This window comes from Chenopodium quinoa, unplaced genomic scaffold (genome assembly GCF_001683475.1).
Source record: "Chenopodium quinoa cultivar QQ74 unplaced genomic scaffold, ASM168347v1, whole genome shotgun sequence".
NCBI classification, from domain to species: domain Eukaryota; kingdom Viridiplantae; phylum Streptophyta; class Magnoliopsida; order Caryophyllales; family Amaranthaceae; genus Chenopodium; species Chenopodium quinoa.
Window position 1 is genome coordinate 1,635,910 of NW_018745533.1, and position 68,439 is coordinate 1,704,348.

The 68,439-nt window shown below is 36.8% G+C and overlaps 6 protein-coding genes across 6 annotated transcripts; 4 read left to right on the forward strand and 2 right to left on the reverse strand.

Annotated features, from left to right (window-relative positions):
• Nucleotides 1-19,635: 19,635 nt before the first annotated feature.
• LOC110715962 (cation/calcium exchanger 4-like) lies at nt 19,636-21,799 on the reverse strand. The gene has a single exon (XM_021894579.1). The coding sequence runs from the start codon at nt 21,651-21,653 to the stop codon at nt 19,833-19,835; it is 1,821 nt and encodes a 606-aa protein (XP_021750271.1). The 5' UTR covers nt 21,654-21,799; the 3' UTR covers nt 19,636-19,832.
• A 2,834-nt stretch (nt 21,800-24,633) lies between these two features.
• LOC110715934 (protein STRICTOSIDINE SYNTHASE-LIKE 6-like) lies at nt 24,634-29,877 on the forward strand. The gene is made up of 5 exons (XM_021894551.1): nt 24,634-24,923; nt 27,445-27,512; nt 28,506-28,742; nt 29,029-29,161; nt 29,468-29,877. The coding sequence occupies exons 1-5, from the start codon at nt 24,759-24,761 to the stop codon at nt 29,738-29,740; spliced, it is 876 nt and encodes a 291-aa protein (XP_021750243.1). The 5' UTR covers nt 24,634-24,758; the 3' UTR covers nt 29,741-29,877.
• Nucleotides 29,878-33,825: 3,948 nt separating this feature from the next.
• Nucleotides 33,826-35,005, forward strand: LOC110715842. The gene is made up of 3 exons (XM_021894459.1): nt 33,826-34,051; nt 34,131-34,547; nt 34,632-35,005. The coding sequence occupies exons 1-3, from the start codon at nt 34,037-34,039 to the stop codon at nt 34,671-34,673; spliced, it is 474 nt and encodes a 157-aa protein (XP_021750151.1). The 5' UTR covers nt 33,826-34,036; the 3' UTR covers nt 34,674-35,005.
• LOC110715888 lies at nt 34,911-36,573 on the reverse strand. Its single transcript, XM_021894509.1, has 3 exons — nt 36,455-36,573; nt 35,688-36,055; nt 34,911-35,599 (listed from the first exon to the last, which is right to left on the reverse strand). The coding sequence occupies exons 1-3, from the start codon at nt 36,571-36,573 to the stop codon at nt 34,911-34,913; spliced, it is 1,176 nt and encodes a 391-aa protein (XP_021750201.1).
• Nucleotides 36,574-44,163: 7,590 nt separating this feature from the next.
• LOC110715889 (anthranilate N-benzoyltransferase protein 1-like) lies at nt 44,164-45,596 on the forward strand. Its single transcript, XM_021894510.1, has 2 exons — nt 44,164-44,602; nt 45,532-45,596. The coding sequence occupies exons 1-2, from the start codon at nt 44,164-44,166 to the stop codon at nt 45,594-45,596; spliced, it is 504 nt and encodes a 167-aa protein (XP_021750202.1).
• Nucleotides 45,597-52,641: 7,045 nt separating this feature from the next.
• LOC110715890 (zinc finger MYM-type protein 1-like) lies at nt 52,642-54,633 on the forward strand. The gene has a single exon (XM_021894511.1). The coding sequence runs from the start codon at nt 52,642-52,644 to the stop codon at nt 54,631-54,633; it is 1,992 nt and encodes a 663-aa protein (XP_021750203.1).
• Nucleotides 54,634-68,439: the final 13,806 nt, after the last annotated feature.

The following is a 68,439-nucleotide window of genomic DNA, read 5'->3' on the forward strand; positions in this document are numbered from 1 at the left end:
GGTTGTGATCTTCGTCCAAGGCATCCTCCGGGCTGGCAATGTGATTATTTCGCACATTCTATATCTCTTCAGAGTCCATCTATCTCTCCAAGTTCACCGTCTACTACAAGCTCCTTAGGTTCTCCTTACCCTTTAGCACATTTTGTGAATAATGAAATTTTTTCCAATGCGACACCGTGTCTTTATTGCAGCTATAGATACGACGGTTGAGCCTCGTAAGTTCAAGGAGACTATGCAACATGAGCGGTGCAAAGAAGCTATGCAAAAAGAAATCTCCTCCTTGGAAGATAATGAGACTTGGGTAATGAATGAAAGCATTACCTCTGGGGAAGAAGGCTCTCGAGAGCAGATGGGTTTACAAGGTGAAGCATAAATATGATGGAACAGATGAACAATTAAAATCTCGTCTTGTTATATTTGGAAACCATTAGGTTGAGGGTATTGATTACCGTTCGTGCTTTCTTAGCTGTTGTTGTAGCCAAAGATTGGGAAATGCACCAAATGGAAGTTCATAATACATTTCTTTATGGTGATCTCGATGAAGAAGTTTATATGAAGCCACCTCCTGGTTTCCATAACTCTCAATCAGGCTTGGTGTATTGCTTGAAAAAATCTTTGTATGGTATACGACAAGCACCTCGTTGTTGGTTTTCCAAATTGGCCGATTCTCTGAAAAGGTACGGATTTTTGCAATCGTACCCTGACTACTCTCTATTCACTTTGAATAATGATACTATTTATCTTAGTGTTCTTGTGTATGTTGGTGATTTAATAATTACGGGTAATGATTCTTCTGCAATTTCAACATTCAAATCATATCCGAGTAACTGTTTTCATATGAAGGATTTGGGTGTGTTGAATTACTTTCTTAGTATTGAGGTCGCAAGGAGTCCGAAATGTATATTTTTATGTCAACGGAAATATACTCTTGATATTTTTATGTCCAGCAGGTACTCCGATTGAGCAAAATCGTACTCTGGCGTGCTGATCCCAAAATGTATCGTCGTCTTGTGGGTCGATTGATATATTTATCTTTCACTACACCTGATTAGGCTTACACAGTTCATATCTTATCCCAATTTATGCGACAAACTCGTTAGTACTCACTACAAGAAAAAGGGGAATTAGCAACTGATTTTTGCGACTACTATAATAATTAGTCGCAAAAATTATTTTTCTGACTGAAAAAGACGAGCAGTTGCAAATTTTGCAACTGAATTTGCAGGAGTTGCTATGCGGTCGCTAATTACCAACTTATTTTTGCGACTATCATAATAATTAGTCGCAAAAATTATTTTTGCGATTGTAAAAAACTAGTGGTCGCAAATTTTGCATCAGATTTTGTAGTTGTTACAATGTGGTCGCTAATTTATGACTAATATTTGCGACTACCTTAATATTAAATCACAAAAAAAAAAAAGAATTGTGATTGAAAGAGACTGAAATATTCGTTCGTTCAGTACTAGTTTGATGTAATGTTATTTTAGCTCATTCTATATTCCAATTGACGCGTTTGGTGTTTTAAATAGGTAATTTGATAATTTTTTCTTAAATACGAAAAATTTATGATTTTGTATCCCGCAATTTACTTGTTTACCTGTGTTGGGTAAGATCACTTTCTACGAGAGGATGGAATGGCAAATCGAAGGTTTTTCTTATTGAAACTTTTTATTTTAAGGAACTTTTCTTATTGAAACCTAAATACGCACACACGCACTACTTTAGTAGTTAGTGCTTAACTGCTTACTGCTTACTGCTTACCGTGTAGACAAAAATTTGAAACACGCACTGCTTTAGGGCCTGTTTCGATTGACTGAACTCAGCTGAACTGAACTGAACTGAACTGAGCTGAACTGAGCTGAACTGAACTGAACTTATTAATTAGTGATTTTAATCTACAGATTAGTGATCTTTGATTATTTATTGATTATTTATTACTATACATATGTGTATATACAAATGTACATATTATTATTATTATTATTATTATTATTATTAATTATTGATTATTTATTACTATACATATGTGTATATACAAATGTACATATTATTAATAATACTGTTATTATTATTATTATTAATTATTGATTATTATTATTATTATTTATTGATTATTATTATTAGTATTATTATTATTATTTATTGATGATTATTATTATTATTTATTGATTATTATTATTTCTATTATTATTGTTATTATTATTATTATTATTTATTGATGATTATTATTATTATTATTTATTACTTATTGATTATTATTATTATTATTATTGTTTTTGTTGTTGTTGTTAATATTATTATTATTATTATTGTTGTTGTTGTTGTTGTTGTTGTTGTTGTTGTTGTTGTTGTTGTTGTTGTTGTTGTTGTTGTCGTCGTCGTCGTCGTCGTTGTAATAAGAGTTTAAAAGAATGAAATTTGGCTTTATATCATTAGCAATATCATTAGACGTAAATTAAGAGCTGAACTGAACTGAGCTGAACTGAACTGAACTGAACTGAATTTCAACGAAAGAGAACAGACCCTTAGCTTGCTGAGTTCAAACCTCAAAAATTCCAGCAAAATTCAACTATTCAAACCCTAACAAATTCGACCCCATAACATAGGGATGGCAATGGATCTGGACCCGACCCAGATCCGTGGATCCAGATCCCTTTTTCATGAATCTGGGTCTTAAAATTTTGGATCCGACGGTTCCAGGTCAGATCTGGGTCTTACTGACAAAAACGGATCTGAACCTAGGTCTGGACCCTAGACCCGGATCCAGATCCGTGGACCCATTTTTTTATTTTTTCCTATTAAAAAAAAACTAAAATTGTTTTTTCTTTATTAAAAATGTTGATAATGTTAGTAATGATAAAGATTAACCCTTTCAAGAGATGAATATGGATGCTCATATTATATACATCATCGTTGTTTTTTCACTAGCTCATATGTAACATCGAATTTTTTTGTTGTTTATAATTTTAATTCAAAATATGAGTGTATAAGTTGGTTAATTTGGGGTTGAACTTAATAACCAACAACGTAAGTTTGAAATAAATTTTTTGACCCAACATTACACTTATTGCAAAAAAATAGGCAAAATATATTGGACCCGTTGGACCCGATGGATCCGAATCCGGGTCTTCATTTTCTAGACCCAATGGATCCGGGTCGGATTTGGATCCTACCTACAAAAACGGATCTGGATTCGAGTCCATCCGGACCCGATCCAGATCCGACCCGTTGCCATCCTTACCAGAACCCCAAAAAAATCAACTAAAAACCAAAATCCCCAGCAAATTCAAGCCAAACGCCCAAAACCCCATTAATTCGAGCAAATTCGAGGCAGAATCCGCATTTCCGAGCAAAAAATCGCACCTAAAACCTCAAGGAATTTCGAAGTTTGAACCCCTTAGCCTTTTCCCGTTTAAACCCCAAAACCCCAGCAAATTCCGATCCCAAATTCCAACAAATTCGACCCCAACACCCAACAAATTTGTTAGGGCCTATTATTGTGTATAGTGTATAGTTATCGGGCCTATCTCATGAGCCCTAATCTATTTTCTAGGTTGTATATATACTCTACACTACACTCTAATGAACCTATGGAAATTATTTCTTAACATGGTATCGGAGCCAAAATCATTCTAATCTCTAAAACAATTTCTACATCCTACATTCTAATCACTACAATCAATTTCTACCATCAGTTTACTAAATTTTTTTTTATTGGTTCGAATTTGGGATAATCCCCAATTCAATTTCTTCTAATTTATTTTTTGGTTGCTTCGTCAATCGTCATTAGTGGTGTGCGCACTACTGTACAACTTCTTCTAATTTGGGATATTTCCCAATTAACTTTCTTCTAATTCAATATCACGCTCCTACTACTTGAACTCTATTGTTCTTCAACTCTAATGCTACTTGATTCACAATGGTGAATGACACTCTGACCACTGACATTTTTCTAACCAAGCAACGTCAAAAGTCGGAGTTATTTTGTACCCACTGCAATCGATCGGGTCACGATTACGGTGGGTGCTTCCTTGTCCACGGGCTGCCTGATTGGTGGCTGGAAAAGTATGGGCATAAAGGCCGATCTTCTTCTTCGTCTATTGAACCCCCGATGTGCGTTGCTGCCGCTTCTTGTTCTGAGACTGCTGCTGCCCTCTCGCAAGTTCTGCCAACCCAGCAAACAGAGTACTCTGCGGCCCAGCCGCGGGAACGCCGTCCCAGCCGCAGCCAGGCCACGGAGTGGACTGCCCAGCAATCTACTAGTTCTTCCGGCAGTGTTCTTCCTCGGTTTGATACTACTACTTCTCCTTCTACTTTGCCAAAGCTTTCTACTTCCTACACTACTCCAATTTTGGGTGGTGTGTTCGATCCTCCTACATATTCTATTAATGATGATTATTTTTCTTTGTCGTGGATTATTGACACTGGTGCATCTCATCATGTTACTGGAAATGAAGCTTTTCTACAAGATGCTCACTCAATTATTACTTGTCCCGTTGGTCTTCCCGATGGTGCTAAGGCCATGACTACTAAGGAGGGTCGTGTTGTCTTGACAGATGGCATTACTCTTGAACATGTTCTGTTTGTTCCGCAATTGACTTACAATTTGATTTCGGTGTCTAAGTTGATTGATGATTCTAAGTGTTTTGTCCGATTCACTAACTCTCTTTGTGCTATACAGGATCAATCCTCGGGGAGCTTACTTGGAGGCGGTGAACGGATAGATGGACTATACTATTTCCGGCGTATCCCAAAAGTATGTGCAATCACGGGTCCGGAGATAACTACATTTGAGTTGTGGCATCGTCGTATGGGGCATCTGTCGGAGAAAATTGTCAAACTACTTCCTGCTATTCAAGGTAGTTCCGGTACTAAGTGTTTACATAAAGCATGTGAAATTTGCCCTCTCGCTAAACAAACCCGAGCTAGTTTTCCTGATAGTGATAGTCGTGCTAGCCGTATTCTTGAAATGATAAATTGTGATTTGTGGGGACCGTATAAGACGACTTCTACTTGTGGTGCTCATTATTTTTTTACTATAGTGGATGATTTTTCAAGAGGTGTTTGGGTTTATTTGCTGAATGATAAAACTGAAGTTTATTCTTCTTTTTGCTCTTTCTTTTCTATGGTTAAAAATCAATTTGATGTTAATGTTAAGTGTGTACGAAGTGATAATGGAACTGAATTCAAACACATGCTTCCTTATTTTGATGAACATGGCATTCTCTTTCAAACCTCTAGTGTCGGTACTCTTCAACAAAATGGTCGGGTTGAGCGTAAACACCATTATATATTAAATGTCAGTAGAGCATTGATGTTTCAAGGCAATTTGCCAATTGATTTGTGGGGAGAGTGTATTCTTGGGGCGGTCTTTGTGATTAATCGCACTCCTTCTCTTTTACTTGATAATAAAACTCCATATGAATGATTTTTGGCAAACAACCTGACTTTGATACATTACGTGTTTTTGGGTGTCTTTGCTTCGCTCATAATAAAAAAGCTAAGGGTGACAAATTTGCTCCTAGGAGTAGGAAATGTGTGTTTGTGGGTTATCCTCATGGCAAGAAGGGTTGGAAGTTATATGATTTTGAAACTGGTGAAATTTTTGTCTCACGTGATGTCAAGTTCTATGAGAATGAATTCCCATTTGTGCCTACTAGTGACTCACTTAATGCTAATGTGGGAACCGAGGGTGTGTCATAAGAAAATGTGGTAGTTGATCATGATTTTTTGGATGAATTGGAAAATGTTTTGGAGGTTGGTGAATCCTCTATTGACCCCAGTTCACCACAAGCAACAAGCAGCCCTGCAACTTCTTGTGATGCCGCTGCCACTACTAGTACTACCCCCCATGCTCCTCACACTACTGCACCTACTGTGCCCTCTGCTACTGCTTCTGCCTTGGAGGCTGCTGATCTGAGCCTCTCCTATGAATCATCTCTTGATCTTGGTCGTGGTCAACAACATAGACATCCCCCGGGTTGGCATCGGGATTAATGTTGCACATACTATTTTTGTTCCGAGTCCATCTATCTCTCCCATTTCATCGACCACTCCAAGCTCCTCAGGTACTCCCTATCCTTTAGCACATTTTGTGAATTGTGATAAATTTTCATTGCGACACCGTGTATTTATTGCAGCTATTGATACGATGGTTGAGCCTCGTAATTTCAAGGAGGCAATGCAAGATGAGGGGTAGAAAGCGGCTATGCAAACAGAAATTGATGCATTAGAAAAAAATGGCACATGGGTAATAGAAAAATTGCCTCCGGGTAAGAAAGCTCTTGGGTGTCGATGGGTTTACAAGGTCAAACTTAATTCTGTTGGCACACTCGAGAGATTGAAGGCTCGTCTTGTTATATTTGGTAATCATCAGGTTGAGGGTATTGATTACAATGAGACTTTTGCTCCCGTTGCTAAAATGGTCACTGTTCGTGCTTTTCTGGCTGTCGCTGCTGTAAAGAATTGGGAATTACATCAGATGGATGTCCACAATGCATTTTTACATGGTGATCTTGATGAGGAAGTTTATATGAAGCTTCCCCCTGGGTTTCATGGCTCTCAACCTGGTATGGTGTGTCGTCTTCAGAAGTCGTTGTATGGTCTTCGACAAGCACCTCGCTGTTGGTATTCTAAATTGGTCGCTTCTCTGAAAAGGTACAGATTTGTGCAATCGTACTCTGACTATTCTCTTTTTACTCTGCAATATGGTTCTATTCAACTTAGTGTTCTGGTGTATGTTGATGATTTGATAATTTCCGGTAATGATTCTTCTGCGATTTCAACATTCAAGGCATACTTGAGTGACTGTTTTCATATGAAGGATTTGGGTGTTTTGAAGTATTTTCTTGGTGTTGAGGTTGGTCGTAGTCCGGAAGGCATATTTTTATGTCAACGGAAATATACACTTGACATTATTGCAGAGTCTGGTTTGCTAGGTGCTCGACCGGCAGGTACTCCTATTGAGCAGAATAATACTCTGGCAAAATCAGAGTCCTCTTTCTTTTCTGATCCAGAGAAGTATCAATGGCTTGTGGGTCGTCTAATTATTATTTGTCTTTTACTAGACCGGATTTGGCATACGCGGTGCATATTTTGTCTCAATTTATGCAACACCCGCGACAGGACCATTGGGAAGCGGCTCTTTGTACAGTGCAGTACTTGAAGGGATGTCCGGGTTAGGGAATCCTTTTGAGTTCAGAATGTGATTTACATATTACAGGTTGGTGTGATTCAGATTGGGCAGGTTGTCCCTTGTCGCGCCATTCTATCTCTGGCTGGTTGGTGTTTCTTGGTGCTTCTCCTATATCTTGGAAGACTAAGAAACAGGACACTGTGGCCAAGTCATCTTCAGAGGCCGAATTTCGCTCAATGTCTAAAACTACTGATGAGTTGAAATGGTTAAAGGCCTTTCTTATGAGTTTAGGTGTCTCGCATCCCCGTGCTATGAGTTTGTTTTGTGATAATCACTCTGTTTTGTATATTGCGAAGAATCCGGTTTTTCATGAGCGTACCAAGCACATTGAGGTGGATTGTTATTATCTCCGTGATGCGATTCAGGATGGTATCATTAGTCCGTCTTATGTGAAGACAACTGACCAATTAGCGGATATATTCACTAAGTCTTTGAGTAAAAGTCAATTCATGTATTTACTTGGCAAGTTGGGCATTTGTGATTTGCATGCTCCAACTTGAGGGGGGGGGGTGTTAGGGCCTACTATTGTGTATAGTGTATAGTTATCGGGCATATCTCATGAGCCCTAATCTATTTGATAGGTTGTATATATACTCTACACTACACTCTAATGAACCTACGTAAAATTATTTCGTAACAAAATTCGATCAACAACTGAATACCCCCCATTCTCTCTCTTTCTCTCCCATCTGCTCACTCTTCCTCCGCCACCGCCGCCCACGTCGCCAGATTCCTTGAACACCGGTGTCGATTTCTCTATCTGTAAGGTCCTTTATATTTTAATTATGTTCATTTATTCCAATTCTGATTAAAATCAAAACCTTGATAATCCATTCCTCTATATCGCTTGTTTTATTGCTATTTTGGATCATTTTGTTGATTTTTTAATTTGGGCTTATTGATGAATTTTGCCCATTTATTGAATTGCTTTGGAGATTCAATGTCAAAATTTGCGTTTTTTTTCAAAAAATTATTCGTATATTTCTGATATTTCTGCATGATTTTAATTACTTGATTTTTTGATATATTTTTTTGGTGGGGTTGGGTGATTACAGGAATTTTATAGAAATTATATTGAAGTGACAAAAAATTGAAATTGTTGGAGAAATTTTGGGGGTTTTATGTGTATTTGTAATCACCATTGCATTATTAGTGTTGCTGATAGATTTGTATTTGTAGTTACAATTTCATTATTACTATTCTCATGTTACTAAGAATCAACCAAAGGAAGATGTAATATGCATTATACTTGGGCTGGATAACACCCTAAGAAACAACTGAAGATGTAATTTGTCAAACTATTATGTGCTCTGTGGCTCTTTTTATGGTGTTATCACCCCTTAATGAGTGTAGCTTCATGATTTTTTGTTTTAATTTTGAAGATTGTTTATGAAGCTGTAGAAAAGAAAGTTGTTGCTATCCGCCCTTACCATTTCTGGTAGGAAATGGGAATGAGAATGTTAAACACTGGGAACTATGCCATTGCTGATGTAGAATGGATGCTCATGCCATAAATTTACCTTACTTGTTAAATTACCTTAGTCTCTTATTTCTGTTTGTGTGAATATTCTGGTTAATCTAGTTATGATGAGAAGGATTGGGATCTTTTGTACTATCTTAGATCATTATATGTCCTTGCATTGCTATGAATCTCCCTAAGCTTTCAAGCGGATCTTGATAAGTTTAAGTATCTATTTTTCCTATTTCTTTTAACTATTTAGAGAGCTCTATTATAATTCATTTGCAATAATCTGTTTTTCATACTTGTTTTTGTAGGGAATAAATTTCAAGCGTTAACCCCTAGCTTGAACCCCACATTGATCATACACTAAAGTACGGTGGCGTCCAAAAGGGAAGAAGATAGAGCAAAAGAGTCGCCAACAAGTTTTAGGAACTTGTAAACCGTTCACAGGGTGAAGGTTACACCCCTTAACGATCCAAGAGATCGTCAACTCCATAAGGTCTAGAACCAAATAAGGGTTCGGGGATGAGGGTACAAATCCAACCTAAAAGAGATTGAACCTGCCCTAATAATAGGCCTCTACTTTATTCTGATCGTATTCATGTGCGCTTTCTAATTAACATGCAATCAATAGGATTAACCCTAAACCTGTTTATCTATGTTGGTTGAATATAATGCACAAATAAATCTATTATTGGCGATCACTTGAAATTATAATCAAATTAACCCTAAACAAGATTATTAAATTATCTTATTAAGCGTGATTACAAGTACCAAATTCCCTTTAAGCATGCATAAAAGGTGTGATCAAGCAATAACAATAAATATCAAGCAACATAAATAAAATAATAAATAAATATCATGACAATAAAATTATAATCATAATCATGTTCATGTTAATATTAAAGCATAATAATAGCAAGATCCTAGGCATGATACTAACAAGATTAATAACAAACCCTAGCATGTCACTAAGCAATAAAAATCAAATCTTTAACCCTAACATGATATTAGTAATCATAAGTATTAGGAAGAACATAGGAAGCATCGTAACAATCATATTTAATATTAAAATTACCCTAGACATGATACTAGGAATATCATAATAACAATATAAACATGATTTCTACATCATAACATCAATAAATCAATTAAAGTACTTACTTTGATGCCTCGTACCTCTTTCTAATAACAAAATACACACGTTAGTAACTTTAAGGAAAATAATAAACAAAACAATTAAATTAAATAATTGAAAGAGAGATTTGGGACCAAACCCTCAGAAATTAAACCTTTCACGTCTAGGGCGAAGGCAACTTCGAATGTGGCTAGGTGTTTCTAGATCTAATGAATGCGGAATTTTGTATGTAAAAAGCAAGTTTAGAAAAAGAGATGGAAAGAGAATGAATAAAGAGAATGAGAGAATTGATGATTGCGAATGAAAACTGGTTGTAGGTGATTATAATTGAAAAGCTGGTTGTTGATGCTTGAAAACGGAGTTTTTAATACGTTATTTATAGAGAAAATCAGCCAAAAAGATAAAATTAACAAAACAGAGTATTGGCGCAACTGAAACAGAGCTGGCGCCATTGCCAGCTGATTGGCGCCAGGCGCCAACATTAGCGGCAAGCGCCAGACGCCAATGCCTGGCGTTAGGCGCTAACCCTGTTTTTGACGCGTTTTCTAAAATCAGATAAATTTTGCCGTTCAGGAGGATAAAATCGTATCTTTTCCTCAAAAATGTTCTTTGATTTTAATTAAAACTCTGAAAAGTCAACAAAAGTCAATTTATCAATGCTAATTGAATTAGGAATGAAAAGAACCTTCTAGAAAAATCTAGAAGACTAAAACCATTCCTAATTTCATTAGGAATGATAAATCATATTAGGCCCTCCCCTAGATCATTGGGTCGTACATAAGGCTCAAACCGGGCCGAGTTTAGTAAATTGGCCATAACTTCCTCAATATTCATCAGAATTGGGCTTATAATATGTCGTTGGAAAGATCTTGTCAAGCCCCATCCAACTACACTACTATTGGACCCATATCATGGACCAACCAAACTGGATTGACTGTTTTCTTAAAATAAGTTTTCAAAAACAGAGAGAAGAGAAAAGAAATTAAAACTATCCGCAACACTAAACTTTCCATACTTTCACTTCATTCGATTATGATTCGACGTGAAAGGTACTCATCATCGGGTTCGGTTTTGGGGAGACACAAATGGGTGTCTACAGTTTTGTGGAGTTGTGGATTTTTAACAGGTCTTCTTTATATTCTTGAATCTTGACAAATTATAATCAAAATAATTATTTGTTTTTATTCTAGCAGACCTGCTGCTCATGCCTCAATTGCTGCTGTTAGCATTGAAGTCACTAATGTGAATGTTGATGCTGCTATTGCTGCCTTTAAATGTTCCTATTATGCTAATCCCAACTTTGTACAATTAAATACTTTCTCTTGTGATAAAATTGTAATATTACAATAATTATTATTGAAAAATATTCAAGCTTATATATATGTGTATAAATCTGTATCCATTTTGAGGATGAAAAAAATCCATTTTTTATGAGCATTTTAGGCAATTGTTAATGTTAGAATTGGAGCCTTTCATAAGTTTGAATTGCTGCCTTTGTGATTTGTAATAGGCAGTAAGCAATTAGGTACGAGTTCCTTTGTGGTTTTTCTTTTACTATTGATAATCTATCTAAAAATTTAGCAACTAAAATTTGTATTAGCAGCTGATTTGTTAGTAGAAAAAAATTGGTCTCAAAGTTACTTGTCAATCACAAAAAAAAAAAGGTCTCCGTAGTCGCTAATCCGTCTCCAAAATCGGTCTCTGTAGTCTTAAAAAATTGGTCAAATCCGTTGCTAATCTGTCACTAATATTTTGCGATGGACAATGAATCAGTTGCTAAAATCTAGAAGTTAGTCATTAAATGATAGTTGCAAATTAGTCGCTAGTATTTTGCGACAGACAATAATTTAGTTGCTAAACTATGAAAATTAGTCGCTAGTTGGTATTCGCAAGGGTGTTGCTAATCCGTTGCTAAAATTGCAACTTGCTCAAAAGTAGTCGCAAAAATGGATTTGCGACGAGGCCTTTAGCAACTAACCAAAATAGTTGCAAATCCGTCGCAAATCCATTTTTGCGACAGATTTGGGACTACTTTGGCCGTCACTAATTCCCCATTTTCTTGTAGTGGACCTTTAGGAGGCTGCCCTTAGTACGGTGCGCTACTTGAAATGATATCCGGGTAAAGGAATCCTATTGAGTTAGATTGCAATCTACATTTGACAGGTTAGTGTGACTCGGATTGGGTTAGTTGTCCTTTGACGAGACGATCGATCTTTGGTTGGTTGGTGTTTCTTGGTGGTTCCCTTATTTGTTGGAAGACTAAGAAACAAAATATTGTTTCTAAGTCTTCTACGGAGGCAGAGTAATTGTTCGATGTCTAAGATTACTGACGAGTCAAAATGGTTGAAGGCTTTACTCGATAGTTTGGGAGTTTCGCATCCACGTGCGATGTGCTTGTTTTATGATAGTAAATCGGCGTTATACATTGTGTAGAATCCGGTTTTTCATCACGAACGTACTAAACACATTGAGGTTGATTGTCATTATGGTTGTGATGCGATTCAGGAAGGATTTATTAGTCCGTCGTATGTGAAGACTACTGATCAACTCGCAGGAATATATTCACTACGGGCTTGAGCAAGAACCAATTTTGTATTTACTTGGCAAGTTAGGCATTTGTGATTTGTATTCTCCAACTTGAGGGGAGGGGGGTGTTAAGCCTTATGTTATTGTATAGCTTAATTTTGGGCCGATGTAATGAGCCCTAATCTCTTTTAGGTTATATATATACCCTGTTATACAGAAATACATACTAAGGAAAATCAATTCCTGACATATTTAAATATTATAAAAAAAAATTATGAAAAACTCCAAATACGGTATATTTTACTAGTACATATTTAAATATTTATGAAAACAATTATGAGAAACTACAAACATCTTCTTTATTTTGATACTAAAAAAATTGCTCATTGAAATGAAAAAGGACTCACTTCTTGAAATAATAAGATACTCAAATCTCCCATATTAACAACCAACAGACTATTCAGATAAAATTGTATGGAGTACTTCATATATTTTTTTACTTAAATTAGAACATCTAAAAACCAAAACTTGTACTATTCTATCAAACAAAATACATGTTTTATCTAGGACAATATATTTTTTCAATATTTTGAGTGGAATATAGCATAATCTAGAGGTAAGAATGGCAACGGATCGGATTCGGGTCGGATGGAGCTCCACTCGCATCCACCCGAATTAATCATCCACTCCACCCGATCCACCTGTCACCCGCAAAACCCATCACCCGCATCCTATCCATCCGTCATCCGCGGATGAAACGGGTGGATCGGATGCTTAGCGGGTGATAATTATAATCCTACTCTAACTATAAAATCCAATACGTTACTAAAAAAAAAAACTTTTAGCCAATTTAAACTTAAAAAGTAAACCATTAATTAAATTCTCATTCCAAACTCTAGAAATAATAATAATAATAATAATAATAATAATAATAATAATAAAATAATAATCATGAACTTACTTTTTTTTTTTTTAACGGAATCATGAACTTATTTCGGTACTACATAATTGGGAATTGAGGAAGGTTTTATATTTTTTTTAAATAAAATTAAAGAATTTTTAGAAATATTTATTTTTTTAGAAATATACAGTACATACATAGTGTAGTATACTAGTATATAAGAAAATTGGGATTTTTTTTTATATATATATACGGATGGACTATGGATCGGGTGATAAACGGATGACGGATCGGGTGACGGATGAAACGGAGCCCCACCCGAATCCGACCCGATCCGTCACCCGCTTCATCCGTTACCCGCCCTTCATCCATTTAATGCGGATTTTCGTCCATTTATTTATTTCGGGTGGATCGGATTTGCGGATATCCATTTAGAATTGCCATCCCTATCTAGAGGTGTCAATTCGTAAAATTGGATGGGGTTTGGGTCGAGTATGTTTGGGTCGGATTTATTCGAGTCGGGTATATTCGGTTCAAACTTACCCTTTTAACTCGCCTCGGGTCGGATCGAGCCACTTTTGGGCTGATCAAATTCGGATCAACATATGTTAGGTCCAGATCGGGTTTGAGTTGGGTTAACTTTAGATCGGTTCATATTTGGTTCGGATAAATTCGGATTAGGTTTAAAACTGGTATGACCGGTTAATTTTGGGTTGATGACTTTAAAATTGCGCTGGTTCTGGTTTGGTTGATTTCGGTTCTGTTAAGTTTGTTTAACACAAAGTATTGGGTGCGGCAAGCCGCACTCAATGTTTCATAAGTCGAGACTCAAGAAAGTATCAAATCACCGCCATGTTCTTTGCGATGAAGAACTAGTTTTCACCCGATGACAAGTTGGTGGTGGTTATGGCAAAGGAGGGCAACGAGATCATCCATGGCGGATGAGAGAGAAAGCTTGAAATTCTCAGATTTTTTTGAAAAATGCCCTAAAGTCGAATTGGGGCTTTCTTATGTGATGTATAATTGTTGAAATTGATTGTCCCATATGATTGTATGTTGAATTGTGAGCATTTTGATAACATATGCATGTATTTTGGCTGAGAAATGAACAAGTTATGTTATGCCCATGACCTTAGTACGAGCACTTCAATGGAGGTTCCACCATTGTTATACATATTATCAAACAAATTATACATATCTTCAAACAAGTTATACAAATCCTCCATTTGCTGGATGATATCCTCTATTGTCTATATGATATCATGGTTAGATGATATCCTCTATTAGCTATATAATATTGTTTATGATTATGTCTATGATATCCTTTATTGGTTGGATGATATCCTTTATTGGTTATATGATATCATGGTTGGATGATATCCTCTATTAGCTATATGATATCGTTTATGATTGTGTCTATGATATCCTTAATTTATTGGCTTGATGATATCCTCTACTGGCTTTATCTTACAGCCAGTAAAGGATATCATCCAGCCAATAGAGGATATCATCTCGCTAGTATAAATGTCATCCAGTCAATAAAGGATACCATATAGTCAATAAAGGATATCATCCAGCCAATAGAGGATATCATCCACCTAGTAGAAATATCATCCAGCCAATAAAGAATATCATATAGACAATAAAAGATATCATTCACTTAGTAGAGGATATCATGTAGTCAATAGAGGATATCATCTAGCTAGTAGAAATATCATCTTGCCAATAAAGAATATCATATAGCCAATAAAGGATATTATCCAGTTAGTAGAGGATATCATCCAACTAATAGAGGATACCATCCAGCCAACAGAGGTTATCATCCCGCCAATTGAAAATATAAAAAATCTACATCTTGTCCCTTCGGACTGACACAATACCTTCTCTTAATTTAATTATTAAGGTTGATTTAGTATTCAACCAATTGTGATTCATATACTTTTCATGTTTGGCTTAATCTGGTTGGGTTGACTAAATTTAATATTTTGAATAAATAGATTTTTAAAACTAGAGTAAATATTGAGGTTTTTTTTTCTTGTTATTATGTCGATATCAATTCATTCACGTGTCTTTTTCCATATCATATCATTTTTTTGAATGGGTCCATATCATATCATTAATATATGTTTTAGTAATAATTATAGAAGTAAATAATAGGTTGAGTTTAAAACTATAATTGGTTTAAAATCATGTCAAGTCAAAATCAGGTCGGGTTAAAATCGGGTTGAGTTAATATCAATTCGAATAAAAAACAGTTCGGATTGAATCAAATATTTAATTGTCGGGTCAATTTTAGTTTGGATTAAGTTTAGATCAGGTCAACTCCGTTCGGTTTGAGTGCAATTCAAATCGGTTTCGAGTCGAGTTCCAGTCAGGTCAAATCGATGCCGGGTTAAGTTCAAATCAGGTCAAAATTGAATTCGGGTTGAGTTCAGTTCAGTTACAGATCGGGTTTGGATCTTGAATCCATCGGATCAAATCGGATCGATTACAGTTAAAAGTGGACGGTTTCATCAGATCGGTTCGATTTTGACACCTACTAAAGTGATGTTAGAAAGTAAACTACTAACTGGTACCAATACTACAAATCTACAATACAAGTAAGTTGTATTGTTTTATCGTAATTTAATTGAGATCATCACTTTTTTCACAATATTAAAATTCCCTCAATGTGGACAATGTCCAATATGTTTCATCATTTATCGTTGACCATACATTACTTATTTTGTTCTATTATCTAGCTATTTGATATTTTTATTCATATATATATTTCGTATATCTTATACCATACCAATTGCTCCAAATAAGAAAAACGGTTCACATAATGACCATATGCAGGAGAGATGTTAAACACCACATAATCAAGAAGATATTGCATGCTATTTCCAATATCTCCCAATAAAACAAACACTCAAGTGGCCAAGTATTATCATAGGCTATTAGAGTATTAGGTCATGTTTGTCCTTACTATACATTTCTTGGTCATGTTTGTGGATCGATTTGAAAAATACGTTATTGTTGATCAAGTTATCGGACCCATGTCATTTTGAATTATTTTTTAATTATACTAAATCTTTAATTCGTTGTTATAGTATACTATAAATTTGAAGTTGTATCATGCAACCCAGTCTTCTGCATTCTTGCATATATACATACTTGTATCATTGTATGCTATAACTAGCATGGTAAGTTTACGATCGAGAAATTTAGTAAGTTATTTACTATAAACTAGCCTTCTGGTCCGTGCAATGCACGACTTGTTCATAGAAAATTGCATTGAGAGATGAGTGAGGAAATACCAATAAATAATTATGAGTGTAATATGTAACTGAAAACATAATTAAATAAATAAAAATCTTGGGACTTTAATTTAAAATGAGACTTAATAGAAAGAAGGTGGAGGGACTAAAATCAAAGAGAGAAAATAAAAAAGTTGAATTAAAGAGGGGAGATGAAAATGAAAGAGTTAAGAAGAATTGTATAATTAAAAATATAAAATATAAAACGACATGTGGCACATTGAGTTGAAGAAAATAATAGAGAAGTGTAATAGAAAGATGACATATGTCTTTTTTGGTTTGCCTTTTTAAATACTAAGTATAGATGTAGTGTTATTAATGGATGGACATTAAATGTGCTTATTACATTATTATGTGTTGTGTACTTGTGGTGTGTGTTGTTAAAAAAACAATTATTATTTTTTTGAAATATATCCTAGACTAATAACCTAATTTTTTATTTTTTTATTTTTTTTATTTTAAATGCTTACCAATTCTTAATTCAGAAGGTTAAACCTAAAATTCGAACTTAGGGCATGTTCTCATTGACTGAACTCAGCTGAACTGAACTAAATTGAACTGAACCGGATTGAACTGAATTGAACTGAATTGAGCTGAGATGAACTGAACTGAACTGAACTGAGCTGAGCTGAACTGAACTGAAATGAATATTTTGTAAGAGAAGGAAATTAGGAGTTGAACTGAACTGAACTGAACTGAACTGAATTTCAACGTAAGAGAACAATCTCTTACATTGTTATGCAAAAGTTAATGGTTTCTTGAAGGTTACTGAATGACTTATTTTATAGGTAAATCTTAATTATTATATGACTTATTTTAAAGATAAACCTTAATTATAATAAATTTAATTTGCTTTAATACAGATTTGAAAGCATGAGTAAGAGAAAACGAGTTATGAGAGCAAATTAAATTTATTATAATTAAGATTTACCTATAAAATAAGTCATTCAGTAACCTTCAAGAAACCATTAACTTTTGCATAACAATGTAAGAGATTGTTCTCTTACGTTGAAATTCAGTTCAGTTCAGTTCAGTTCAACTCCTAATTAAATCAATCACGAGTTTCAAAAACTAGTCGAAACTTTAAGTGGAAAATTAGTCCTCTAATATGGTATTAAGAGCCAATATGACAAAGAGGTTAACTACGGGTTCAAATCTCATCTCTGATCTTCCCCTCCTATCATCAAGTGGAATATTTTGTGTTGGGTATGAAAATGCCCCTGTTGCATCAGTGCATCACATTTCAAGCTCAACAGACTCTCATATGAGAGTGTAGTCGTGTAAGTGCATGATATAGGACCTGTTCTTATTGATTGAACTGAGCTGAACTAAACTGAACTTATTGGAGCTGAACTGATCGAATATTTTATGAGAGAAGGAAATTAAGAACTGAATTGAAATGAACTTATTAGAGATGAACTGAACTGAACTGAACCTGAGCTGAACTGAAAATAAGCTGAAGACAACATGCCCATAGTATATAAACCAATCCCACACTTATTAGCTTCAACAAAGATTAAGCTTTTGATTGAATTAGTCGTCTAATAATGCCGAGTACTTTAGTTGTATTTTATTAAAAAAAAAGTTGTTTATAAAATACAGTGGATTATTTAGCTCAGAAAAATAAAAAAATATGATGGAAACTCACTAAGTCACTACTCACTAGTATGTAGTTATGTACAATCGTTGTTTACCAATACACCCCTAAAGTATCACGTATAAACTCACTAGTATGGCAGTATGAGATGAAAACCGATTGACATTGATTTTGGCACACCTCTACTTATCTATTAACCTATACTAAAAGCGAATCCATTTATAACACTTGTCATTATCTTGTAAAAAAATTTCCCGCCATTTTCCTTTTTTTTTTTTTTTTTTTTTTGCAAAATAACATGATTTTTTTTTCCTGTTTGACAATCATATTCCACATATACCCAAATATTTCAGAAGTTTCTAAATATCTTTTATATACTTTATGTATTATTTTGTAATATTATTATAAAAAAATATTTAACAACCGTACATTGTACGGGATTTTAACCTAGTATTTGATTAAAAACAAAACCAGCTTGAAATAGGCCGGGTTTCGCAATTTTGGGCCCAAATTGTAATTCTATCCCGACTTTATTATTTCTTGGTATTGGACAGCTTGATCCATAAAGCCCGTTACTTTGGTTCAAAATAGTGAGTTTGGCCACATATTCTAGGCCTTAAGTGGGGTCTATCCCAGCCCGAGATGAGAAAAATTGTTTAGCCAAAACTTGTTTCATGATTAAAGTATCTCTGCCTTCATGTATGAAGACTTGAAGAGTATAAAAAACATTGCTTTCATAATAGATGTGCTAAAATCATTTTCGAGGTTGATGCTGGACCAATTATCTACACTATATATTAAGAGAGGATCCTAATCAAGGATACACGTCACGTGTCACTGCTCTTGTCTTTTTTGCCGCATATTCATTCTCGGCGTGTCACCCATCTCTATCTTCCACCAAGAATATACCATGTGTCCATGTCACCAAGGAGAATCATACATTAACGTACATGTCAATTGAAAAATGTTTACTTTAACATACATGTCAATTAAAAAATGTTTAGTCAAGAATTGAACCCGGGTTCCTTTAGGAAATGAATAAAAAGTCATACCATCTTTAATGTAGGCCATGATTTTTTTTTTTTTAATTTTAATTTTATTACAATTTATTTTCTTCAACTAAATCTATAATAAAAGTATTTAGGACTATTATAATAAATGAAAACTATAACGCAAAATAAAGAATATTTAACTTATAGTTTCGGAACATCGCCCGGGCTAAACACTAGTTTTGGATTATACTTTATAATCCATGATGTACGGACCCATAGGCCCACATTGGATTTTATTATGCCACTTTAATCTCCACCAAAGGCTAAATTGTTGATGGCCAAGCCAAATTATTTTGGACATACTGAGTGTTATGAATTTTTTTATGACAAACTCCAAACATGTTCCTTACTTTGATAGTCAAGAAACTTCTCACTGAAAAGAAAAGGGCAGTCACCTATTGAATTTAGAGGCATTATTAGAGCTTATATAATACGATACTTAAATAGTAGAATCATTAACCCAAATTCACAACCAATCAACTTATCCCTTTTATTTAAATGGCTTGGTATCAGAAACTGAAGAGCCAAGTCCAAAAAAATACATAGTGAGTATTGTAACTGTACAAGTGGCGATAAACATTATAGCTAAGACTATCTAATTATATGTAACGGCAACACAGAAGTACAAGAGGTAGCTCAAGTGGTTAGAGCGAGTTTTACTCTCAGATTGAATGAGAGCGTGAAACCAAGGCCATGCTGACTTGAAGAGACAGAAATACACAGTAAATGGCTATGAGGCCAGCACCTAAAATCTTATTAGGCCGCATATCATTTCGAGGCAAAACGATTAGAGACCATATAAGACCTGTTGCAAGGAATCCAACTGTTATGAACAAACCACTTTCTTGTTCAATTACATAAGGTTCTGGACCCTTGTACCATGTTGCAAGCACCAATGAAACTCCTAAACCAATTAGTGTATTAAACATAGGACCTGCATAGCTCCCTGACATCGCGATCTGCACACCATTTCTGTCATTCATTGCGAAAGCAGTGTTTGACATTAGATCACCCATTGAATTCCCCCAAGCCAATATGGTCAAGGCGAGTATTGATGGGTTGACACCAAATATAGCACCCAACGAAACAAGCAGAGCAACAAGCTCGTTTGCTATAATGTAAAACCATGTTATGCTCATGACGAATCCACCTAAAACCCAAGGGAACAAGAAGCTACGAGGTGGGTGATCAGGGCTTGTGTATAAAAAGGCTAGTACACCAAAGATGAAACCAGCAGAAAAACCAATTATATAAGCAATTTTACCACTCAAAGAAACATGCCCTTCCTGTGTATTCCACAGAACAGCTAGAAGAATTGGGGCTAAAAACGCGCTGGCAATAGCATACACCTTAGACCATCTTTCCTCCTCTACTATAGGAATTGTTAAACGTCTAGGAATACTTAAGGGAATCTCCAAAATTGAACATAATTTAGAAATCGAATATGATGATTCCACATTTGTCTCCCCATCATCATTCCAACCCCACAAAGGCCTAGAGCTATCTTCTACAGCAGACTTTTTAGAATCTGAATAGATTGCAACATTAATATTCCATATCCAATGTGGCAATTTCGAGGGCATTTCAGATTGATCGCTCTCCCCTTCATCATTACACGACGAGAAGAATCTCCCTACTACAGGAAGCAACGGAGTCAATTGGCCCAATTTCGAACCCCTACCCTTCTTGTTAATAATCTCAGTTACAGCAACATAAATGCCATAAACCACATATATTGACACATATGCTAGAGCACCCCAAATACGAAGTTCACCAATAATCAAAATCAATGTAAGGCAACTTATACCAAAAAGAAAAAAACATAAGTCCCTTATAAAACATGTTTTATCAATTTGCACCCTCTTATCTGCAACACAAAATGAAACAACCCCTGCAACAACACAAGAAATAATCATAGCACCACCCAACACACTATTAATTCCGACATTGTCACCGGAACCCTGGCCCATGAAGGCAGCAATGCTAGAAAAAACATCATTTGCCCCATTACCAAAAGGAAGCAAGGTAACACCAGCAACAGTAGGAGACATTTTCAGAAGTTCTGAAAGTTTTTCTACTGAACAACAAAAATAACTTGCAGCAGTATTTCCCAACATATAGAATAGTACAGCAAGCCAAGAAGCAAGAATTAAGTACCCAAAAATGGTGTAATTATTACAATCACAGTAAATAAATTTGATGTAATTGAAATAACCACCTGAATTACATTCTGGGTGAGCAAAAACATAATCACAGCTGTTTTCATAACCCTTATGATTAAAAATCTGGGAACAAGTTTGGTAATCAGATAAAGTAATTTTACTAACATTTGATGAAACCCCATGAATTTCTGCAATAATTGCACCATCATAAACCCCACTACCCAAATTCCATTTTTTAGCAATGTTTGAATTATACATGAAAATTAGAAATACAACAGTTGAAATTCCATTAAAAAGAACTCGAAATTGAGTGTTGTTCATCCTCAAAATTAGAACCCAAATTCAAAATTCTTAAAAACCCAAAACAAAAAAACCCCAGAAAAAATTTATGAAGTACTACTTTGTAGTAGAAAATTGACAAAATTTAAGTAAAGGGTGAGTGAATCACTGAATCATGATGATTAGAATAAGTACAGAAAAGTGAGCTTCTGAGTAATTTCTTATCTTCAATGATACTATTCAAAATATTATGGGAATGCTTTAAGTACGTGCATGATAACAGCTTAGGGTTGAAAGAATACGTGAAATACCAACTTTTATACGTGGCTGGTCACACCGAGCCATCAAAAGATTTCGTTAATGTTATAGGGGTTATTCAGCCTGTATCACAAGGGTAACTTAGTAGAGTTACAAGGTTACTTATTAGTATTATAATGATTATTTAGTCACTGTTATAGGGTTACTTTATTCTTTTACAAGCGATCACATATTCACATGAAGTGGTTAGTAGCACACAAAACGCGTTGTACTCTGTATTAAATATAATATACTCCCTCCATCCCATAATACATGAGACTTTGATTTTTTTTCACTATTAATGCATTAGGTTTGACCATAATTTTTTACTAACATAATAAAAATATATTTTATCATAAGATATGTTGTTAGATAGGTTTTAATACGTAATACTACCTCCGTTAATGATTATTTGAAACTTTGGGGGTATTATTTATGAGATATAAAAAATTCCAAAAGTTACAGATAACCATTAACGGAGGTGGTATAAAGTTTCAGAATATATTTTTTAAAATATATTTCATTAATATTTGATTATATAAAAGTAAAGTCAAACTAGAGCATTGACATGTATGCAGCTTTTGCCTATGTCATGTATTATGGGACAGAGCTAGCTAGGGAGTATTAAGTAAGGGCTTGTTTGGTTCACCTTAGTTTTGCTTATTTGAACTTATCACTGATCTGGTCTGGTTTGGTTTGATCTAATCTAAATGTCATATTTGACTAAACTTTGACCTTAAATATACGATAATCTATACGGAAAAAATATATCAAGTGAGGTCTTGTTAGATTCGTAATAATGTGTATTTTATTAATATGTGATTTTTAAAGTTTTTTCATTACAAAATTAAAGATATTTAGCGATAAAAAAAAACTGCACATATAATGATGATCTGATCTGAATCTATTTGTTCTGATCTGAACTTATTTTTTCTAAAATAAGTAAAAATAAGATGAGCTAAACAAGGTCTAATCCATATAATTAATAATTACAGGTTCATTTTTACTACACTTCACCACAATCCTCCAAAACATCAATACTCAAATTCTATGCATTTATTTTTATTTTATTTTTAATTATACAAAAATACTAATAATTACCTATCCCCCATATTCTCGTACATTAGCATGGTTAATTAAAATTTTCCAATTTGCTATAGTACGAGTCCCTTTATATAGATGGAACATTGGAACCTTGGTCATGCATGCATGCATGGATGTAAGGTCATGCAACATAGTAGTACTGTACTACCAAGCTTTGGAGCAATATCCTGGAAATTCCCTCTTTACTATTTACTGTTCGGGTGACGTATTTTGTAAACAATAAACGTCCATCTGATTATTAATTAGTTGGTTATGTAGCTGAATTCTAAGGAATAATGTCACCAAAAATGAGACATATATAATTTGGACTATCCTTAAGTAACAATAATACTACTAGTACGTTAGTTTTTCATCATTGTCTCGTGAACACTTGAAGCTTCGTTACTTGAATTTAAGGAAGATCATCACAAACATGTGTGACCCCATTCTTGTCTTACTATCAATGACATTATGTATAATTCGTACAACATTATAAATGTGACTCAACTAAGTATGGACTATGAAAATTGACTGCTAATAAACTATAATTCATTTGTGTGCACAAATTTTAAAATCATAGACTCATGGTGAGGACAAAGTGCATGCATGTTTAAATATGGCCTGGTCCTGGTGGCTGGTGCAATGCTAGCGTTAAGGGGTGTGTTTCCGTGCATTACTTATCTATTTTTCTATTTTGTATTTAATATGTCACTCATGTCTATTTATACGAATAATTCGATAACTAAGGTCCTGTGCACTTCAGCTTATTTATTTATTTTTTATTTATAATGAATTATCTTGATGGTTTTTAATTTAAGCATAAAAGATATAATTCAATTCATGAAAATCAAGTCAATACTTGCTTGTGTTAAGCTGCCACGTTGACCATTGTTAAGTAAGGAGAGTCTTGACATAGTCTCTTGAAAGATTGCGCCTTTACAGGCAAGTATAGCATAGCTAGATCGATACTACCTCCGTTACACATTATTTGCAACGATTAGACATTTTTTCTCTCTACTTTATGTCAAATCGTTGCAAATAATGTGTAACGGAAGTAGTATATATTTTTTTTGGCGGGTATGTATGTATGTAGACATTGCAAAGTATGTTTTATTTTTTCCTTCAAATTTTTTAAATAATGCAATTTTAAATATAGAATGGTTTGATGACATAAATTTGAAAGCATTCCCTAATTACCGGTCATCCAGTCGATAAGATGGATAGAGGAAGAAAAACACTACAAAAGGGTATGGTATATGCAGTTACAGTGAGTTCATATAAAATTAAAATGAAGGATCGAGAGGTGATGTTATAATTAATATATAATTATGGACATTTATGCTAATTTAAGGATTTGAACATGTAACCTCTAATTTTAGAATTGATTATTTTACCATCAAGGTTTGTAATATTTATTACTCTGTGTTATATTTTGAATCCAAATTATTAACATGAATAACAAATTTAAATACAAGAAAATTAAGTCATAAATTAAAACGTTTATTTATAATCAATCATATGTAATGAACCAAGGCATTGCCCGAGCCCAAATACTAATATATTGACTATAATGGTTGAAATGACACACACTTAAACGGGTCCCATAAAAATTTATACCTTTCAAATTAGCTCGTGTCTTGAACCTCTTATGTTATATTACTACGTACTATCTTTATCTCATTGTGCACCACAGATTTTTAGATCACGATTATTCAACGAATACATTGTATTGATTTCTATCACTTAATCATATTTTTCTCTTTAACAATGGATTCAAAAAACTCTTTCACCTTTCTATCATTTTTCTTCGTAGGAATTGTGGTAGCATTGGCTCTTCAAATCTACTTTTTTTCACCCATATCACCTCAAATACTTGATGTGCCTTCACCATCTATAGTTAATTCCCTCTTTCCTCCCAACAACCATTTACAGGTTAGTTTATAATTAACTGAATTAATGGAGTTTATATTTTATTGTCCAACCACGTGAATTGACAAAAAGTAGCTATCTAAGATATTATGGATTTTAATGTAGAAGAAATTCTCTTTGGTAACAGTTTGTTTTTTATTTTTCTGATTGGCAAATAGCAAAAAAAATCTTATTATGTTTGGTAACATTTTAATTAATGCCTAAAGTTTTGATATTACTTCATCCGTTTCTAGATCTCTTTGTTCTTTATATTATCATATGTTTCGTTTCAAGTTCCGAAAGAAAAAAAAGACAAAGGCGGTAAGAGCATCCACAGTGGTTAGCTATATGTACATGTAGTTTTGGATTGCCACATCATTAATCCTCAAATTACATGAGTTAAGCTACGACCTTTACAATGATAAGCTACATCCTTTTGTAATAAATAAACCATTAAAAAAAAATCAAACAAATAAATACATAAAAAAAAATATTAAACAAATCAATATATATGTGTCGGGCGGAGTGAAACTAGATAGCAACTCTAATAGTAATAGAGATATGTAGTTTGGCTTAGCTACAACTTATGTAGCTCTATAGCTCCACAATGGATAGCATATAACTCTACATTATTTAAAAATTGCAAGCATGTCCTTTTATGCAATCATTGTGGATGCTCTAATAGTTAAAATAAAATTATAAGGTATTTGACTACAAATATAAGCTAGGGCTATCTTGTACTGTGTACACTTCAAATCATTTGACTTTTATTAGTAATTAAGTTAAGAATTAATTTACATTCCATATTCAATTATATTTTAATAATTAACATTGATTTTTAATGATTGAGACATAATTTTATACAATTAAACTAAGTATAAAGCACTTAATCAATAGTTTTGCTTTGTTATACTTGTATGAGTATATGACTATACAATGTGAGTTTGTCATTTTTATTGAATAAAATTGTTGAAAATCATATTTTATTAATTAAACTAAAATTTATTTCTTAATTAAAGGTCATTTATTCAGTACTTTTGGTGAGCTGTCCAATTACTGTTCGCCTTTTGCTTTTACTGTTTGGTGAGGAAATTACGCATGTACCCCTCAACTAGTACATGAAAAGACGCATATACCCCTCCAGTCAATTTGTTTATTTGGGGAATTGACTGGGTATCCCTCTATAAAACATTGAACCAACAATCAAACCTGCATTTTTTTTTTGTAAACAATACTTCGATTATAATTAAATCTCGTAAATCTCATAAGCTCTAGGATAATATTCATTTTATATACAGAGTATTATATTTGTATAGTATGCATACTTGAAATTTTACTGTTTGTATAAAAACATAAAGGCCATGTTTGGTAATTGGCTTTTTAATGGCTTTTTTTGTTAGCTTTTGGCTTTTTAAGGTGGTCAAACAACCAAAAAATGTGTTTGGTAATTGGCTTTTTAGTCGGCGAAAAAGCTGGCTTTTAAGCCAAAATGAAAAAGCTGCTTTGAGTAGCTTTTTTGTTGGCTTTTGGTTTGTTGGCCCACAAATTATCTAATAAACAACCAACAACCAACAATTAATTTACCAAACACTTTTATAAACAGCCGGCTTAAACAACCAATTTCAAAAGCCATTATAAATAGCCAAACATTCCAGCTGGTCAAACAAGCCAAGTGAACCAGGCAACAGCCAACAGCCAACCGCCAACAACCATTTGCTAAACAAGGCCAAAGTAAAGTTACTAACAAAAAAAAAAAAAAATGCAAGCTTCAAAAATTTAAAGATAATATGTGTGTTTAACATGTATATATAGGATGTGACAAAGATAGGAGAAGGGCAATTGAAGAATGCAGAAGATGTGTGCGTGGATAAGGATGGGACTCTATACACAGCTGGTAGAGATGGTTGGATCAAATGAATAATGGCTCATTGCAAAATTGGAAGTGAGTTAATAGTACCACATTACTTGGACTGGCTAACTTGGCTAAGGGTGGTATTGTTGTTTGTGACACAAAAGAGGTTGATTTACTAAATATAGCTAGGGTCTTCTATCTTAGTATGAATTTAATTGTCAATGTTGAATTCAATAAAGGAAAATTTGCCAATTACTACCGCAAGTTAATACTACTTTGTAAATTACTATCGCAAATTAAAAAAGTTGTGAATTACTACCTCAAAAAATTTTAAGATGTTGCGATTATTACCAAACCCCCATTAAACCCAACTATAACGTCATTATATCACTTTAACCCATGGTTAAAGCCCTTAACCATGACATCATTATATCCCTAAACCATTTTCTTTTTTGGGGGGCTGGTTAAAGCCCTTAACCATGGTCAAACACGGGTTAAAGGGATATAATGACATCTTAGTTGGGTTTAATGGGGGTTTGGTAGTAATCGCAACATCTTAAAAATTTTTGCGGTAGTAATTCACAACTTTTTTAATTTGCGGTAGTAATTTACAAAGTGGTATTAACTTGCAATAGTAATTGGCAAATTATCCTTCAATAAACTTACTTTATACTATGTATGTTTTAATTGTAGGGTTTGCTTAAGGTTGATGAAGATGGAGTAACAACTCTAGTTTCACACTTCAACGGCTCCAAGATACAGTATGTCTACTAACTGAATATGTTTTGAATACACAGTACAATAATTGAGTATTGAAATTAATTTGGTTTATACATTAAATCTAATCACTTCAAATTACATTAAAAAGACTCTTTTATAGATAAAAGTTGACTTCTATCGAATTTGAGGTAAATAACTCTAATTAAGATACATATTATATATATACAAGTTGTACACAAGAACTACCGCCCACTAATCCATCCTTAGGAAAGAGACAAAGTAAGTTGTTGGTTAAAGCACAATGAAAATAGATAATGATGTCTAATTAATAGGTTTGTTAGTTTTAAACTAAATGATTGTCAAGACTTCAATTAGATAACTATGTTGGAATAGAAAAAGTAAATTCATAACAAAACTCTCATTAGTTACATCATGCATATAACAGCAAAACAATTCAACAACATAATGTTGTGATAATACAAGTAGATTTGCATAATTTATTTTAGTATAGTTATTAAAATCAAGAAAAGGATGCACAACCAATACAAATATTGATACGCAAAGCCCATGGGCTATGGCATGGGAGAAAAGACTTATTTAACACCCATGGCCCTTGCATACCTAAAAAGGCTTAGAATTCGAGTCAAATAATTATCCAATTAAAATGTTTCTTATATACAATTGCAAATCCAATTAGATATCAACGGATCAACCAATGATTACCCTTAAAAGTTGCTTTCTTTTATTTTTAAGATAGTTTATTCCATAACAACGTCTCTTGTGTGTGGACGTGTGGTTAATCACACCGTGATGCCACTTTAACACTGATCAACTAATCTCTATTACATTGACGAAGTAACTCTTATAATGACCGGCTACACGGTGTGGCCAACCACACATAAGAATTTGTGTTAAAATTAAGCTTTTACATAAAATATTTACTGTTAAATACTATTTTACCATCATTACCTCTTTAAGAAAATCCTGAATTTAATTTGTTTTTATGTAACCAAGCAATTATCAAATGAAAACAGGTTTGCAGATGATGTGATAGAAGGGGAAGATGGAAGCTTGTATTTTAGCATAGCAAGCACCAAATTTGGTCTCCACAATTGGTACTTTGATCTATTAGAAGCCAGACCTAATGGCCAGCTTCTCAAGTTTGATCCCCAAACTAAAGAAACATCATTATTGCTAGATAATCTTTACTTTGCAAATGGAGTAGCCCTCTCAAGTGACCAACGCTACCTTTTGGTATGCGAAACGTGGAAGTGAGTATACATGATAAATCAATGTCTCTTTGTTTATTATTCTCTTTGTTTGTAATCAGTTACTTCTTGTCAGCTGTCACGTTGTCCTAACCCGGCTTATATTTTGTGTCATAATAATATCATTTAAATGACGAGTTTTGAGAACAACTATCATTTAAAACTTTTTTTTTTTGAAAAAACTATCACAAAAACATAAAAAGTTTGAGTAGCATTACCTTATTAAGTTTTCCGGCTAGAATCTCCAGCTATGACAATCAAGATGGCCTATGCTACTAAAAAATTTCAGGTCAAGATGCTTAAAACATTGGTTACAAGGCGATCTTCAAGGAAAGACTGAGATATTCATAGATAATCTTCCAGGTGCACCAGATAATATCAATCTTGCTCCAGACGGGTCGTTTTGGATTGCATTGATCGAGGTACGTACTCATCATATATGATGCTTACCAAACATTGTTTGTTATGTGAGTTAGTATTATAAGGCCAACAAAAACAAGTTTAAAGCATGAACTTAATATTGTTGTTCTATGCCATGTACTAGTTTTTAGTCGTGTTAAAATGATAGGAAAACAATCAATGAAGGCACAAACATTGTGTTAATTTTGTGAAACGTGACATCGATCTTTTAATAAATTAGTATAGATATTTGATAGTACAATTTGTACTAAACCATGTTAACGTACTAGCAACTAATGCTTATAATGTTGCCTTGGTAATCAATGCAGTTGTCGAACAAAGAAATGAAGTTTGTGCACACCTCCAAGATTGTGAAACATTTGCTAGCAACATTTCCCAAATTGATAAAGTTTGTCCAAGCTTCTCACAACAAAGCTACTGTGATGAAGGTATCAGAAGACGGTAAGATATTGAAGAGGTTCGACGACGCTGAGGGCACGGTCGTGTCTTTCGTGACTTCAGCTGTGGAGTATGAGGGAAACCTCTACCTAGGAAGCTTAAATTCCAATTTTGTTGGTAAATTATCATTAAACAACTTGTAGAAACTGTATAATTAATACTAGTATAATTCAGCTTGATAAAATTGTATGACTTATACAAGAGATTAGGCACGCTTTTAGCTCTAAACAAAACATTGCTAGTGATATTTTCGTGTAAGAGTATAACGATTAATTTGTCATTTTTCCTGTTTAGTTATATTAACAATTTAACTAGTTATACTTCTTACAAGTTAAGTCATAATTATTGGTTAGTTTAAAGATATAAAGGGCGATGCAACTAAAAAAATAGAGGAAGTATTTGTTATATACGTGTGAAGGCTCTTCTTGTTGGTAATGCAAATTAAAGGTTTCCCGGGTAAATGAACATAAAGATTAGACCTATTGAGTAATGACGAAAGTCAGGCGTAAACCTAAAGACTATACATTATAAACAACCTAGCCGATTCAAAGGCATTATTCATATTAGGGAACAAGATATATCCAAGTTGCAGCTTTCATCATGTGAGCTTTCAGGTAGTTGAAGATTTGTGATAATGAAGACTCTTGAGAGACTTCGAGGCTTTCTTCATAAATGTTTAGTGAACACTAAACAAGTCTGTCACGGTGGATATATACATATATATATATATATATATATATATATATATACTACCTCTGGTTCAAATTACTCGCAACTTTAATTTGGGGTATTATTTGTGAGATATAAAATATTTCAAAATTGCGAGTAATTTGGACCGGAGGTAGTATAAAGATCAAAGAGGGAGTTAATCACTTTACTAATCTTTTTAATTCAGTATTTGTGAAGTAGGCTCTCTCTTAATGATGAATGTGGCCTACAATTTAATGGTAAGATCATTCAATTCAACTTGTAGGCTTTGCTAGTGAATTGATTTTTTTAGTGCTAGTTTATATGACAAGTTTTAGCAAATCTATCAATATATTTTGTTTGGGTAGGTTTCAAATAAATTAAACACAACGCCATTTTAGGTTCACGTTACATGTTCATGTCAAAATTAAAGAGTTCACCTTCACTGAAAAAAAAAAATAAAATAAAAAAATTAAAGAGTTCAATTATACTTTCTTTTAATTTTTTTGTAATAAGAAAAGATTTCAATCATACATCGAATAAAATAAACCTTGATCCCAATCTCCAACTCACTAACTTGCCGCGAGAGTCATCTATATGAGGAAGGTTTAACCGTTTAATCTTACAAGTTACTTTTGTATTACTTTGTACTCGTTACTTATTCCTTTTATAATTTGATCAAATTAAACCAAACTAGAAAAATTCAAGGTTAAATTAACAATTATAAAATCAATTCATCTATTTTTCATTTGCTTATTATTGCCATATACAAGTATTTAATTTTGTATTTGTGAATATAATGAAACTTAAATTCTTGAAAGTTACACATTAGTTAAGACAAAAACAACAAAATTAAACTTGATAAATTTTTCTCATACATTAATTAACCTACACCTAAGGCTAAAGTTCAAACAAATGAGCCAATCAGATCAGATCAATCTAAATTAAAAATATTCATAAAATATCAAACCTAATCATATTTTAAAAATTAAGGGTAATGCTTATAATGCTATATGTAGGTGAACTGTTAAACATTGCCCGCAAATTCCTACATAAAGCCCACAAAATAAGAGTGAAATGACACTTTTTCCCTCATACTAAAAAACACACAATTTCTCTCTCTACTCTCTACTTCCACTTTCTCTCTCTAAATTATTTCCAGAGCTATGTCGAGGCGGCCCGGCAAGGAAGTGGCGGCACCGGCGGTGGGCGGAAGGCGGTTTGCCGGCCAGAAGGTAATTTTTTTAATTTTTGTAATTTTTTTTAAAAAAAAAAACCTCCGGCGACGGTGGGGCGCCAAGGCGAGACGCCACCACCACGGAGGAAGCGCCTAGGCAAGACGCCCATACGGTGGTGGCGGCGCCTAGCCCAGACGCCACTACCACGGCGGCGGCGCAGAGGGTAGGCGCCACTGCCGTGGTATTGGCGTCTGGGCTAGGCGCCGCCACCACCGTACGGGCGTCTTGCCTAGGCGCCTCCTTCTTTTTTTTTTTTTAAATTTTTTTATGTTTTTTTTTAATTTTAAATTTTTTTTTCGAATTTTTTTTTTTTTTTTTTTTTAAAAAAATTTGTTTTTCTTTTTTTTAAATTGTATGTTCCCTTTTTTTTTTATCTTTTTTTTTTAAAATTTTGTTTTTTTATTTGTTTTAATTTTATGTTCTATTTTTTTTTTTAAAAAAAAAATTGTATCTGGTTTTAATTTTTAATTTTATGTTCCTATGTATTTTTTTTTTTTTTGAATTATATTTTTGTATGTAAAAAAATTATAAGTTCCCTTTTTTTTTTATAAATTTTCTTTAAAATTTTGATGTTCTTCTTTTTTTAAGTTTTTGCAATTTTAAATTTTTTAAGTTTTGTTAGTTTTTTGTTTTTGGTTTTTTCTTTGCATTTTTGATTTTTTGTTTTTGTTTATGTTTTTCATTTTTAAGTTTGTTGTTTATATTTTTTGTTTTTGGTTATATATTTTGTTTTTGGTATATTGTTTTGTTCATATTTATATTTTTTTATGTTTATATTTATATTTTTTATGTTTTTATTTATATTGTGTTGTTTATATTTTTATTTTTTATGTTTATAATTTTATTTCCGTTACTTGTTTATTTGCTTTTGTGTTTATTTTCGTCCTTTTTTGTATTTATATTTTTTGTTTTTGGTAATATTTTTTGTTTTTGTTTTTGTTTATGTTTGTTTTTTTTTTGTTTGTAGTTTATATTTTTTGTTTTTGGTATATGTTTATGTTTATATTTCTTATGTTTATATGTATATTGTCTTGTATATATTTATATTTTTTATGTTTATAATTTTATTTCCGTGACTTGTTTATTTGCTTTTGTGTTTATTTTCGACTTTTTTTAATTTGTTTTCGTTATTATGTTTCGTTATTTACTTGGAGTTAGGCATCGCAATTTAGACCTGGTGCGGGGAAGAGTATTGACGTCGTGAGGAGTACGATCTACTCAATGGAGAGCTCGGGGCCCAGACACGTTAGATCCCGTGGTATTTCGGCCTCGGCCCGCAGAGAACGGGTGCACTGTTCTGCGGACGATCAAGATGATGATGATGATGAGGAGGAGGAGGAGGAGGAGGTCGAGGAGGAGGAGGTCGAGGACGAGGATGATGCAGATGAGGATGTCGACGATCAGAGTGGACCATATGATGATTACGGTCCATTCAGTCAGAGGCTTGATGATACGTATGAGACGCATAGGGTAGATGTGCGTAAGGGTCGAGATGGTAGGTTTGTTAGTAGATCTGGCACATCATCTGCGTCCACTGTGTCTGCGGGTAGCAGAAAACGGTCGAGGGCCGTTAATGATTCTTGGATGGTGAGGGGTGAGGTGGCCGGGGGACCTATAGACGGGAGTGTGATTCCTAGCTTTTTAGGACACATCGCTACCCGTATTTGGGAGGACCAGGAGAGGGCTTTGGATACAGGCATTTTGAAATGCCAAACCCGGGAAAAGACTTGTAGGTTTTTGTGTAGCTGGGCTGATGCTTGGCCGGAGGAGAGCGAGATGGTCGGGCGATTGAGGGCCACTAGAGTGAGTCACCTTCCTGCCACCATGCACGACAGGATTGACTGGACGCTGATCACGGCTTTCGTTGAGCGATGGCATCCGGATACGAACTCGTTCCACCTTCCGTTCGGTGAGATGACGATCATGTTGCATGACGTCGAGGCCATCCTTGCGATTCCCGTGGAGGGAAACCGAGCATCTGTCGTCACTGATGCGGATCAGGCAGATTTACTAGCGGAGCTGTTGGCGGTGGATAGGGTTGCGCTGTACACATCGGCACTTGGTGTGTGGGATCACGGCGGCGTTAAGATCGCAGCCGTCTTGCAGCGATGTTTGCACCCTACGGCACGTAGGACGCAGGACACACAGCTGGCTGCATATGTTTTTCTTCTTCTCGGGTGTACCTTGTTTCCGGATAAGAGCGGGAACAAGCTCAGGCCACGCGACATAGTTGACGCGTGTGAGCCCGACAGAGTAGGCCAGTTTTCTTGGGGGTCGGCTACGCTGGCGTATCTGTATCGCCAGTTAGGATTCTCGAGCCGGGCTGATGCAGCAGGTATCACTGGATGTCTGACGTTGTTACAGACCTGGATATACGAGTATTTTCCTGCGTTTCGACCACACCGCGACCCGGTTCCCATTGGTGATGGCCAGCCACGTGCCTGTGCGTGGAGTCCGCGTGTCGAGAAGAAGTCCGTTGACCGCCTGCGCTCCATACGGTTATCGCTTGACAGGATGTCCCCCTTAGAGGTACAGTGATTAAATTATTTCTACTTTTACAATCTGATGCTTTATTTTATGACTGTTACTGATTTTAAATAATGTGCAGGTGAACTGGATGCCTTTCGGCCAGAACCCTAGTAATAGGGTACCTAGGACCCTCTACACTGGACTGATTCAGTATCGCGAGATCGTAGAGGCGTACATGCCGCAGCGCTGTCTTCGCCAGCTTGGATTTGTCCAAGTTGTCCCACCTCCACCGGCATGGCCCAGTAAGGCGGTACGATCTGCGTCGTCGAAGGAGTACGTCGTCCAATGGCCGTCAAACATGATAGCCATGTGGGAGCAGTTTCCGATGGTTGCCCGCCTATGGACGGCGGAGCTGCAGCGGCCGCCAAGTGGGGTGACTGCCATGTGTGACCAGCACTACATGGAATGGTACATCCGGCACTCGCACCCGAGGTTGATCAAAGACATCGACGACGCAGATGATGACGATGTGCCACCTGCCACTGCCTCTTATGCGGTACGTCTCATCTTTTATTTGTTGTTCTCTTATTTTAATATATATATGTATAATACGTCGTTTCATGTTTTTTGTTTTGTGTAGTGGATGGGCAAGATTATGCAGTTGGGACACCGACTTTTTTGAGGAAAGGGACTGCATGACGAGTGCATCAGGCAGAGCTGTTATTGACGATCTGGAACGGACCCTTGAGCAGTGGCAGTGGGCGTCACAGAGGGATTACTGATATTTGAAATTAGACATTATCTTTTTAGTTTGTAATATTTGAAATTATTGTTCTTAGTTTTTAAAATTCAATATTATCTTTTTAGTTTGTAATATTTGAAATTATTGTTGTTAGTTTTTAAAATGAAACATTATCTTTTAAAAATGAACACATAGAAATGACATAGTATTGACAATACAAGGCCTCATAGTAAAAGGTAGGTGTACATCAACAAAAACTACATGGCAATTAAATTGTTGCACGCGAGCATGGTACAAAGCATCCCAACCCTCCACGCTTGCTCTACGAATTTCATACCACTTCGGTATGATATGTGGGACCGGAAAATCGGGTGACATGTCTAATCGGATAAAATGTCTGTATGACGGCCCAAGAAATCCAATAGCAACGTCCCTTACCGGTCTGGTGACGGTCTCGCGCGAACACCAGGGCAGAACCGTTGTACATGGATAATAGGCTCGACTATGTAAACCAAGGCCGAAATGCATGACTGCACACTTGTAGATGTTTGCAACGGCAAAGAGATCAAGTGGCGCATCGAACCAATGATTTTGACCGCAAGGTCCCCCTCCCCACCGGATACGCTGCAGAGACCTATCCAAGTCCTCGCCGTACACATGGCCATACACATCTCGGTTTGATGCAATTTCACTGTACATCAACTGCCGCACTAAACCGTAGTTGTCTTCACCCATTTGAAACACATCCGCCACAACCCGAAATCCGCAGTTACCATCTGCAATGACATCATTCCACCCGTCCAAGAATGGCATCATGATATTAGGGATCCTGTCCTTATATGGAAAATGTTCAATGTCCATTCTCCCTGTTACACACATCAATAAACACAATAAACAAGTCAACAGTAAACTAATCAAACAGTCAACAAAAGAAATTGAAGTCGAATGTCTTACCGGTGCCGGGCATATTCACCGACGACGATGATTGGCTGCCACTTGATGAGGATGTACGACCACGGCCACGGCCACGGCCACGACCGCGAATGTACTCAAACGCACTCTTGTTCCGCCGTGGTTGTCGACCCCTAGGTCGCTCGACCCCTTCCGGTTCCTCGGTATCCAAACACGATGTATTGAACATGTCATGAAGTATGTGTGTAGCACTACGAATGATCGAAGGGTGACTGGAGGACACTTGGTCAAACATCATCTGAAACTGCTCCAACTCCTCCTGTTCACGGTGAACCGTATGCGGAACAACATGCTCTCCGATAACGAGCGTCCGCCAGAATGGATGAACCTGATCGACATGTAACGACGCCCTGTCTTGCGTAATTACGAGGTGAATGGTGCATGCACAAGGTAATCCATGAGTCATTGATATAGCACATCCGCACCGAATAGCCACTTCATCGCCCAACTCCCTCATCCTGGTATACTCGCTCAGAATCAACCCCAAACAGTGGTGTGACACACGACCGTGGAGAATCTTAAATATGAAATGGCCATACAACATGCCATGTCGTCGTCTGGAGTCCTCGAGATAGTTCTTGATGCCGTTCCTCTGAGTATCAATAGCCTTGTTTATTCTCTCGAACAGTGTATCCAGAGCAGCCGTGGAAGAATCAATCCAGTCCTTCAAAGCTCTATGAGCGCTCTCGACTCTGCATGTCGTAGTGTTCCCAAAATGAAGAACTTGGTTCGTCCAATATTTGACAAACTTTTCCCTCTGAGGTACCCACTGATGCATCACATAGTCTACGATTGGCGGGCACCACTTGTACGCATCCTTGAAGTTTTCCAAGGCTCGATCGTACTCTGCCTCTGTGGTAGCTTGCATGATCTTCCGCCACTTACCATTTACCAATGTCTCTGCTGTTACTAAATTCTTGTTGAAAAGATTGTAGGCTTTGACTTTCACGCAGTTGTTGATGTGCCATGTGCACAGTAAATGGCTCGACTCCGGAAACAGCTCCGCTATAGGGGCAAAAAGACCTCCCTCACAATCACTTACGATGGCCGATGGCTGTACATTTGGGCCGATGTAGTTTCTCAACTTTTCCAACACCCAACGGTAACTCGCAGCCGTCTCATCCTTCATGACTGCATAACCAATCAGAAAGTTCTGGTTTGTTGGAGCCATCCCAACCATCTCAACCAGTGGGAACTTGTACTTGTTTGTCTTGTACGTTGAATCGATCAAAATCACAGATGGCCAAGACGAAATCATATCAGCACAATCAGGATGGACAAGGAACAAATGAGTTACCTCCGATGTGTCTTCGTCAGATTCAAACCAGTAAAGGTAACCACGTGCTTGTGCCTGGTGCAGAAGCTGCTGTATAGGGTTCCTTCCCTCTGACCGTTCAAACCTCAATTTCTGTCTGACGTTGTAGATGTGTCTTCGGTTTGGCTGGTCTTCGGGGAATTTCTCTAACACAGACGCTAATATTTTAGCGGGCTTCACTTGAGCATCACTCATTTCTTTTACAACTAGTTTCGCAGCTGGACTTAGGCCGCTTAACTGCCGATGCCCCACTTTGTATGCTATCAGCTCATGGTTGTGATATCCCCATTTGCCGTAACCCTTCACTTCCCAACCGTCACGCCTTTGATGTTGTCGAACCTTAACTCGAAACTGACACCCACAACCTTTCCGCTTTGAGTCAAACCGAATCGCTTTACTGAAATCTCGTTCTTCTCTTTTGCGATAACGGTCGCATCTCAAAATGCGATCCATTCTACCATCCCGTTGAGATTTATGAGTTGCTACTACTAAACAAAAGCCTGATCTAATTGCAACCTGTTTTGCCCAATCAATCGCTTGTTGAGCATCTTCGAACAGGCCATCATGTACAAAAATCCCACTGTAATCATTTCCGTCTCCACCATAATCCTGTAACAATAACATATAACGTATAAATATAATTACATTAAGATTAAATTAACAAAAACAAACAAAAAAAAAAAAAAAGGGATTAAATTAAAAAATAAAAAATAAAAAATAAAAAAAAAATATATTCCCCTAGTGGCGCCTGGCCAGGCGCCTTGGCCGTGGCTGCGGCGTCCTGGCCACGCGCCACTACTATGGTCGAGGCTTCTCCACCAGGCGCCGTTACCACGGTGGCGGCGTCTTGGCTAGGCGCCACAACCACGGCATGGCCTTTTGGCTAGGCGCCAGCCACCATTTCGTCCTTACGATGCGTTACGAACCTCGTTTTCCGATGACGACGGCGATTCTCCGGTGATCCTCGGCGATCCGGTGCTGCTCCACATTTTTTTAGTGCGAAAAATTTATCTTCGGTTAAAATTATAAAAAGGGCAAATTTGTCAAAAAATTATAAAATGTGGGCTTTATGTAGAGATTTGCGGGCGATGAATAACAAGTCCCATATGTAGACCTAAAGACTATATATAAGCATGAAATACACTCTTAAAAATTATATTTTTAGGTGAATAGAACTAAGCCCAATCTACTTAATACTTATACTCCGTACTTTCTTTTGTTTTTTTAGATGCATCACATTCTATGTATGAGAGTTTCAATTTATATGCATCATTTTTTCTTTCTTTCTCTCTATCTCTTTTATCTAAAATTCCCTAGAAGTCCATAAATTTAAAAATGATGCATCTAATAAAAAATGGAGGAAGTACAATGAACTAATGAACTTGTAAATTCAAACCTTTCAATGGCTTTGAAAGAAAAAATAAAAAAATAATTTCGTGACTCTTATCATCACTTCATCATTATACTCCTGTTTTAAAATACTTGCTACATTTCTCCTGGGCACGTATGCTGGTACCAATCCTTGATCAATAATATTTTTAATTTTGCAATAAACATATATATTATAACAATTGAAAATTAATAATATATTCATTGAGACGATATGATTCCAACAAATACCCACAAGGCTATATTTGTTTTTTTATGTATAAATCACAAACATTAGTCAAAGTAGTATAAATGAAAAATGCAAAAAATAGAAATAAAACAAGTATTTAAATATGGGGGAGTAATTCATTTTTTTTTTTTGGAAACAAATATTTTGATAATGACAGTTATCCAATTGAGGAGCTTCTGACAAGATTAATAATTTGGAAGATACAATATATTGGTTGGTAAGGTTTTTTTTGTCTATAGTGAGCTAATGACAACGCATATGGTAAAGTCGATTTCGTTACACCACATATAGAGAGATACAGAGGTAGTTGTATAGTAGCTTAAAATTTGTGAATTCGTCACTTTACAAATTTTAATTTTATACGCCCTAACTAGTTATTAGAGCTCCAATTAATTTGAACTGTCCCAGCAACACATCATTTATTTAAGCAGTCTTAGCTTGTGATATTATATTATTATGCCGTGTGTGTAAGTAGAAAACATAACCAATACTTTGACTCCGTTTATTATGATAGAAAATGATAGAGTATAAAACATATCACTGGCCCTCAATTATCAGTTTAGCTTTTGATTGAAATGGTCCACTAACATGGTATCGGAACCAACATGACACAAAGGTCAGAGGTTAAGAACTCATCCACCCCCACTTTCATGTGGAATATTTAAAGAAAAAGGTTAATGGGATGGAGTAAAAGGATAGAGAAGAGAAAATAGAAAAGCGAGGGTAACATACTTTTCTTAAAAAAAGAAAATACTTTGTTCGTATTTGGGGAAAAACTGAAAACTGAAGCTGATTGTGTTAGCTGATTTTAACTAGCTGATTGTATTGTTTGTATTTGGGGAAAAACTGAAAACTGAAGCTGATTGTGTTAGCTGATTTTAACTAGCTGATTGTATTAATTGATTTGACTAACTTATATTTTATTAGCTTATTCTATAAAAGTGTTTGGTAAATAGCTGATTGTTTAAAGCTGATGGATGATTATGTGAAATGACCAATAAGATAATTGTGGGGTAGATAGTTCATATAGGATTTTAAATTAAATGGGGGTATAAGTGTCATTTCACCATAAAGGATAAATCTAATTGAAAAAGCTCTTAAAAGAACCTTTTTGAAAAAGAACTTATTTAGTGGAATAAACTCTTAAAATAAGCTTCCCACCAAATACCTTGAATTAGCTTATTTAATAGTCAATAAGCTAATTTGAAACTAAGCATTTTTCAAGAACATATTTTCCACCAAAACAAGCAGATCTTCGGTTCTTTTTTATGCTTCATTTTCACTTTTTACTTAGTACTTTTTCATCCTTTTATAGATAACTACTCCTAGCTAGAATAGTTAGAAATTATAAATAGAGGAAAGAAAACCAAACTTGTATTCAATTTAATGAAAAAAGTACTACAACTATTCACTTAATCTTCTTTGACCATCTTTTGTGATTTATCAATTAGGAAAGATATAGTCATGTGAAATCTCGTTAGATTCGTCTTGAAAGCTAATTTTCAAAGATTAATTTTTTATAATTTTTACAAAAGTATAATTAAAGATATTAATAGTCAAAGTAATGCATTGGCAAGCGTGAAACCGCTTACGGTGCAATAAAAAAGAGCAGAGGAAGTATATAAAATGCAAAACTGTATATAAAATGAAAAACTAAGCTAAAAGTAGGAAACAAGATCCCATATTTACTACTTGTTTTAATTTGCCCCAACTTCTTTCTCTCTCTAGAAACCTCTCTCTCCCTCTCCCATAAACCGCCGCTCCCCTTCTTTTTCTCCGGCTATGAGGCTCGCCGGCGGGCCTGTGGCTCACCGCCCATGGCACAGCGTCGGCGAGCCTCCGATCTACCCCTTTTAGTTTGTTTCTTTCCTTTTCCGTTATGGTTTTTCGTTTTTTCAGCCTTTCATCTTGCGCCGCACCGCTTCGTCCGCCGTCGCTGTTCATCTTCGACCGTGCGGCCGGCCAGCCGCTGTTTTTTTGTACCGCCGCGCCTACGCCCCATCTCCTTGGCCGTTGTCGCGACGCTGAGTACGAGAACGGGGAGGGGGAGTTTTCTAAGTCCCTCGTGTAGGGCCGTTCTGAGTCCCTCGTGTAGGGCCGTCGTTGCCGCGACTCAGGGGCGTGTGGGGTTCGGGCTTCTCGGGCGGGTCTCGGCGGTCCGTGCGTTTCTTTGTGGCGGTTTGTGGGCTGGGTCGGTGAACCCCGGAGCGTTGGTGGTGGGGCTCGATTTGGCGGCGGGGTGGGATGTTAGGGTTTCGTTCTTTGTTTTAGGTTTTAGTTTTCGTTCTGTTTTTTCTTTTAGAAGTATTGGTGTTCTTTTTAGTTGTTTTATTTTTTCTGTTTGTGTGGTGTGTTGGGGTGATATGGGGCTTGCAGATCGGTGTACCGATCTTCTGGTGCAGGATTTAAGCCGGGTTTTTTGGCTATGGGGCTTCGGTTTGATCTTCTGTTGGTTTGGGCTAAAGGGTTTTGCTTCCATGTCGATATCCGTGTTTGAATTGGAGTTTGTCTTGTCTATGGTGAAGTGTACGACACCATTTTTTATTTCAGGTCGAGGAGTACGGGATTCTGAGCCAATGAAGGTTCTCGTCAGAAATTACAACATATTGCCAGACCCCCTTGCAAGAGGCTGCATAGGACAGCGTTATATGAGCCAAGGGTACTTAAGAAAGTCATTTTGCGCGTGCAATTGTAGTTTCTTTTATTTCGAACTTGTAATTGGTTCGGTTGTCTTTGTATTGTTCGATTACGATCTCTTATGTAAGTGTCGTATGACTTATTATTAATGAATTTAATCTCCCCCCTTCAAAAAAAAGGAAACAAGATCCCATGATCTGATAATCATTTGCCTAGCTAATTACTATTAACCCATTAAACCCACTATCATTATATACTAGCACAAACTAATCACTTAGGAAGTTAGGAGAGCATATTGGTTTACATTAGAAGTACATTTTTAATTTTTACATTAGAAGTAAATTAATCACTGACAATTCTTTTGTTGATAAAGTAATTCTGAATATAGAATTGGAAAATGTGCAAATTACAGCCATATATTTTAATTTAGTATTTTGTAAATTCCAACCATTTTTTTTTAAAAAAAATTGCAAATTGTAGCCCAAAAGTTCTTAGAAATTGTAAATTACAGCTCGATTCATCTTTTTTTTGTTAGTTTACGTGTCAAAAAATATTTGATTAAGGTTTTAGGGGCCATTGTAGGTCTTAAGGATCTGAATTGAGCTCGCAATTAGTAAAAAAAATAATATAAGTGCCTCATTTTTACTGCAAAAAAATAGTTGCCTACAAATCAATACATTTTTGTTACACAAAATGAGGCACTTATTACTTTTTTTTTTTTTTGCTAATTTTGAACTCAATTCGGACCCTTAACAACTAAAATGACCCCTAAAACCTTAAACGAATATTTTTCGATACGTAAACCGATGAAAAAATTGAATCGGGATGTAATTTACAATTTATAAGAACTTTTTGGCTGCAATTTGTATAAGACAAACTTTAATTAAATGGCTGTAATAGGCAAATTTTCATATAAAATTTAATTAATTTCCAACAAGCTATATGAGCCAGACGGATCGGATTATGTATGCTTATATACATAAGCTCTATTAAAATTTTGTTAATTTTCTAATAATATATAATGGAGATCGGAGAATATGTGGTCGATCGATTGGCTCGTTGTACTTGTTATGGCTGATGATGTTCCACTGATCCTAAGCTCATTTGTCAACCAAACATCTCTTGTTTTAAATTTTTAAGATACTTCGTATTAGACTTCCACCAACAAATATTATTGTAAATTTGTAATCAAACATGCAATACCTCCGTTTTTAGGAGAAAGCTAAGGGAAAATAGTAATAATTCTAAAAAAAAGTATTCTTAATTGGATCTTGCTAACGAACATCTCCGGGGCGTTGGATAAGCATTTAAAATATTACCTAAAATGATATTAATTTGGCAAAACATGACAAAATTTCGCGTCGATCGGTGTAATTAATGTTCATTTTAATGTAATCTTTCTATTTTTACCTACTTATCCAACGCCCCGGGGCGATCGTTAGCTTTTTCCTCCTTAATTAATGTGCATCACATGTACACCTTTCTTTTCAAATCACATAATTGTTTTCATAGATATGAGAGCCTAATATAATACTCCTGAGTCCTCCTAGGCGCATAGTGACTATTTGTTTGGCTTGTAAATAGGAAGGCAATTTGGGATCCGATGGTAAATTTTTTTTTCTCTCTTAATAATGGTACAGTGGTACAAATTTGTGTACTACTATGCATGTATAATGTACCATTAAAGCATAAGTTGTTTGAATAGTTTTTTTTTCTCTCTTAATAATGCTACAGTGGTACAAATTTGTGTACTACTATGCATGTATAATGTACCATTAAAGCATAAGTTGTTTGAATAGTTTTTTTTGTGTACTATTATGCATGTAATAGTAAATTTTGCCATGCATCATATTTTCAACCCTCATGTTCCCATTATTTACAACAATGACATCCTATATGCATTGCTTGTAAATAGGCCCTTAGGAGTTTTCCAATGCTCCTTATTTCCCTTATTGATAGTCTTTTATGGACAATTTTCACGGAAATTAATAAACATAAATAGTAACTAGTATAGTACATTGAAAAGGTTAATTTACATTGGGTATGCAAAAAAGTAGAGAGTGAAAGTAATAAAAGTATATGAAAAAATAAAATTTACATGGAAAAACTAACTTACACAAATATTGTTGAAAATTGGAGGGGATTTTGGTAAAAATTAATATTAATGGTACTTGAAAAAAAGCAAATAGGACGATCATTTTGAGACTTAAAATTGGCCATAAGAGACTATTAATAAGGGACGGAGGGAGTATAAGTCAAATCTTGTCATTAAAAATGCGTTAATGATGGTGAAAAAAAAGGCATTAATGATGGCTCAAAAAAGAAAAAAAAAAGAAAGATTGATGACAATGTTACTAGTTATGGAAAAATTAGGGTTTACACAAATAATTTATTAAGTGTCTTTTCATCACAAGGGTCAGGCCACAAAAATAAAACGACAACTCAATCTATGTGCTTTCTTTCAAGCAACTGCATGTATATATTAATGAGAGCTCGTAAAGAGCAAAATCTTTTAAAGACGAATGGAATATTATAAAAGGCAATGCAAATAGCCAACCTTTTAAACACCTAAACTTCTTGCTTAATACCACATCATACACTATAACACCCATCAACCAGAAAACTTGAAATACAACAGAAGAAAAATGAGCGTGAAAGTGAATGAACGCACCATGGTGTGTCCCGAAAGCGAGACGCCTAGTCAAAGTATTAGGCTCTCACGCCTAGATATGGTGGTACGTATGCCTTATTCACACACTTCTGTTTTATACGTTTACCCTGCACAAAACATTAAAAACAATTTCGCCTCATTTCTTGATCCGGATTTTTTAAAATGGGGTCTTAGTCAAATTTTAGTTCAATTCTACCCGTTGGCGGGTAGGTTAAAGATGAATGGTGTCGATGAGATTGTAATCGATTGCAATGCGAAGGGGGCCTTGTTCATCTACGCCGAAACAACCCATAAGCTTACTGACCTTGAGGAAGGTAAGCCTAACTACGGTGAGCTACGAAAGATGGTGATTCCTACGTGTGATTACTCCAAGGGGTTGTCCTCATTCCCTTTGTTTATGGTGCAATTCACTCGCTTCGAGTGTGGGGGTGTAGCCATGGGTGTTGCTTCACATCACCATGTTGCTGATGGTATTGCACATACCTATATTATCAACTATTTTCTTAGGTTTATACAGGGACGTGACATCCCGGTAGCACCCGTTTTCGATAGGTCGGCTGTCCGTCAGCTTGCACCGCGTAACCCGCCACAGGTCAAGTTCCGACACTTGGAGTATGAGCCAAGTTTACCACCCTTGCCACCAAACAGTTCGACAGGTTTGTTAACCATAAATATTTTTATTATTAATTATGTGTTAAATTAAATTGTACTTACATATATATATATATATATATATATATAGAGGAAGGCTCATGTAAGAACCCTCCTCTATATAAGAACTCAATCTTATATAAGAACCAATCTCAACCATTTATTAGTTTTGATCCAACCATCTAAAACCATCCTTTAGTAATGGCATTTCTGTAATTCTTTTTTTATGTTCTAAATTTTTTTGCCTACTCTTATGTTCTAAATCTAGTCTACCTATTTTCTAATTTTTTTTTCTATGTTCCAAATTTAGTCTACTTATATACTAAAGTTTTTTTTTTTTTTTCTTCCTATGTTCTAAATTTTTCCAACCTATGTTCTAAAGTTTTTTTTCTTCTTCTTATGTTCTAAATATTCTTTTACCTATGTTCTAAATTCTTTTGCCTATGATCTAAATTCAGTCTACTTATGTTCTAAAGTTTTTTTTTCCTAAGTTCTAAATTTTTACTACCTATGTTCTAAAGTTTCTTTTTTTTTCTTTTTTTTTGTTTACGTTCTAAATATTCTTTTACCTATATTCTAAATATTCTTTTATCTATGTTCAAAATTTTTTTTTCTATGTTCTAAATTTAGTCTACTTATGTTCTAAAGTTTTTTTTTCCTGTGTTCTAAATTTTTTCAACCTATGTTCTAATTTTTTCCTATATTCTAAATTTTTTCTACCTATGTTCTAACGGTTTTTATTTCCTATGTTTAAAATATTCTTTTCCTATGTTCAAAATTCTTTTGCCTATGTTCTAAATTCAGTCTACTTATGTTCTAAAGTTTTTTTTTTTTTTTATTTTTTATTATTTTTTTTTTTTTTATGTTCTAAACTTTTACTACCTATTTTCTAAAGTTTTTCTTATATAGTTATTTATAAATATTGCCTATGTAGGATTCGAACCTATATCAACTATGCATTTGCATAGTGCTCTACCACTTGAGCTAATAGGTTTTTAATATAAATCAACACCCTCCCATAGAAGCCGAGGAAAACAATCACATGCAATGTAGAAACTCAAATGCGACAATTTTGCATAAAGAAGATCTATGGACACCCCATTGAACTTAAATCTCATCACCGGGACAAAAGCATCAGGCACAGGGTGCAACTTTGTAACCTCAGGCATCTCAGAAAGCATCTAATGGAGTTCTTCGAAGAAATCTTCCTATATCCAGTAAAATATAACAAGTTAAGGGGCACTAAAGTAGCAAAAAATAATGGAAAAAGTATAGAAGCAGACAAAAGTTATATCTTACCTCTCGCGTAGCATGTCTAGGGGCAACACATAGGATATTTATATCAACTCCAGGACTACGCACCTATTTACAACAACCAAAAAAAAACAAGAAGAAGAATTTAAAGCATAAGAAAACAAATATCTAGAACATAGGAAAAAATTTAGAACATAAGCTGAAAAAATAATTTAAAACATAGGAAAAAATTTAGAACATAAGCTGAAAAAATAATATAGAATATAGGAAAAAAAAATTACTACATAGGAAAAATTTAGAACATAAACAAACAAACATATGAAAAATAATTTAGAACATAGGAAAAAATTTAGAACATAAATTGAAAAAATAATTTCGAACATAGAAAAAAAATTTAAAACATAAGCTGAAAAAATAATTTAAAATATAGGAAAAAATTTAGAACATAAGAAAAACTTTAGAATTTAGGAAAAAAATTTAGATTATAGGAAAATTTAGAACATAAGCAAACCAACTTTTAAAACATAAGAAAAAATTTAGAACGTAAGCTGAAAAAAAAATTTAGAACATAGAAAAAAATTTAAAACATAAGCTGAAAAAAAAATTTAGAACATAAGGAAAAAAAAATGTATAATATAGGAAAAAAAATTTAGAACATATGAAAAATTTAGAACCTAAACAAACAAACATTTAGAATATATGAAAAATAATTTAGAATATAGGAAAAAATTTAGAACATAAGCTAAAAAATAAATTAGAACATAGGAAAAAATTTAGAACATAAGCTGAAAAAAAAATTTAAAACATAAGAAAAAATTTAGAACATATGCTGAAAAAAATTATTTAGAACATAGAAAAAAAAAATTTAGAACATAAACAAACAAACATTTAAAACATATGAAAAATAATTTAGAACATAGGAAAAAATTTAGAACATAAACTGAAAAAAATAATTTAGAATATAGGAAAAAAATTTAAAACATAAGTTGAAAAAATAATTTAGAACATAGGAAAAAATTTAAAACATAAGCCGAAAAAATAATATAGAATATAGGAAAAAAAATTTAAAACATAGGCTAAATTTAGAACATATGAAAAATAATTTAGAACATAGGAAAAAATTAAGAACATAATCTGAAAAAATAATTTAGAATATAGGAAAAAATTTAAAACATAAGTTGAAAAAATAATTTAGAACATATGAAAAAATTTAGAATGTAAGCTGAAAAAATAATTTAGAATATATGAAATAATTAGAACATAAGCAGAAAAAAAATTAGAACATAGGAAAACTTTAGAATATAAGCCGAAAAAAGTTTAGAACATAAAGAGGGGTTCTTATATAAGATTGGGTTCTTATATAAGGAGAGGTTCTTACCGAATCCCTCCCCTATATATATATATATATATATATATATATATATATATTGGTACAAAAAATGTACTTGTATATATTAGCTATAGAGTTGTCAAAAACCGACCCGAACTGGTAACTCCGAACTGTTTCAAAAAGGAACTGAACCGTTAACAACCCGTTATGTTATAACCGTAAACTGACCCGACCCGATTTTTTAAAACCTGAAACTGAACCGATCCAAATATTTGAAAACTGTTAAGAAACCGAACCCATTTTCCAGCGAACCGATGCAACCCGAAACCGAGAACAACCCGAACCGAGTACTGCCGAACCCAATAGTAACCCGACCTAGTGTAAACCGAAACTGTTAAAATCCGACAAAAACCCGATTAACCTGAACCGTTTATAACCCGTAATCGGTTATGACCGAACCGTTTACAACTCGTAACCAGTTATGACCGAACCGTTTACAACCTGTAACCGGTTATGACCGTGATTATAGGGTTTGAATGAAAAAAATTGAAGCATAGTTGAAGTTTGCCGATTTTGATTAGGTTTCATTATTGGTGATTTTGGGAAGGTTTTCTTTTTTTTTTTTTTTTTTTTTTTTTTTGGACAGGTATTTTGGGAAGATGAATAAGGCCATTGGATTAAAGATGGGTTTAATTAGCGGTTATGAGGGTGTTTTGACGAGGGGAATGGATTCTAATCCGTGATTTTTTCGAGTGGCCAATGAGAAATATAACTCAATAGTTAATACTATTAAAGAGATTATAACTAACTAACTATTACTAGCTTACTGTTATTTGTAACTTACTAACTTGCTAGTTAAAACAAAATATAAATTCAAGTCTACAACTAATAAAATTAAAGTATAAATTATAATTTTTACTATAAGTATATAACGTGTTTAAAACTGACCAATTGCAAGTTTACAACTCAATTCGTTCTAATTCATTACTCGATCAATGTACTTTGTTTAAAGTCTTTAAACCTTTATTCAATTTTGACATGTTTAATACATTTTAATATTTTATTACCCGATAAGTCCATTATCTATATGACCCGACTTGATTATGACTTGAGTCAATTGACTCGTTTCAACTCATTATTCGATTAACCCAACTTATTTATAACTCATATTAATTAACCGAGCATATTTATGACTGGAACCAAATTTCAACTTGTTCTAATAATTTTCGTTACCTATTTAACCTAACTTGTTTAACTCATAACTCGATTTTAAGTTGATCTGATTTGAATTCGTGTATGAGTTGTAACCTAAGTCATTTGATTTGAATTCATGTATGAGTCATAACTTGTTATACGTACAATATGACCTAATAAACCTAGTTCTTTATAACCTGCTCAATTATATCCTAATTCACTTGATTTGTTTAACTCACTATTCAATCAACCCAGATTGTTTTGTGACCCTTATTAATTAATTGTGACTTTGTGAGTTAGGATTTTACCCAATTCTTCATAACCTTTTCAATTATATCCTAACTCACTTGATTTGTTTAACTCACTATTCAATCAACCCAACTTGTTTTATAACCCTTATTAATTAATTGTGACTTTGTGAGGTAGGATTTAATCCAATTTGTTTTGAACCAAAACTCGTTTTTAAATCGACCGAGTTCAACTAGAACCGATTATGACCCTAACCGATTATAATCTGACCCGAATAGGACCCGATCTGTTTTGACCCGAAAACCGTTCTAAATTGGAAAACCCCGTTTTCAAACTGACCAAGTTAAACCTGATCCGATTATGACCTGAATGAACTGATTACAACCCGACCCGATTAGGACCCGATATGTTTTGACCCGAAACCCGCTTAAAACCGAAAAAATCCGTTTTCAAACTGTTGAGTTCTACCCGAACCGATTACAAACCGATCTGATTAGAACCGAACCCGAATAGAAACCGTAGTTAAAAAAACCCAAACCGAACTTACCCGATTTTATTTAAAATCAAACTGAATCGACCCTTACTTATTTAAACCCGTTATAAACCGACCCATTACAAACCGAAAACTTATAAACCGAACCGTTAACCCGATTGACACCTCTAATTAGCTATAATTTGTTTTGTATTTTGTGGTACATGAAAATCTGTCGTTTGAATATGATTCTAAATGTCTCACATGACACTGTAATTGACATTGACAAGATGACATAAATTTGGCTATTAATATTTGCAATTATAGCATGTGTTATTCATTCTTTTTTTTATTATTATTAAATACATCACTTAATTGGATTTTTTTCACTATTAAAAGTAGAGATGAATAGTGCAAAGATTAAATGGTTGCATTTCTTCTTATCTTACTTTATTAAAAGTTTAACCAAACACTTATGAATAGTGTTATGTTAACTATATCCTTGAAAGTGCTATTTACATAAATATTCTTATTTAAGCATGCATGCAAATCTGAAAATTTCACCATACACCCAGGTGTACCATGAGTATGGTACACTCAGTTATAATACAAGGTTATTAAAAATCGCGGAAAGAACATTGCATACAAATTAAAGTACATGAGTCAAAAAAAAAAAACAAAACGATTCCCTCCTTAATTTAAGGTATTGATTTGTTATTTATATTCTTTGATTCATAAAATTGATTTATTATTTATATTTTATATATTAATAGAATACTTTTGATGAATAGAAGTTCATTTATTTTGTTAAGAGAGAGAAAGCATAGTAAATTTTGTATTTCTAAGTGATTCAATGTTATAATAGAGTTGATTTTATCGTTCCAATATAATCTCTTAATGATGTAATTGATTAATTCATTGTCGAGAGAAAAGGTATTTTTTTTAAAAAAAAATCATTGTTTTCGTGCTATTTTCTGAGGTTGAAGATGATGTTCTTCGTATTATGATAAATGTTCTGTTATCATTTCTTGATACATATTCTTTTTTATTGGAATGTAATATGTTCATTAAATCTGATCAATGTTCTTTGTATATGAACTATATGTTCTTTACATTATAAACATTGTGCTTTAATTTATGTAGATTAAAAATGTTCTTTGTTGGGTTTCATTAATACAAATAATGTTCTTTAACTTAGATAGTATGTTCTTCTTAATATGCATTTTCTTTAAACCTCGTATTATTTCGGGTATTATGTCTTTTTTTTTTTATCATTGCGCCCTCTTGTTTTATCCCTTATGTTTTTTTGGTAATCGTGAAAATATAATTAATTTTTGTATATATTTTTTTTAAAAAAATTGAAATAAAGTATATTGAAAATGAAATTTTAAATTTTGAATTTTTGAAATTTGAAAATGAAATCTTGAATTATTTTAGGTAGAAAATAATTTTAGATAAAGAAATTCTAGAAACTCAATATTTTGAAATGATTTAACATTAAATGCATGGTAAAATCAATTAGTAACTATCTATTACATTTTTTTAAAATTAGTTTCTCATAACTTACCATGTTCTTTATATTTCAATGATGTGTTCTTTTATAATTTAATGATGTTCTTTACATTTATAAGCTATGTTCTTTCTGCTTTAATCCGAGTGTACCATGCACATGGTACACCCGGGTGTACGAACCAACCGTTGGACAAATCACGTGCGTGGTATTTATTTTTTCCTTTTGTTTTTACCAGCGTAGCTCTATACTTTTTTTTTGGCCTTTTTTTCTCTACCTTTTTAAAAGTTTAAGATAACTCTTATAAAGAGTGTTTGGACAATCATACCTTTTAAAGTTGTGATATAAACCCAAATTGAAGTAGATTCCCGAACAAGGCTAGCTATTTGCGCGCATCGCGCGCTTTAGCCATCCTAGTAAGAGTTAAGGATGAAGCATGTCACAAACTCACAATGTATACTTTTATAATATATATCAAATTTCTATAGTCTTATTAATAGATTATTAGATACATTTATGATCAAAGTTATGTGTCGCCATACTTATTTGGTCAAATCATAAAACTTTGCACAAATAGAGGGAGTAGTATTATATCAGTAAAGTCATCAATTAAATTAAACTACCTAATTAATCATGTCGCGATTAAAGTGTAACATTTAAAAAAAAAACAAAAAGGAGAATGGTATTGTCACCATAAATGAGGCAAGGGTTTTGTTTAATTTATCTCAAGAAATATTTGAATCACTGTAAAAACAATGTATTAATAAATTTATAAACAAAGAACTTAATAGTCATCGATATGTGTTATGCAACTGTTTAATTGAAACAAAGTTGGTACTTATAGTCTTATGTTAACTACGAATACTTAGTTAAACATTGGTATATTGCTGTGACATAACAAGTAAAATTAACTAATTACTCTGAACCAGGTGATATGGTAACTACTATCGAGGGTCACTTCAGTCTCACAAAATCTCTAATCGAAGCCTTAAAACTCGAAGCGACAATGCCGGTAGCAAAAGCAAATGGCTACATGCTAAGTACGTTCGAGGCAGGGGCGGATCTAGGGGGGGTTCAAGGGGGTTCATTGAACCCACAGATTTTTTGGAAAAAAAAAATAAGTTTTAATTTTTTTAAAAAAAAAAAAAAAAAAAGGTTTAAAAGAAATTTTGGTGAGAATAATTATCACACGGGTAAGTTTGACGCATTGGTAATTCTATGGAGAATAGAGCAACGCGCTCCTTTAGTACCTTAGGTCTTGGGTTCGACTCCTACTGCCCCCTTTTTTTGTACTTTTTTTTTAAAAAAAAAACTCCTTACATTCAGATTTCAATAAGTCATATTTCAAAAATCAAACATCAGACATTTTTCCCCAAATTCCCAAACACCAAAACCCTAACTTTAAAAAACTCCTTACATAAAGATCTGCCCCTGCCGCCGCGGCACGCCGGCACCGCACACTGAGACACCGACGGCCGACCAGGCGACCGGCGAGGCGGCGACCACCTCACGGAGATACGGACGACTGGACTGTGGACGACTGGACGAGGGACGACTCACGGACGAGTTCAGATTTCGAGTTCTTCTCTTCTACAATTGTGACTTTGTGAGTCCTCTTAATCTCTTATTCCTCATTTCCTCTACTCCTATTAAATCTTAATCTTGGTTTGCTTCATTGCTTGTTTTATTTTTTAAATTGGTTTATGGTTTTGATATATTGTTGAATTCTTGAATTCTTGAGAAATTGAATTGTAGAAAGTTAGAAGTTAGAAACTTAAAATTATAAATTTTTACTTGTTCTGTTAATTGAAATTTGATAATTAGAAGAAGTTTATATTGTCAAATTTGTGTTTATTGGGGACTTGTGATTTTTTTTTTTTTGAAAGGGAAGTGCTCTGCGAGCACAATTAGAATTAATCAGCTGAATCAACAGCAGCCAAGGCAGCAAGGCCTTGTTTATTGGGGACTTGTGATTTTAATTGATAATTAATTGTGTATTTTATGTATTATTGTAGATTTTAGAGCTTTTGTTACCATGAGTTTAGAGTCTTTTTGGAAACGTGCCGGGAAGTCACAAAAGTCCTCTACTTGTTCTTCACCTAGTTCAAGGAATCCTCCAATAGAAGAAGATGTTGTAACTCCTATTGATGATGTGGATATTGAGTCTCCTAATGATGATGCGGATGTCGTGTCTCCTAATAATGATGCGGTTCCAGTGGCTGCTTCAATTCCAATCCCTGAAAACACAACTCAAAGTAATCCAAATGCTAGTGTTGAGTCTGATGATACTCGCATTTATGATGTTCATCTTCTTCCACATGATCCTGGAAAAAGAATTCCAATTTTGGAATATCCTGCTACTGACAGGGATGCTGTGAGAAGAGGTTATATTACAATGAAACGTTGTGATCCACGCACTCATAATTTCCCTCGAAGAAAAATAGGAGGTATGCGTCGATTTAATGTTGCTTGGTTTGATAAATATGATTGGCTTGAATATAGTGTGGAGAAAGATGCGGCTTTTTGTTTTGTGTGCTACTTGTTCAAAGATAAAGTTGATTCTATGGCTGCTAATGATTGCTTTATTAAAGGGGGGTTTAGAGGATGGAATAAGATTGGTAGATTTAATATTCATGTGGGAGGTCTTGGTAGTTTGCATAATCAAGCTTATGAAAAATACAATTTTTTCATTAACCCAAAAACATCAGTTGCCGAATCTTTTTCCACTTACACCACAGAAGCTAAACTTCAATACAAATCTCGATTGACTTATTCATTAAAATGTATTAAGTTTCTTCTAAGTCAAGGCTTAGCTTGTCGTGGGCATGATGAAAGTGAAGACTCTTGGAATAGGGGTAATTTTCTTGCACTCTTAACATGGCTTTCAGAGAATAATAGTGATGTTGCAAAGGTTGTTCTAAGTAATGCCCCGGGAAATAATCAAATGACTTCTCCTTTAATTCAAAAGGACCTCATTAATTGTTGTGCCAAAGAAACCACTAGACTTCTCATTGATGATATTGGGGATGACTACTTTGGAATACTAGCAGATGAATCTAGTGATGTATCTCAAAAGGAACAATTGGCCCTTTGTTTGCGTTATGTGAATAATAAAGGGAAGATAACTGAGAGGTTTCTTGGAATTGTACATGTTAAGGATACCACTGCTTTGTCACTAAAGAGTGCAATTGAGTCTTTGCTTATGGAGTATTCATTGATTTTGTCTAGAGTTCGTGGACAAGGTTACGATGGTGCTAGTAATATGAGGGGTGAGATAAACGGTTTGAAGACTTTGATCATGAATGAAACAAAACAAGCTTATTATATTCATTGTTTTGCTCACAAACTTCAATTAACCCTTGTTGCTGTTGCTAAGGATAATGATGATTGTATTTGGTTGTTTGACCAACTTGCTATTTTATTGAATATTATTGGTGTTTCTTGTAAGAGAAGGGAAATGATAAGAGAAATACAATCTCAACATGTTCTAGAAGCATTAGATTTAGGGGAAATTGAAAGTGGGCAAGGTTTAAACCAAGAACTTGGTTTAGGTAGGCCTGGTGATACTAGGTGGGGGTCACACTACAAAACTGTTTCAAATGTTACCTCATTATATGCTACTATTGTCAAAGTTCTCGAGAAGGTTGGATCAAATAAGCTTTATAAGGATGATCGTGTAAAGGCTATCACTGTTATGTCTACATTTGAATCCTTTGAGTTTGTTTTCATGATACATTTGATGTCTGAAATATTTGGGCAAACTGATAAATTGTGTCAATCTTTGCAAAGAGGAGACCAAGATATTGTTAATTCCATGTCATTTGTTACGGTGACTAAGGAACAATTGCAACAAATGAGGGACCATGGGTGGGAAGAATTTTTGCATCTTGTGCTTTCTTTTTGTGCTAAACATAATGTGGAAGCTCCTAATATGGATGATATGTATGTTCCTCGTGGAAGATCAAAACGCTTCTTTGCCAAAGTGAAAAATCTTCATCGTTTTAGAAATGTATTTAAGTGTCATTGATTTACAACTCCAAGAGCTCAATAATAGATTTGATGAGAAAAAATATGGAGTTGCTTATTTGTATGTCATGCTTAAACCCGGTAAATTCATTTGCGGCATTTGATAAGCAAAAGTTGATGAGACTTTCCGAGTTATATCCCGAAGAGCTTCCAACTAATGACATGACAATGACTGCTCTTCGTCATGAACTTGGTTTCTATATTAATGACATGCGTACAGATGCAAGGTTTGGAGACTTGAAGGTTATTAATGAGCTTTCTATGATGCTTGGTTAAACAAATAAGCATACTTCTTACAAATTAGTTTACTTGTTGATAAGACTAGCATTGATCCTTCCGGTGGCGACTGCAAGCGTGGAACGAGTGTTTTCATCAATGACTTATGTAAAAAATAAGTTGAGGAATAGTATGGGTGATCAACTATTGAATGATAGTTTAGTTACTTATCTTGAGAGAGACTTATTTGCAAGAGTTAGTGATGATGATGTATTAGCACGCTTTCAAAGTATGAAAACTCGAAGAATGCTTTTGTAGTTTTTTTTTTTTTTTTTTTTTTTTTTTTTTTTTTTTTTAGTGTGTAATCCATCCATTTGTAATAAAAATTTGAATTTATGTATTGAATTTTTAATCAATATATGATCATCGTTTTTTTTTTTAAGATTTCGAACCCACGGTTCGGAATTCCTGGATACGCCACTGGTTCGAGGTGGTAGCTGCGCATGTGTGGCGAAGTTCATGTAAGGTGCGCGGATTAACAAGGGATCAACCGGTGAAGCTCTACATACCAATTGATGCAAGGTCGAGAATAAAGGATGATCCAACCATGCCAAAATGGTATTTTGGGAACTTAGTTTTTTTTACGGCTTGTATTGCATAAGCAGGAGACATCATATACAAGCCGTTATGGTATGTTGCGAGTAAGATTCACGAGGCTTTAGAAAAAGCAAAAGACATTGAATACTTGAAATCAGCCGTTGATTACTTGGAATCGCAATCAGAACCTGTGGTGGTCCTTAGTGGCCCCAGAGTGTTTCAAGTCCAAATCTTTTAATAAACTCTTGGGTTCATATTCCTTTTTCTAAAGCAGATTTTGGTTGGGGTCAGCCCAAATTTTTGGGAAATGGTGGGATCAAATATGAAGGTCTAGGCTTCTTGGGTCCAAACCCAAATATGGATGGTAGCTTTTTATTGAGCATTAATCTTTTTAAAGTTCACAAGCCTCACTTTGAGAAATGTTTGAATGAGCTTAAAATTATTCCCAAAATATGAAAATCATATATGGGGAGTATGGCCAGGTTATGATTGTGTTAATTATTTTTAATGTCTGAGGCGATGTTGGGATGTTGATGAATTGGATGTGTAGAGGTGGATCGAATTGGGTTGATTCATCCTATGTGTTCATGTGGATCGAATATTGGTATGAGTCAATATGGATTAGTTGGATTGGTTCAAGTTATGACAACTCTTGAGGTTAAGTTTGGCAGCTGAATTATTGATGGCTTTCTTTCAAGTATTTATAATGTTCATAATTTTCATCTGAATTGATACATTCAGATATGATGCTTTTCTTTCAACTATTCATAATGTTCACAAGTATGCATAATGTTCATAAGTATTCAATATTCATAATGTTATAATGTTCATCTTTTAAGTATGATAAGGTTAATATAGGTGCTTTGATTTTAATTGAAAAGTTTGTTAATTTCTCTAAATTTATAGTTTAGAAATCTTTATTATTATTGTAGATGTCAGATGTATGGTTATTCAATTCATTAATGATATTATTTCTTCTGGTCGAAAAAAAAAGAGAAGTTACAATAGGTGCTTTGTGCTAGTGGTTGAGGTGGTGGAATCTGTTGTATGCAGTGTTGGTGGTGGAGTTCCGTGGTCTAGTCAAGGAAGATGAGTTAAAGGGTATAACCCTTTAATTAGTGAAACTATGGTTAGCTAATCTTTGTAATTAATGTGAATGTAACACTTTAAGCAATATGGACTATTCTTAAGACAAGCAAAACACTTACAAAATAATAATTGATAGACTAATTTTGTTTTGTTACAAAATCATATTCCTTCTTTCGATAAGATTTTCGAAGGCATTTAAACGGGATTAAATCACATGATGATGTTCCGTGGGCTCAATAAGTTTAGTGAGTCCAAAATAAGAGGCTATACAATATGCATAGTTTGTATACTCCGTAATTCAATAATGCATCAAACATTTTAATTAATAAATAGATCTTGTTTCGGGTGAAAACAATGGGACCTTTCCGAAGGTCCGCTGAAACGGAGAAGACTGGATTCGATCCAAGTTATGTTGGGCCGAAGGTTTCCTGCACAGTAAACACACGTAAACTAGCCTCGGGGGTGTTGCCGAGGAAGGCCCCTCCGATGCTAAAGTCAGTACAATGTGTAGAAAGAGAACACTATGCAAGAAAATTTGTTGCTTGAGGCTTTATTTGAGTATATGAGAATGTATGGGAATCTATGAGAATCTGTGAATCTGTGAATGTATGTGAATATATGAATATTGATGGCTTTTATACCTCTTCATACATGGAGAGGTTGGGCCTTAGCCCAATTGGCTTGCTTTGAGGGCTGACCTTTGACTTTAGCACAATTGGAGAGTTGAACCTTAACCTTGGGCTTTTAATTGGATCATTTAATGCCTAGGCCCAATTGGACTAAATTGGACCCAAACAACTTGCCCCCCAGACCCGATTTGGAAAGATGACGGGTCGGGTTTGATTTAATTCAGAAAAGGAGGGAAGTAAATGATTTAATTAATCCAAAAATTTGAATTTAAACCGTAATTAATGAGATAACAACAGTTAAGGCGGATGATGGTGGAAGTTGGACGGATAATGGGCAGTTTAATCGCAAGGTCGTGTGTTTAACGGTTACTTAGTGGGGTATTTAAGAGAAATTGAAACGTGGACTCCCCGTATCCCATTCCTGGAGATATAAACAGAGGCGCGTCATCTCTCCTCACTTATTCACCAACACAAACCCAGAATTCTCGAGAGAAACCAAGAACCCGCATCAAAACTTCGCAAATTCCCCGAGCATTAAGCTTAGAAACTGAAACTTGCCACTACGAACTCGTAAATCGGCAACTTTCGCTTCAGATTAAGGTAAATTCCTTTGATTTCAGTTTATTTTTCTTCGAATTCGAACTCCTTCCCTTTTTTTCGACTTTTTTCTTCGAAATAATCAATGGCAAGAGGAGTTAGAGGTAGAGCCCGTGCTCCAAGAAGAGCAAGGCCAATTCCCGATCCTAGGAAATGGATTGGGACCTGGAATGGACAAAGGCCAGAGTCTGACCCTGCTGAAGGGATTAGGGCGACTCTAATTTCTTCGGCTCCTCCTCAGAGAACGGAGGGGCCGAGCGCTTCTGGACGGGACGATGAAGTTCCCGCTGTCCTTTGGGATATCCTCCCCGGGTTTTCAGAGTGGGAGAATGCCGAAGTAGCTTCGGCCATGATAAAGAACCGCCCCTACTCATTGAGTTGCATTACGACATTTTTGAAGCTGATGGGTATTGGTGCCGAATGCCCGCGGCATCCGATAGAATCCATCGTCCACCCCCGGGGTATGTGGGGGTGTACACAAGACAGCTTCAGTACATGCTGAGGTTCCCTTTGGACGTATTTGTCCGAGACTTGCTGATCCATTACAATATCTCCCTATGTCAGTTAACTCCCACCAGCATCCGAAGGGTGATGACATACTTATGGGTCTGCAAGTTCTTCAAGTATGTGCCGAACCTGCACTGCTTCAAAAAGCTTCATCGGCTAGTGCCAAATATTCAAAGTGGGCACGGAAGCCATGGTTCTGGGTGGTACCAATTGAGTCTCGGCCCCAGTACCTGACCATGTGGCCGAACGACTCTTCTGACAAGGACTGGAGAGGTCAATGGATTTGGGTTAGGGCACCCACAGATCCGGGCCACCCTTGCGTCTTCAGCGCTCCCCGGTACCTTGCTGAGCCTGATCCCGACATGGGAAGTCTAGGTCCCCCCGCAGATAACGGGCCGGATCCGAACCTTGATCAACAAAATATCTTCGGCAAGCTGCCGAACCGGGGGGGCAACGGCCGAATGCAGCATATCCCGGAGACTTGGCTCCCCGATACGCATTATGTTTTCCAAGAGAACATGCTAGCAGCTGTTGGCCTCAGCCGAAAGTTTAAGGATGGTAAGCTTCTTCGGCTGGGGCCGAGGCTTTTTAACTATCTCTTTTTCTTCTCTCACTTCGCTTTTTTATGCTGTGCCAACCTATCTGAACTGACCTTTCCCCTTTTCTTTTTCAGAGCGGAACGAGACCAACGTTGGCATTAACTACGCTCGTCTTGGTGTCAACCGAGAACGAGTTGTAACTGATCGGGCCCCGTCTATCACTGAACCGAGGCATAGGGAAGTTCATCTAGACTCTTCCCACTTCCAAATTGAGGCTGTTGCTCTGTATCAGAGGAAGAAGCCTTGGTGGAAGAAGAGAGACCCCTGGTTTCAGCTGCTGGACGAAGAAGCTGAAGCTGCCCGTACAGCCGAAGAGGTTGCACGGGTTCTCGAAGCTTGCGAAGGAGGAGAAGGGTCCTCCAGAGCTGCTGAAGAAGAAGCTGCAGCTAGGGCAGCTGAAGAAGACGAGGCTTTGCTGAAGACCTCGGTGAGCTTTCAGACTTAACTTTGTCTTTCTTCTTTTTTCTTTTTTTTTTTTTTTTTTTTTTGTTTGTACTCACATTCTTCCTCCCCCCTGTCTGTTACAGTCTGAAGAGAGTAACAGACACAGAGAAGGGAAAGCCCCTGTTCATCCCGAAGACCAAATACAAGAAGAGTCTTCAGACTCAGACATGGACGAGCAGCCTCTTCAGAAAAGGCGCCGAAGAATGGCCATCATCGGCCCTCATGACTTTCAGCGGAGGCCGATGACCATCGGCGTTGAAATAAGGGAACCCGAGGAAGGCAATGGATCGCCGAGGGTTCCCCGGCCACCACCCCAATCACCTCAAAAGACCCCTCCGCCACCTTCTGAGATGGAGGTGGATCAGAGAACTCCTGAATCTAAGGGAGGGGTCCAAGAAGAAATTCAGGAGAGTGCTGCTGAGCACAAAAATAAGGATGTCGTGATGCCCAGTGCTGAGGGTTTCACGGCAGACATTGCAAGAGAGGTTAAGGCTTTTGTCCTCACCCCTGAAGAAGAGGAGGTCATAGTAATTGACTCCTCTGAGAAGGATGATGCTGAGCCATCTAAAGCTAAACAAGCTCCATCGTCATCTTTTCCCTCCTTCCAAACTCTGCAATCTGGAGAAATGGGTTTCTCGGCCCCCCGAATTCCAATCCCAGATCACATCTGGGACCTCGTATGGGGTCAGAACCGTGAAGGTGCTGCAGCCTACTTCGGCGATTTTGCTGGCATGTCCGAAGTAGATAGGGCAAGAATCTGGTCGCTGAAGGCCACTGCTGGGATGGGCGAATCCAGCAGATCAGTTCCTGACCCAGCCAGGTCTAACCAACTGCTGATGATGCAGGTGATTTTCCTTGCCTTTATTTCCTCTAAAATTCAGCTCTATTTTTATTCTTTTTTATTTTTTAACTTGTGCTCCTGTTTTCAGTTCGTGCACAATCAGACTCTCACTGTAGAGCTGATAGATACCCTACAAGATAGGGTAGACGCTGCCGAGCACGACAAGAAGGTAGCTGAAGAGGAATTAAAGCTTGCTAAGCTGAAGCAAGCAGCAGCTGAAGAGAAGCAGCAGAAGGGTGAGGAGTACGAGAAAAAAGCTGCTGAAGCCCTCAAAACCTTCTGCGACGCTATGGAGAAGGAAGTTTTTCCCCCACTGATGGAAGGGCAAAAATTCCTCCAGGAGCACATGGGAGTGGACGTCTCCAAATTCAAGGCTGCCGTTGAGAGCCGTATTCAGGAAGGAGCTGCTGCACAAGCTGAAGTGCAGCAACGGCTAGAAGCTCTTGAAGCCAGCAGAATGGCTGCTGAAGAGCTGCTCCAAGCCAGGGACGTCCAACTCTCAGAGGCTGCTGCTGCTGCTGAAGTTCAAAGAGCTAAACTCCATGAGGCTGAGGATCAACTGATGGCCAAAAAAGTAGAAGTGGCCGAGGCTCAGACAAAGGCTTCCCAAGTTCAGCAGGAGCTGAATGAGCTAAAAGGTTCCTCCTCCAAGCTCGCCGATGAGCTGAAGAAATCCAAGGAAGACTTGGAGGAGACCCAGAAGAAGCTAGCTGATGCTGAGGCTCTACTCAAAGTCCGTGTCTATACCCAGGAAGAATATGAAATGGGTTTCAGAAACGGGTTCAGAGTATGCCGAAGAGTCTGCCTTCATGCTGAGCCGAAGCTGGACTGGTCCAAATGTGCTGAATGGGTCCAGAATCCCGAAGACCCTCATATGAAGTATGCAACTCCAGTCGAAGCTGAAATTCTTAAGGCTGAGGAAGCCGAAGAGGAAGCTGAGAGAATGGAGTTGGAGGCTGAACAGAGGGAAAGGGAGGCTCGGCAGAGTACAAAGCCTGCTTCTTCTGCTGCTGGGGCTGAGGCCACCATGGGGCTCAACAATGCTGATCAGTCTGATCCTCGGGCTGAAGCATAGGAACTCGGGCAGTCGTCTTCAGAATCTTGCGGTTCATCATGCGCTTAACTTTAGACTTGCCGCTTTCTGAATTTTTTGCCTTGTTTTTTGCTTCAGCTTGCCTTGTCGTACAACAGTTTATTTTTTTTTTGCTTATGTACGTATTTCGGCAGCTGTTATTTTCCGCTTGTGGGCGGCTGCCGATACAGTTTAATTGAACTTGTAGCTCAATTTCTGAGCATAAATTATTAATTTGATGCTCTTTTCTTCAGCTGCTTTGTTTTTGAATGCTTTACTGTTTCTTTCATTCTGCCGAACATAAACTTGCACTGATAGTACTTCTTGCCCCCCCAGAAATTGAAGTATGGCTTCAGCTGAATAAACAATTTCTTCACTTCTTTAAAATGGGTATCCGAAACACAGGGCCAACTGAAGGCAGTGCTTCTGGAATACAAGTCTTACTGAAGATTGACTTCAGCTGAAAAATGGATATCCGAAACACAGGGCCAACTGAAGGCAATGCTTCGGATAATGGCTTTCTGGGATACAAGGCTCAGTTAAGGCAATATCCCAGAATTGTCCATGGACTCATGTCTTTGGAGAACAAGTCTTACTGAAGTTGGAATTCAGCTGAAAGACCAATGTTCTTTAAAAAGACGAGTTTTGTCAGCAATCTGAAACCCAGTTACCCGAAGGCAAAGGTTTCAGACGAGGCTGATTAAACAATTTTCAACTGTTGCTGTTATCCTTGATTTTCTGTCTATCTTTGAAAAATGGATACCCGAAACACAGGGCCAACTTAAGGCAATGTTTCGGATAATGGCTCTCTGGGATACAAGGCTCAGTTAAGGCAATATCCCAGAATTGTCCATGGACTCATGTCTTTGGAGAATAAGTCTTACTGAAGTTTGACTTCAGCTGAAAGACCAGTGTTCTTTAAAAAGACGAGTTTTGTCAGCAATCTGAAACCCAGTTACCCGAAGGCGAAGGTTTCAGACGAGGCTGAATAAAAAACCCTTAAAGAGTAGATAGAACGAAGAAAACTTTGAAAGGATAAACAGTTGTAAACATTTATATAAATGGCGGCTCCAAGGCCTTTCATTAGTTCAAAATGTACTTACAAAGATTGTTCTGCCCCGAAGGGTTTACACATGATATCTTTTCAGTACATCAGCGTTCCAGTGATTTTTCAACTCAGTTCCATCCAACTGCCGAAGTCGGTATGTCCCTGGCTGAAGCTCATCATAAATTTCGTAAGGTCCTTCCCATGCAGCTGAGAGTTTCCCATGGATTCGGCCTTTCTGAACTGCAGCAGCATTCCGAAGGACAAGGTCTCCAATTTTGAGAGGCCTTGCATGGACCCTTCGATTATAAAATTTGCTGATTCTCTGCTTATAAGCGGCCATCCTGTCTCGGGCTGAGTCTCTTACTTCGTCGAGGAAATCGAGAGATTCCCTCATCAGTCGCTCATTCTCAGCCGAGAAGTGATGCACTCGAAGGCTCTCATAGCCAATTTCCACTAGAAGGACGGCTTCGGCACCATACACCAGTTTAAAAGGTGAATGGCCCGTTGCCTCTTTTTCAGTTGTCCGAAGGGACCAAAGGGTTCCAGGGAGCTCCTCCAGCCACTTGGACTTTTGATCTTCCACCCTCTTCTTGAGGGCATTTAAGATCTGTTTATTTGCAGCTTCGGCTTGTCCGTTACTTTGCGGGTGGCATACCGCTGAATATGCCAGTTTGACGCCGAACTGATCTGTATACCGCTTCAGCGGTAAGTTATCAAATTGCCTCCCATGATCGAAGACAAATACTCTCAGGATGCCAAAGCGAGTGATGATATTCTTCCAGATAAATTTTCTGACAGTTTGCTCTGTAATGTTCGAGGCTGCTTCGGCCTCGATCCATTTACTGAAGTAGTCAACTCCAACTATCAGCCATTTTTTCTGGTACACAGCCTCTGGAAATGGTCCCAGTATATCCAGTCCCCATTGGGCAAACGGGAGTGGATTAAGGATCGGCTGAAGATCCCTTGCTGGCTGATGGATAACTGGAGCGTATTTTTGACATTTTTCGCATTTCCGAACCAGCTCCTTAGCATCTGCAATCATGGTGGGCCAGTAATATCCAGCCCTCAATGCCTTGTGGGCTAAGGTTATTCCCCCAATGTGGTTCCCACTGATGCCGAGGTGAATCTCCCGTAGGATATAATCTGCATCTGTTGGTCCCACGCATTTCAGCAATGGGGCTGAGAAGGACTTTTTCAGAAGTTCCCCCCTGAATACAATGAACCTAGAGCTGGTTCTCTTCATCTTGGAGGCCAAAGCTTTATCTTCGGGAGTTTCTCCCCGAAGCTTGAAAGCTAGGATGGGGTCCATCCAACTAGGCTCTGGGTCAGCGCAGCACACTTCAGGTGCTTCGTTGACACTTCTCTCTCGACGCACTTCTACATATACAGATCTGTTCATCTCGGTAAGAGATGAACTGGCAAGTTTGGAGAGTGCATCGGCTTGAGTATTCTTACCCCTTGGGATCAGCTGAACCTCAAAAGTTTTCAGCTCTGCAATGACTGATTTGATCTTGGCAAGATAAGCTATCATGGAGGGCTCTTTGTCCTCGTAGCTGCCACTGATCTGATATGCAACTAGCTGAGAGTCTGTTTTTAGGCAGACATGATCGGCTTCCAGGGAGATGCACAATTCTAGGTCGGCGATTGCTGCCTCATACTCGGCTTCATTGTTCGAGGCCTTAAAAGAAAACTTTAGTGCATACTCAAAGGATTTGCCTTCGGGAGAAGTTATCACTACTCCTGCCCCCGAACCGTTTTCGGTGGAAGATCCATCCGTAAACACGGTCCAGACTTTCTTTTCACTGTCTAGCGCTTCTTGGTATGAGCATTCGGCCAAGAAATCCGCTAGAGCTTGAGCCTTAATGGCAGCCCTCTGACGGTAGCTGATGCTGAATTCGGTGAGCTCAAAAGCCCACTTGGCTAGCCTACCAGATTTTTCAACCTTGCCGAGAACTTTTTCCAATGGCTGATCAGTTAAGACCACTATCTGATGGCAATCAAAATAGGGCCTCAGCTTCCGAGCAGCTACTATTACCGCGAAAGCGACTTTCTCGAGTAGAGGATAGCGAGTCTCGGCATCCGTCAGTGTATGACTGACGAAGTAGATCGGTTGCTGACTTTTACTTTCTTCCTTCAGCAATACTGCGCTGATGGTGGCTGGGCTAACGGCCACATATAGGTACAAAGTTTCTCCTTCAGCTGGGCTAGCCAGCATTGGGAGTTGAGCCAGATGCTCCCGAAGCTGTTTAAAGGCGTCTTTTTGCTCTTCCTCCCAAACGAGCTCTTTTGTTTTCGGGAGTTTCAGGGCTTTGAAGAAAGGTAACCCCTTATCCGAAGCTCTGGAAATGAACCTCGAGAGGGCTGCCATTCTTCCGGTGAGCCGCTGAACATCCCGCTTCGTTTTCGGCTCAGGAAGGTCGAGCGCCGCTTTGACTTTAGAGGGATTGGCATCAATCCCCCTTTTGCTGACTATGAACCCAAGGAATTTCCCTGACTTCACGCCGAAGACACACTTCTTCGGATTCAGCTTCATTTGATGCTTTCTCAAGGTGGCGAAAGTTTCAGCCAGGTCCTTTACATGGTCCTCTGGCTTTTTTCTTTTGACGATCGAATCGTCAACATAGACTTCCATGTTTCGGCCCTTTTGATCGGCAAAAACTTGATCCACCAGCCTTTGATAGGTTGCCCCTGCATTTTTCAATCCGAAGGGCATCATTTTGTAATTGTACACCCCAACGTTCGTGACGAATGTTGTCTTTGCTCGATCGTCGGTGTGCATAAAGATCTGATGATACCCCGAGAATGCGTCCATGAAACTAAGCAAGGCATGGCCACTTGTCGAATCGACTAGCTGATCGATCCTCGGCAAGGGATAGAAATCCTTCGGACAAGCCTTATTTAGGTCCGTGAAGTCAACGCACATCCTCCAGGTACCATTGGGCTTCTGAACCATCACCACATTTGCCAGCCATTCTGGATATTGGCAAGGTTCGATGAATCCTGCCTCCAACAATTTTTTGACCTCGGCTGCGATGTCTCGGTTCTTATTGGCGGAGTAATTCCGCTTCTTTTGCTTAACTGGTCGACACGTTGGGTCAACATTAAGCTTATGGGAGATGAGGTCTGAACTTATCCCGGGCATATCAGCTGCCGAGAAAGCAAACACATCTCTGTTGTCCCGAAGGAGCTGAATAAGTTCACAACGGGTGTTCGGATCAAGGTCCATCCCGATTGTTACACATTTCTCAACGTCTCCTTCGGTCAACTCAACCGTTTCAGTCTGTTGGTCCATGTCCATTGCTGATGGACTGGACTCTTCATAATCTGGCCTGCTGCCAATGTCGGCAGGTGTCCCAGTCTTTTTGTTCTTCGGCTGGCTCTCTGAGTCTTGCGGCTCAGCTGAAGAGCTAGCCTTTTCCCTTTCGGGCCCTTTACCTCTGGGTACAGATCCTTGGGCCGAAGCACTTAGGCCTTTCGGCTTTTTTGTGCTTGGCTCTCTTTCTTTTTCTTTATCCTCCTCATCCTTGTCATCTGGGCGACTATTGGATGGTTTGAGGTAGTTGCACCTTCGGGCGTCCTTTTGGTTGCCCTGTATCCTTTCGGGGAAGCCGGCGTTTGAGACGTAAATCATCAGCTGATGATAAGTTGAGACGACCCCTTGGATCTCATGAAATATGGGTTTCCCAAAATCACGTTGTACACTGAAGGAGCGTCAATGACCAAAAATTCAATCATGACGTTCCTGGCTGCCTCATCGCAGCCGATGGTGACAGGAAGTGTCACCTTCCCATCTGGATAAGTTGAAGCCCCATTGAACCCGGATACCGGGTAGGGTACCGGCGTAAGATGCTTGGGCTTCAGCTTGATTTGATTGTAGGCCTTTCGGAACAGAATGTTTGCTCCGCTGCCACCGTCAACAAGGACCTTACTGACGTCGTGGTTGGCCACCGTGGCGATGATCACCAACGGATCCTCGTGAGGGAACGTAATCCCCCGGCAGTCGGCGGCTGTGAACGTCATGTTCGGCACCGGCGACTAGGGAGATTGAATGTCAGCGTTGTTCACCTGGTGAGTCAAAGCTCTAAGGTGTCGCTTGTGCTCCCTCCGAGAGTATGTTCCTCCCGAGATAACATTGATCGGAGGGAGTTTCCCCTCCGGCTTTTTACTGTTTTTCCGGGGGAAGTCGAGGTCTTGCCGAGAGTCCTTTGCTGACTTCTCGGATTCTTTTTTCTCGCGGTGATCCGCGATGTATTTTTTCAAGTATCCCTTCCGGACCATGTCCTCTATCTGGTCCTTCAGTTGGATACACTCCTCAGTGTTGTGTCCCGAAGACACGTGGAACTCGCACCACTGATTTTTATTTTTTCGCTGATACCACTCTGGGAGTGGTCTCAGCTTTCGGTAACTCTGCTCTTCCTTCGTCACGCTGTAAATTTTGGCGCGTGGAAGAGAGAGCGGAGTGTAGGACTCGTATCTGCCTGTGTATGAGGCAGATCTTTCCTTCTTTGGGTCGCTGGCCGAAGATTGCTCCGAGGCCTTTGACTTTCCCTTTGCCTTATGGCCTTGGCCTTCAGACAAGGGTACTTGTCTTTGTTTCCCTCCCCCAAATTGAGGTTGGGTTTTCGCTTTGTTCCATTCTTCGGCTCGGATGAACTTATCCGAGGCATTCAGAGCTTCCTCCAAGGTCTGCGGGGTATGCATGACCATGAAGTCTAGGAACTTTCCGGGCTGAAGGCCATTCTGCATTGCAAAAACGGCTAGCCCCTGGTCCAGCTGAGAGACGATGGATGACTCGTTACTGAAACGGGTCAGATAGTCTCGGAGGCTTTCGGTTTCCCCCTGTTGTAGACTCATGAGCTCTGCAGTAGTTTTCTCTCGGCGGTTTGCCGTGGAAAACTTGCTCCTGAACTTGGAGGACAAATCATCCCACCCTGTTATGGAGCCTTGCCTTACTCCCTTGGAGATCCACGCTTGCGCGACCCCCTTGAGAGTGGTTGGGAAATATTTGCACCAAGTCGCCTCGGATCTGGGGCAAAGATTCATATGAGTCTCATACGAGGCCACGTGATCCTTCGGATCCGAGGTCCCGTCATATGTGATGTGCGACGGTATTTTAACCGTGGGCACGCGCTCTTCCAGTATCCATTGCTCGAATGGTGAACTGGCGGGTAGCATAACGGCCTTGCCCTTGTTCCTGGCCGAAGGGACCGCGCTCCGCCCGCTTAGAGAGGTAGGAGTGGTTTTCGTCCCTGGCTGGGAAGTCTGGGCCTCGGCTGCAGGGAACGAGAGGCGACTGCGCACGCTCGGTTCCTTGCCGCCGAGTCGGTCAAGGACTCTTCGGCGAACAGTCTGAGGTTCTCGGTGAGTAGATTTTGGCCGAGAAGCTGAGCTGCTGCTCTTATGCGTTTCTGGTCTTGAGGATGAGGATCCTTTTAAAAATTGAGGGTTCTTTTTCCTCTCTTTTTCATTTTTCCAGGAATCCTCTTCCCACTCTTCCAGTTCCCGGAAGGAAGGAAGCTTCCCACCATCATGGTCTAACTTCCTCCGCTGATGCCGGGTATGCGGAGGAGTTCGATCACGAGGTGGTGGCATATTTTGTGCCCTCATCGCCTCCATGAGCACTGCCAGCGCTCTTGCCACCTCTTCCGAGCTGGGCCCCGTCAAAGGGGTCCTCGGCCGAGTATGGGAATGAGGGCGCACAGCCGATGGTTGGCTTTGGGGCACTGAATGTGTCCTATGATCGGACTCACCCCTGCTAGACCGAGAGTGACTCGGCCTATAATGAGAGTCATGAATTACGGAAGAAAGGGAATCCTCCTTGTATGATCCTCCCCCGAGCTGGCACCCTTGGGAGAGTTCCGGTCCGGCGAGGGTGATGGTGTAGGGGTTTTAGGCTTTTCGCCCGCTCCTTGACGGAGGCTTTTGCTCTTGCGGTTCTTAGCCATTGCTACTAAGATAATTGCAAGATGATCTTGGTTAGAAATTTTGCTTAAAGATTTTTGAAAGTCTTCCCCACAGGCGGCGCCAAATTGTTTCGGGTGAAAACAATGGGACCTTTCCGAAGGTCCGCTGAAACGGAGAAGACTGGATTCGATCCAAGTTATGTTGGGCCGAAGGTTTCCTGCACAGTAAACACACGTAAACTAGCCTCGGGGGTGTTGCCGAGGA

Bases quoted from the DNA above. Each gene is read 5' to 3' on its own strand.
- LOC110715962 (XM_021894579.1), bottom strand. From the start codon at position 21,653: ATGAACAACACTCAATTTCGAGTTCTTTTTAATGGAATTTCAACTGTT.
- LOC110715934 (XM_021894551.1), top strand. From the start codon at position 24,759: ATGGATTCAAAAAACTCTTTCACCTTTCTATCATTTTTCTTCGTAGGA. The intron at 24,924-27,444 runs GTTAGTTTATAA...TTTTAATTGTAG, and splicing joins CTCCCAACAACCATTTACAG to GGTTTGCTTAAGGTTGATGA. The intron at 28,743-29,028 runs GTGAGTATACAT...AAAAAATTTCAG, and splicing joins TTGGTATGCGAAACGTGGAA to GTCAAGATGCTTAAAACATT.
- LOC110715842 (XM_021894459.1), top strand. The intron at 34,548-34,631 runs GTACGTCTCATC...TGTTTTGTGTAG, and splicing joins CTGCCACTGCCTCTTATGCG to TGGATGGGCAAGATTATGCA.
- LOC110715888 (XM_021894509.1), bottom strand. From the start codon at position 36,573: ATGCAAGCTACCACAGAGGCAGAGTACGATCGAGCCTTGGAAAACTTC. The intron at 36,056-36,454 runs GTTTGTCAAATA...TACGCAAGACAG, and splicing joins TGGGTACCTCAGAGGGAAAA to GGCGTCGTTACATGTCGATC. The intron at 35,600-35,687 runs GTAAGACATTCG...TGTGTGTAACAG, and splicing joins GGTGAATATGCCCGGCACCG to GGAGAATGGACATTGAACAT.
- LOC110715889 (XM_021894510.1), top strand. From the start codon at position 44,164: ATGAATGGTGTCGATGAGATTGTAATCGATTGCAATGCGAAGGGGGCC. The intron at 44,603-45,531 runs GTTTGTTAACCA...TTGCCTATGTAG, and splicing joins GCCACCAAACAGTTCGACAG to GATTCGAACCTATATCAACT.
- LOC110715890 (XM_021894511.1), top strand. From the start codon at position 52,642: ATGAGTTTAGAGTCTTTTTGGAAACGTGCCGGGAAGTCACAAAAGTCC.